The sequence below is a fragment of the Myotis daubentonii genome, chromosome 17, assembly GCF_963259705.1.
Source record: "Myotis daubentonii chromosome 17, mMyoDau2.1, whole genome shotgun sequence".
Classification (NCBI taxonomy): Eukaryota; Metazoa; Chordata; class Mammalia; order Chiroptera; family Vespertilionidae; genus Myotis; species Myotis daubentonii.
Genome location: NC_081856.1, coordinates 29720593 through 29792681, shown reverse-complemented (window position 1 = coordinate 29792681; position 72089 = coordinate 29720593). Strand labels below are relative to the sequence as shown.

Here is a 72089-nt window from a genome sequence, read left to right as displayed (position 1 = left end):
CTGAACCACAAACCAAGAGGTCACCAGTTCAATTCCTGGTCAGGGCACATGTCCCAGTTGCGGGCACAGTCCCCAGTAGGGGGTGTGCAGGAAGCAGCCAGTTGATGTTTCTATCTCTATATCCTTCTCCTTTCCTCTCTCTCTATAATCAATAAAAATATATTTTTAAAAAACTTATTAGAAAATATACACATAAAAACCTGTATACAAATTTCCATAGGAACATTATAATAATCAAAAAGTAGCAACAACTCAGATGACTATCAACTAATGAATGGATAAACAAAATGTGGTAAGTCCATTCAATGAATAGTATTCAGTCATATAAACAAATAAAGTATTGTTACAATATGCCACCCATGATTGAACCTTTAAAACAGTGTGGTCAATGTAAAAAGCCAGTCACAAAGGCTATGTTATATGACTCCATTTTTATTAAATGTCCAGAATAGGTGAATCTGTAGAGACAGAAATAGAATAGTGATTTTTTGGAGCTGGCAAGGAGGCTTGGGGGAAAATGAAGAATGTTTGCTAGTGGATATGGAATTTCTTTTTGGTGCCATGAAAATGGTCTAAAAGTAATTGTGGCAATGGTTGGGCTCTTTGACTATACTAAGAGCCATTGCTTTGTGTACTTTAAGTAGGTCAAATGTGTGATCTATGAATTATTTCTTAATAAAGTTGTTAAGTTAGCATTGGTTCTCACACCTAGGAGATCATTAGTGACCTTGGCTTGAACAATTTCAGTCTGAGATGAGAGAGTAAACAGAAGCCAAATTTATGTTGTGTGTTGTGAAATAAAGGGTTATGGGGTAGAGGTAGTGGTAATATGCAAACAATGATAACAGACCTCCCTCTTAAGTTTAGCTATAAAGGGAAGAAAGCAATGTAATTTTGAGGACTTTGTGTGAAAGGGAATGAGATAATAGGAAGTGAAAAAAAAGAAAGATACAAAGAGTGGGGGTGGGAAAGGGAACTGACTGAGCAAGGTGTGAGAAGAGACCTAATCTAGAGAAATGAAAGGGATTAACCTTTCATATGAGATTACTCTTCAATTAATAAAGGAAGGAAGAAATAAAGAAATGTTCTGCCCTTGAATTTCTCACTTGGGGCAGCACTTGTCTGTCTGACTGAGAAGATATTGCTCAGAGATCTCTAAGTATCTCTGACATTTTAGTACTATCCCTCCTGACACATGGGGTGATGCTGGTGGTGGTGGTGGTGATGTGTGTGCATGTGGGGGAAGAGGGAGACCATCCTTCTCAATGAGAAAGTGACAGTTCCCACAAGGAAACCTGATAATTTTGAAGGCACAGCACCTATGGGGGATGATCAAGCCAAATGTAGAGATTCTAAAACCAGAGCTGCAAACTGAACTGTCTACAAGGTCCAGGAAGTTAATAATAATACCCAGTGTTTATTGAGCACATATTATGTGCAGGCACCAGTCTAAACATTTTACATTAATCAACTTACTTAATTCTCACAACAGCCTAATGAGGTAGGTATTCTTAACTCTCCTTGACAGGTAGAAAGAACATTGAGGCACACAAAGGTAAAGGAACTTGCCAAGGACACAGTTAGGAAGCTGGTAGAGCTAGCTTTTGCAACTAGGAAGTCTGATCGAAAGCACATGCTCCGAACCATGAAGTTATACTGTCTTTCTTAAAGAGATATTAACAACAAAATGGGGTGGGTTTCTGGGGACAGAAGAGCACATGACCACACTGAAGGGAACAGCCTTATGTCCAACCCATTTCTAACATGAAAAAATGTGGCCTCACTGTTCCCAGATCATAAGACTTTTTTGAAGCAGAAGGTAAAATCTGAACTTGTAAATAAAATTTAACAATTTTTTAACATGGGCAATTTACTTTTTAAAAGTTTATATATTTTATGGCAAACATGCCTATAGGACAATTATGGTTCATGATGAGCCAGTATGTGCCCTCTGCTTTAAAGACACCTATAGACTTCTAATGTGTCCAACAGAGAGAGAGATATGCATATAAAATATTGTTTGATAACTTTAGAAGTTTTATATGTCTACAAATGGCATTTTACATGTACAGTGTAAAGGGGAAATGTAAACACATTAAGAAATAAGCAATCACACAATATGCATCAAGAAGAAAATCAGGTCATAACAGCCCAAATGCAAAGAAGAGAAGAAGGCAGACATTCTATTATTTCAGAATAACAAACAACTATAAAAAATGCTGGGCTACTGTCATTGACAAGGACAATTGCTGTACAATTCTTGTCCCACTTACATCAGGCATATTGTACTCAATAAGATATAAACAAGCAAAGGGCAAATCCATCACTACTTCACAAGGTCCCTGGAAAAAGAAGAAGAAGAAAAAAAAGGAGCAGATAGGTGTGGGCCTGATGTACCTGATACAAATAGGTATGGGCCTAAATGCACCCCTTAAAATAAATACTTAAAAATATATCAGACTTTTTCTTAGGGAGATACAGCCATAAAATGTGAACAGTTCTCCAAACCCTCACCTCAGAATAGTTTAAAAGTTAGTATAATTTGCCTGGCTGACATGACTCAGTAGTTGAGTGTCAACCTATGAACCAGGAAGTCATGGTTTGATTCCCAGTCAGGGCACATGCCCAATTGCGGGCTTGATCCCTAGGGTGGGGCATGCAGGAGGCACAGCAGGTCAATGATTCTCTGTCATCATTGATCTTTTTATCTCTTTCCCTTCCTTTCTGAAATCAATATATATATTTAAATGCAAAATGTTTTTTAAAAGTCAGTATAATTTTAATTTTTTAATATTAAAGGTTGAATTTTTTCATGTGTTCATTAGAGCATTTTGTCCTTATTTGTGAATAATCTCCTTACCCTTTGCCATGTATCCATTTAAAATAAGATTTTGACTATTAAGTAAGCAATTTTTGGAAAGCAATTTGATATATGTATCAAGACAGTTTCACATATTTTTACTTAATAATAATACTTTTATGAATATATGCTAAGAAATTCACCTGAAAGATAGAAAAAAGTTCATTTTCTATGAACAAAGATATTCAAAATAAAAAATATTTATAATAGTGCAACACTAAAAACAGCCTACAAACATAAAAGGTAATCACTTGTGTATTTTTTTAATAGTGTGGGAAATGTTTATGATATTTCGTAAAATAAGAAAGCAGTAAGTTGTTTAGATGCTATTATCACCACTGTGCAAATATGCATAGAAAAATGACTGGAAAATGAAAATACAAGTATTGGCTGATATGATTATGGACAATTTTCTTCTACACTAATGTGTTTTCCCTATTTTTTCTAACAGACATGTAACGTTTTTAATCACACACATTTCCTATCATGAAACCAGAAATGCCATCATTAGAAATGCATTTCCTTAGATCTTGAGGAATTTGATCATAAAGACTCCTGTAGAGATGGCTTTTTGATCAATGGATGGATGTCTGAGTAATGTAGATGGTAAGTGGAAGGTAATAGGTAGATGATAGAAAGTTTGTCTTAGAAGATATATATCCATTAACGATCCTATTTGAAATTGAGAGAAACTCTCTCATTTTACACATAAAAAGATATTCTTGAAAGCTATTGAGTTGCTCAATCTCTTGAAAAGGCCAAGAATAAAGGTGGGAAACAGTGCCCCCTCTTCCCCCCCCTCCCCCCAAACAATACTGAAATTCTTCCTAAATGCCTGATGAAAACACTGGGTGGGCCCACTTCATTTTATCCCACAGATAATGGAAGTTGTTATGAGAGTAGCTGTCACCACAGCCACGGGAGTATTTATGCTACAGAGATGGTCATCCTCATCATGATAGATTCTGTGGTCTCAGCTTCATGTCAACATTGGCTTCTGTGTCAAAGCCTGAAGTGGGTGCATCTGGTTGGGAGATCCTATATAACATGCTCAATCCAGACTGCAAGGGAAGTCAGAGAGTGAGTAGCCAGCATTTTTAGCTTCTGCACTCGGAGGTGGGCTTTTCCTCAGGTGGGGAGGAGTCCCCAAAACAGGAAACTTGTACTACTGACAAAAATAGGAACAGTCCTAGCTGGTTTGGCTCAGTGGATAGAGCGTCGGCCTGTGGACTGAAGGGTCCCAGGTTCGATTCTGGTCAAGGGCACATACCTGGTTGCAGGCTCAATCCCCAGTGGGGGGCCTGCAGGAAGCAGCCAATCAATGATTCTCTCTCATCATTGATGTTTCTACCGTATCTCTCTCTCCCTCTTTCTTCCTCTCTGAAATCAATAAAAATATATTTTAAAAAATATAGAGACAAATGTTCACTAAAAGTGATGTATCACTCGGGACTTTTGAGCAAACTACTCCATCATGTGCCTGGAGAGCTCACATATATCTGGACTAGCAAAGTCTTTTCTGAGTCCTGGCATAAAAACTTGTGATTCACCAGAAACACAAGAAAAGAAAGGTCTCTAAGAAACAACTGTCAGGCCATCTACCACTTACCTTCCTATGTCCCCTCCTCGCCTCCTGGACTTCTGTTGAACATGGGGCTTTTAGTCAACCCTTCTCAAAATAGAGATGCAGAATAGAAAACATCTTAGCTGCCCTCTAGAATGGGCTCCTCGGCAACAGGGGGTCTTGCATTCCCTTCATCTGGCTCCTTTTGTTTTAGTGTCATCCTTTTTGGTGCGTGGGACACAGACCTGGGGAGCTGTCACCTTTTTCTTACTCCCCCAATTGCTCTCTGTGTAAGTAATAAAGTGTCTGAATCTCAAACTGACGTACTGTATCTTTACCAGTCAAGTTAGTTAGGCTTTGGCCTTGGCCTTGCCCTGTCTTACATGTGTGTCCAACCCACCTGCTCAAACAGAAGGAAATGTACTGATTCACGTAACTGAAAACGGGGCCCAGTTGAACATGATCAGTTCAAGTGAAATGAGCATGATGCAGTCTTTCTTCTCATTACAGACTCAGTTTACCTCTCTGTTTGGCTTTGCTTTTAGACTGGCTAGCTCCATAGATGGTCCCTGGAATGACCAGGTTCACAAAATCCTTAGAACTAACTATCCAGTGGAACCACAGGTTCTCTTCCCCAAACACCCCAACAGGAATCACAGGACTGACTTTCACAGGACTGGTTTGAATTGTGAATGGAATATGAAAATCATCTATGGCCTTACCATGTTCTTGCTGTTGGAGGCAAGAACTGAATTATCCCCACCCAAGCTACATGGATTGAGATGGGGGAGTTGTGGCTTATTAAAGGAAATATAAAGCCCTAAGAGAGCCAGAAAACACTGACTTGGTGAACATTCCAATATCTCTGTACCAGAGGCCAAGGTACCACTCATTCCATGATGCATATTTAAGAGCCTACCTTAATGCAGTTAAATGGGTAGACACTTGAGAAGTCAGAAATAAAACATATGGACCAGGAAAACATTTATGAGAGATCTTGGGATCTTGGTTAAATGCAGATTCTGATTCTGTAGAGCTGAGGTGAGGCCAGAGACTCTGCATTTCTTACAAGCTCCCAGGCAATACTGAGGCTGCTGGCCCATGCTGGTAGCAAGGATCTAAGAAGCAGAAATGTACAATGGAATAGGCATAGTTCACAGGTAGTGTAAATCAAATCCTGCTTTTTGTTGTTGCTGGTTTTGGTCTCCATGCCAAGGAGCATACATCTAATTGGTCAAGCTTGGATCACATGGTCATTCCTAAGCCAAGGAACACTAAAATTTGCATTGCTGGCAGAAAGAAGTTCCCCAAACACAACATTAGACTGCTGCTACCATGAGAAAGAGCAATAGATGCCATATGGTCCTGCAGGGACATAGGTAGCAAGGCACCCCTCTGAAAGCTAAAAATAGATCTCCAAATCAGGTCTCTTCCACAGCAGCTCAAGAATACCATACCTGGAGTGATGTATCTAAAACAGTGCCATACAACCTGTTCACAGCCCGTTTTCAAACACTTCTGTCTGCATTGAAAAGATGAAAGGCACAAACCAATGTTAAAGTAGCCAGCAATCATTACAACATAGTCACTACAACATGATCAAAGGTATCAACCCACACAAGACTGGTTTGAATGGTGTTAGCACATCATTGTTAGCACATCATTCACTTCAGGCCTTGCTGCTTGTCTGGGAGAAACAGTTTGCTGCCCCAAGAGATCTCTCTTTTATTCTCATAAGGCAAAGTTGTCTTTTGTTCCAGTAAAGAAACTCTTTCTGCCTTTAATCCTATGCTACACTTCCTACCACTGACTCACAACTCCCCATCAAATCCCAATACCCACTCAGCCCAAAGTTCTATCTGGCAGAATTGCAAAAGCAACACAAACAGCAAAATAACAGCAACATTAAAGCATGACCATTGTATGAATGTGCATCATATGTAGGAGCTGTTCTAAGACTTCACATGTACTATCCCACTTACTGCAAAATTGGGGGTTTGTACTGGTCGGTGTACCTCAGCTGGAACCCCATTTCCTGGAGTCCCTTACCTGTGTAGTTCCAGGTTAAGTTTAGCCACAGGAAAGATTTGGTTGAGATCTGAGAGGTGGAAGTGAAGTGGCTAACATGCTCTGGTCATCATTGTCTAGAGGTGATGAGGAACAAGTACAGAGGTGCGGGTGGGTTCCAGTCTATTCTTAAATTCCCCTGCTCCATACCAGCTCTCCATCCCAACTTCTGGGCCTGCTGACCAAATGTGACCACAGACTAGGGTTGCCAGATTCAGCAAATAAAAAAAATACAGCGACATTGAGCTAAATTTAGATTTCAGATAAGCACCATTCCCTAAAATGTGTAAGTACTAGTATCTCCCATGTAATATTTGGGACATACTTATACCCAAAAATTATTTGTTGTTTATTTTAAGTTCAAATGAACTTGGCATCCTGCAGTTTCTCTAGTAATCTGCGTAGAACTAACTCAAGGGTTTTTAATGAGAATTCACAGAGCCAGCAGCCACAAAGAGCCTTCCGTAGACTTCTACAGCAGCTGGAATACCCAGAATCTAGAAACCCTGCTTCTTCACTCATGTCAGGACTGCTTGCTAACAACTTTTTTCTGCTCCTTGCAAATATTTCTTTCCCCAGATTTCTCCCAGGGTTGTGTAAGGTTGCATTCCTAGAGTGCATTCTTCATTCCATGACACTCACAGGTTTCTACTCCCTGATTAAATGCTAAGACTCATTCTGACTTTTGGAGGAAGGTGCTATTACTATTTCTACTCACTGAAAAATAAACTTTGACACAAAGAGGTAAAGTTGCTTGCCCAGAATCACACGTCTGACAAATATGATTTAAAGGTAGGATTTTGCTTAAATAGCTGGCTTAACTACCATAATACATCACCATAACAGAATAAAGAGAGAAGTATTATATAATTGTCATAACAGTATACATAGGAAGAGATACCATATATTATGCATATCTAGTATATATCATATATAAATACATTATATAGAATTATATATGACATATGCATATGGACTATGTAACTGATTATAGGCATTGATACTCACCTTATATATAAAATTTAGCCCCAGTATTTCATAGTTATTAATTTTTCAACTGTACTCACTAGTGGATATCAAAATGCCACCATTGTAAAATTGAAAATATATATATATATACATTCTCAACTGCATACATTTGGTATTTATTAGGGACAACAGTTGAAAAACCAGTTTCTTTATAATCTTGGAACTAAATTGTCATATAAACAAGAAAAAGAATGGGTGAAATTGTTTCTTTGGATAATATTGGTGACTCAAAAAAAGAAAAAGAGTGAGCTCATTAATGTTTGAATGAGGATGTATTTGAACAGAGAAGGTTGATAAGTTCTCTGTGTGGGAGGGTTCCTGAAACAGTTTAAGGCTGTGAAAAAAAAAATCAATGCTTAGAAGAAAATGATAGATAATTCCAGTTAATGAGTGCACAGCACACTAATTATTGTAATAAAATATGTTTAATTAAAGGGAAGTCTGCTTTCTAATGATTGTACTGACTGTAAATCAATTTGGAAAACCCCAAAGATAACTAAAGACAATATGTAGAAAGGCTGCAGGGAAAGTCTATGCAAGGAGGATAAATATGTGTTTACTAATGTGTTTAGAGTTAGCATTCTAGAAACCCTAGACTCTTTTAATAAAATGTTCCCTATCCCTAACTCGTTTTGCTCAGTGGATAGAGCGTCGACCTGTGGACTGAAAGGTCCCAGGTTTGATTCCGGTCAAGGGCATGTACCTTGGTTGCAGGCACATCCCCAGTAGGAGGTGTGCAGGAGGCAGCTGATGTTTTTCTCTCATCAATGTTTCTAACTCTCTATCCCTCTTGCTTCCTCTCTGTAAAAAAATCAATAAAATATATTTTAAAAAAATAAAAAAAAAAATGTTCCCTAATTTCTTAAGGCAGTGCCCAGGTAAAGAGAGAAGTACTTGGAAATAAATTTTAAAAAGTTTTAAGAGAATCATTTAAATATATTTAAATATAAATTTGAAAAAAATACATTTTAACATACATTTGCAGGAAAATGTGAAAGTATATCAAGTCTATTCAGACTAAACTCCATTCATATCATCAAAATATCAACCAAGCTCATTCAGTCCCAGTTTGTAGTGGGACTTAGGAATGACACATAAAGCATATTTTCATGCTCTCCTACAGTCACACAACCATTGGTGGTTCAGTGGACAGGGAACAACAACTGCAGAGAGTCAATTGGGAGTTTCAACCCAGGGCTGCAAAAATGTGACCCTTTCTGCCTCTGATTCTTGTGAGTGTATAAGTGTGTGTGTGTGTGTGTGTGTGTGTGTGTGTGTGTGTGTGTGTGTGTGTGTGTGTTGTGGTGAATGTTATCAGGCATATCTTCAAGAAAATTTCAATCTGGGGAGAACCCATAATGATTCATTTTCTGGGCGTATTCTGCCCTTGAACCAGCTACTTCGCTTGCCTCTTCCTGGACAAAGGGTGGAAGGAAGCAGTGGGGTCCTAGGGCCCGCCTTTACCAGCTCGTGAGACTGACTGTCAGATTTTTGAGAAACCCTCAGGCTGCTTATTAAACATAGCCATTTTTTAAAATTAAATGATATAAACTTACAAGTAGGTAAAGTATACCATGATAAAGGTAACAACTACTGGATAATTCCTAATTGTTTCCCTGCTTTCTTGTCATCTATGCTCTTGGGGTGATCTAATCCGTCATATCTGTGTATTGCTGTACACCTCTTCATGCCTCCACTTTCAGGGACTTCACATGGATCGTCCGAAATTGACCACGATGGAAATGTTTGCTCACTGAAATCAGCCTGTGCTACAAATGAGAGCTCACCTGTGCCCTAGATGGTTGTTAACCATTTACCAGCACACCCCTGGATAGAGGCCATGGTGGGATCTGAGTCAGGGTCTTCGATGTGGAGGACAGTGATAACAGGTGAGTCTGCAGAAGGAACCACAGAGATGTGATCTAAAAAAGTTGTCATTCTGTGGAAGCTAGGCTAACAGAAATTGAGATTTTGGCTAGAAGCAGTTGAGATAAGATCTTAGAAAAGCAAACAAAAGCAAGAATGTCTAAAGAATTAGGTGGGTGGTGAAACCATAAAAAAGTTATTGAACTAAGTAGATTAGCAGGTTTTATAAGGTGGGAGGCATGGACAGGGAAGAAGTATTTAAAGGCAGGGACACCGATTTCCACGTTTACCCTACGTCACTTCAAATAAAACCCTAATTTTTGAAATTATTTATTTCCCCTCTATTCAGAGCTCTTAAATGTAATGTCTGATCTCACACCAAGAAGGAAAGAAGCCAGCCCTGGCTGGGTGGCTCAGATGGTTGGAGCATCGTCCCACATAATAAAAAAGGTTGTGTGTTTGATTCCCAGTCAGGGTACGTAGTACCTAGGTTACAGGTTCGATGCCTGGGAATGTACCAGAGTCAACTAAAGGATGTTTTACTCTCTCATCTCTCTCTCTCTCTCTAAAAGTCAATAAAAGCATATCCTTGGGTGAGGATTAAAAAATAATAATAAAAAGGAAAGAAGCCAGATTAAAACAATTTAAACAAAGTTCTGATTAACATTCTTTAATTCTAGAACAAATGTTCATGCTCATCCAAACCCCCCACATACAGGTTCCCAGTTGCTCATTCATTGTAGCAGGGCCAATCGTAAGATTCAGATGACCCTAAACTTTGAGCTGTGAACTTAAGCTGCATGATTAAAGAAGCACTGATTCCTCCCTGGTGTGATTCCCTACTATGATGTGTTAGAAACTTGGCTTCAACTGTATCCTGCCCGTTTAGTGGTCATAAGTGGTGAGATAGTGTCTCTACCCTGGACACTAGGGTCTGGACCTTATATGATACACCAAACTAGCAGTAGGAATTGCAGCATCAGAGTTTACACTTGGGGATGCATCAGTCCTTCATCAAAGGTTGGAGACCAACCCTTGCATTTGACTAGGCTGGCTCATCCTGAGGACTGGGGTATAGTCAGCTACCATGGGACTTGAAGATGGCCATCACTCTCGGCCACATTTATCCTTGTTTCTCATTGACTTGTAGCCTGGCTCCTCCAAGAGATTCAGGGAGTCTCACAGATGAATTCTGATTAGTCTCTATTAGATAGAAAGTTCAAGGATTTTCTTTTAATCAGAAAGGTCCTCTTCTGCCTGTTTCCCAGCCTTCTAGAATACCTCATTCCCCTAATAGAACAATTATTAGCAAATTAATATCCCTTTTATGAACACCTGGAACAAGAATAAAACATTTCCTTTTTTTTTATCCCCACTGTTTTTGATGATAAGGGAATCTTGAATATGTTCATAGAAGGGGAAGATTAAGTGGAAAGTGGAACATTAAATATTGAACAGAAAGAAGGGAAAATTAATTTCCTAAGGAGAGTACAAAGGGGAAATAATAAAAAGCTGAGATGGGGCTCAACTTTGAATAAAGAAAGAGATTCTTCTTATGAAACAGGAAGAAAGGAGGAGAATAATGATGCTAAAGCAGAGAAATGTAAATATGGAGTTTATATGGGCAGCTGATATTACTCGAGCTCCTATTATGTAATTCAAATAAATCTCAGCTGCTTCCTAAATTGTGGGGGAGGGAATGGAGGAGGGGAGAGTAAAGAGTGATTCTCAGCACAGCTCTCCCCAAAATCACCTTCTTTCTAAATCCTCAGTCCTGAGCTTTTCATATTCTTTTTTTTTAAGCCTCATCGAGGATATTTTTTCCATTGATTTTTAGAGAGAGTGAAAGGGAAGGGGGAGAAGGGTAGAAAGAAGGAGAGAGAGAAAAATATTGATGTGAGAGAGACATATTGACTGACTGACTCCCGCACATGCCCTGACTGGAGCCAGGGATCGAATCTGTAACCTAGGTACATGCCCTTGACTGGGTATCCAACTCAAGACCCTTCAATCCGCAGGCCAAGGCTCTAACCACTGAGAAAACCAGCCACATTGCCTTTCATATCTTAATAGAAGTGAAGGGTTTATAGATTATCTGATCAGTTCTGAATCAGCCCATTTTAAAACTTTTTATTCACAGCTCACATTGGTATCTGCTATTTATCATCTCTTGATGCCTCCACTGAACTTTTTCCCTGTTGCATAAGGGATATGAGACAAGTGCAACCACAATTTCAATTTAGTAAAATAGATGTTCTGTGTGGAGTATGGACATCAGGTTATGGAAACACATTGGGTGGGAGGGGACCCTGCATAATCTTCAATGATCAGAGAAAAGCTGCCATACAGAAATGCCCTTATGACCCAAAGGAATTAGCCAGGAAACAGATGTGGGATCCAGAGTAATAAGAAGAAAGAATGTTCCATTAGAGGGAGGAGAATGTGTAAAGGTCTGGAGGCAGGAGAGTTATTGGAATTGTAGATGGGTCAATAGGACTTGCAAGGTCAGGGAGCTCATCGGAAGCCACACCCCAGAAATCCCTTCAATGCATTCTGAGGTGTTTGGATTTGATGCTGAAAACAGTGGGGAATTTCAGAGGAACTTTAAGTAGAAGAGTGACTGTGATCAATTTTGTGTTTTGAAATCATTCTGACTGGCAGCCTAGAGAAATCAAGGGTGGGAAACAAGAATTGGAGTATTCGTTGTGAGAAGGGATAGAGTGAGAACAGTGGGGAGAAGTGAATATATCCTAAACAATAAGATAGTAGAATTGCCAGACAATATAGCTGATGAAATATGTGGCATGAGAAGAGTTACCAAGGGCAACACCCACATGTTTGTTTTGAATAACTGGATTGATGGTCCTGTTTTCAGTGAAACAAGTATGACGGGTTAGATGTCCTCAAACTTCTTGTAAAGTAAAAGAAAGCAGGGAAATTTGGAATGGTTTGGATTTACTTTCATTCATTGGGCATATTGTCTACTTGTGCCAGGCATAAAGACGGGAAAAGTGAAGAAGCTATGAAATAATAGGGGAGAGAAATAGAGGAAGGGGTGGTGGAAGAAAGTGAAAAATGGGAATCCCTAAGGCCTATTCTGGATTGGATAATATGAATGAATGTGGAAACAAGTGTCCTAATTATGACATTCTTATAGGAACCCTGGGCAATATGGGAGCAGAATTAAAGAGGACACACATCAATGGTGGATTGAACCCAAGCTGAGGAATATATGGAACAGTGTGGGTAAGTTTATAGTAAAGTACAATATGGGAGGCAACCCCTGGGACTAATGTAAGCATCTCTACTATAAAATGCCTTCCCATGAGCACAGGGTGAATAGGGAAGTCAGAAAAGCCAGAAGGGGGCCAATGTGAGAATAAGGACAGACAAAAAGACTGGAGGCCAAGGCACTGAGAATGAAGGGGTTAGATGAATAGGATGTAGTCATCAGAGAGAATGTCAGCATTCAAGAGAATGGCAGTAGCGAAATCCCAAGTCATAAGGTGGATCCAGATGTTGTGCAGCAAGATTGTTGAAATTGTCATGAATATGGACGTTGACATTCCAAACAATGGGCTCCAAAGGAAGTCTGTGAGCAAGGTAAGAGTCATCCTGGAGGTCAGTAAGGCATGGAAACAAGATGAATAAAGGAAGAGCAAAAAGGTGAAACTGTTAAGAGCGCATGCTCAATTGTGGGAGGAAGAGACAGAATGGGGAATGGAGTGTCGATGAATGTTTTTCTTCCTTTTTTTATTTTGAGAGAGAGAAAGAGAAAGGGAAACATCAATTTGTTATTCCACTTATTTATGCATTCATTAGTTGTTTTTTGTATGCACATGTCCTGACTGGGGATCAAACCCTGCAACCTTAGCGTATTAGGGTGGCTCTCTAAACAACTGAGCTATCGCGCCAGGGCCTTTATTAGAATGAAACTGGTATTATTAAGAGAAAACAGGTTTGGGTAGTGATCTTAACAGGAAAACTATACCAGGAAGGAATTAGTTTACAAGCAAATAATATGTTACAGTAATAGAAGAGACTCGATGACAGTTGTTTTCATTCCACTGGTCATTGTGGAAGCATGCAAAAGAGGAAAAGCAGGATGGTTGGGGATGGTCAGGGACACACAGTATAGCAAGGAGCATGCTGGAAGGGATACAGTGAAAATCTGTCCCCTTAGTGGCAATGTTAAGGCATAATTGAGGCTCTTCTGGGTCATTACTACTTATAGGAACTCCAAAGTCACTTTAAGTTATTCACTAAAATTGGGGGGAGGGGGGGCATTATAGCTACTGACCATCTCCATAATGAATTCTTTGTAGAATTCTTCCCTTTGAAGATTCTGTAGGTGCTTATTGAGCAATGTTAGGCAGAAAATAAAACAGACAGGGAGATTATTCCCTACCAGGTGGGGTCTGAACACAGAGAGGGTTTACTGATGAAACAAATCAGTTCAGAAAACTGTAAATGTCCTATTAAGTAAATACCACACATTAAAAACCAGAAAGGGATGACTAAGAGGTGGAGAAGATAGATAGGAGGTGTATTTTCAAAAGGTTTCACCCACACCCTGTCTTGTGGCTTTTTACCCTGATGCTGCCACCACACCTATGAGTTTCGATCATTAAGATAATAAAAAGGTAGAATGACTAAAATCTGCTGAATAGCGCATAGTGGTAAACACAGTCCCTCAAAGGCTAAACCTGACAGACAAGATCAGTATTCCATTTGGAGAATGTCTGACGATGTTAACTAATATTTTTCCAACCTTGTCTACGTGTGTGTGCTGGTGTGTGTTGTTTTATTTTCAGCTGATCTTGGAGAATATTAATCTCGTCTCCTTTATTTCACTTACAAAATGTTGATGTTAAAAAAAAGGATAAAAATTGGAATACATTGGGACAGGGAATTCAAAGTACACATAGACTTTTAAAAAATTTATTTTTAAAATTTTTCAATTACAGTTTACTTTCAGTATTATTTTGTATTGGTTTCAGGTGTTCAGTATAGTGGTTAGACAATCAAAGTGTTCCACCAATATTTTCAATACCCGCCTAGCACCACACAGTTATCCCAGTATCATTGGCTATATTCCCTATGCTGTACTTTACATACCCGTGACTACTTTGTAACTACCAGTTTGTACTTCTTAATCCCTTCACATTTTCCACCCAGTCCCCCAACCTCCCTTCCCTCTGGCAATCACCAATTCGGTTGCACGGACTTTTGAAAATCCCTTTTAAGTAAAATTAACGATTAAAGTTTTATCTGCAAAATATAACCTCTACAATATCATACTAGTAGGTACACAAAAACGTGATATGTGTGTAAAAATTCAAAAACTAGCAATTCAGAAACCATCATATCAACTATCATTTAAGAAGTGTTACTAGGTGCTACTAGTATCATGTAATTCGGGCATCCATACCAGGTAGACACCCTTATCCCCATTTCACAGGTGAGCACATCGCACTACTGGCGCGCCAAGCAGCAGTTACCTGAGGTACATCCACTGCCTACAGGTGAGGGAGCTGAGCCATCTGACTTCAACGTAACACTGTGCTGCTGATGTTTGAAACTTCCCACCTAAAAAGAGTCCCATTTAAAGCAGATCCGCTCCGAGTTTTAGGCGTGACTGGTGACCTTGATTTTACCTTCCGAGTCACGGGTAGAGGAGCTGTGAGTGTTGGGGGAGGACCAGTGGAAGAGAACAGGTGGAAACTAGGAAATGGGACGGGAAGAACGAATTAAAGAGCTCTGCGTCGGGGCGGGGTGTTGAGAGGCTCCAGGAGGGCCGGGCACTGGTGCGCCGAGAAGGGACAGCGGAGCAGATAAGCCCCGCCAGGTGGAGGCTGCACCTGCGCACGTGACCCGCGCGGGCGCCAGGTGGTGGCGCGCTCACCTGGGCCCACGTCACGGGGCGGGGCCCCGCGAGGCCCAGGGGAGCGCAGCCACGCCCCCTCCCGTGCGGCGCGCGGACCACGCCGACCGGAGCGGCGGCGGCGGCGGCGGCGGGAGCCCGGGAAGTGGAGGCGGGCGGAGGGCGGCAGCGGCGGCGCGCGGAGACGCAGCAGCGGCAGCGGCAGCATGTCGGCCGGCGGAGCGCCTGGCGTGCCGCCCCCGAACCCCGCCGTGTCCTTCCCGGCGCCGCGGATCACCCTGCCCGCTGGCCCCGACATCCTGCGGACCTACTCGGGCGCCTTCGTCTGCCTGGAGATTGTAAGTGGGGCAGCCTCTGCGCCGGTGGCGCCTGGGGAGCGGGGACCGGCCGCGGCATCCCTGGCCCCCGCGCTCCTCCTCTGCGCGCGCCCCTGACCTTTCCTGCGCGCCCTTCCGAGTCCCTGACGGCTCCGACGCCGCCTGAAGCGGGGCGGCGGCGCTGTGGCCCGGGCCCGCTGCCTGGCACCTGTTAACGCGGGCACCTGCGCGCCGGCTGGCGATTAGAAATGGCCCCGAGAGGGCGAGCCGGTGGCCCGGTGGGACCGAGGTTCGGGGACTTGGAGAGGAGAAGGGTGTTTGCGTTTGAGGGGTTGGCGGTCAGAGACCCCGGGCGGCTTGGCCAGCGGCCGCGCTTGGCGAGAGCCAGAGCAGGCGCTCTCGGCCTTGCCTGTTGCTAACCTGCCATTTTGTTGGGTGGTGCAAAGGTGTAGCGATGGCTGGTGACCAGGAGGCTGCCACGCCGTGGAAAGCGGGGCTGGAGGTAACAGGAGAAAGAGGAGGAGGCTGCAAACCAGGGCACATCCCCTGCTTGCCATTCGGAGTGCCCTTGGCAGTGGCGAGAGGAGCGGGGCTCAGGAGGCAGGGCAGGGGGAAAGTGAAGCGCGGAAGGTGCCCTGGGCAGTTTCCAATCAAGTGGGCGTGAGGGTGAGAGGGAAAGGCGCACACAGCTGGAGCTGTCAGGCTCCTCTCTGCCTGCCTTTGCGCCTTCGTTCTTCCTCCTGGTTCACCTGTACAAACCCAAGCCTCCGCGGCACACCTTGCTGGGCCCAAGTGAAGGGGAGGTCACCTGGCTCGTAGTGCAGCCTTCTTGGGCTGGAGACGGGAACATGTTTAAAGGAATGTTATGGAGTTGGGAGCTTTTTGAAGCTTGTCGTGGACCAGGGGAAATCTTGCGAACATGAATTGGGCAACCCAGAGTTGCATCATGCCCAGAGAACTACAAATAGAGTGAAATGTCAGCGCCTCTCTTGCGGGCTGGTTTTGTTTGCTCGGTTTGGGCTTTTCCTATCTCTCCCCCTCCTTTTGAGTTTGCATAACCTGGATTTGGGTCGCTTCGGTTTCCCTTTTGTGCTCCTGGGGCTGGGACACCTTGTGAGCATTGGTTTTCTGCCCTATTATGTGAAGGTGGCTAAGTTAAGTTTAGCTCAGATTTGAATCAGGAAAAGGAGATGTGTGAGTTCTGTGACATCAGTCATCGGATCGTGACTGCGAGGCTAGGGGAGGCTGGTGTGCGTCTGAGCCCAGTTCAGAAGCATCGAAATGCTTTGGGGGAGGCGCAGGCATCCATGTGAGAAGTGTGGGCAGTGGATGGCGCGGTAACGGCTGCACCGCTGTGTGGAGGGAGACCCGTTGAGAACAGTGAAGATCTTGGGAGAAAGGTTGTGCAGGTTCTGGGCTACTTTAATTCCATGTTCTCCAAACTCCAGTTGTCCGCATACCTCTTTTAGGACTTTTTTTCCCTATCCACATGCCGCTTGCACTGTACTAGAATTTACAGAATGTTCACTTAAATAGATTCACACTCTAAACTTCATTACCTACCTTAGCTCCATCCTAAGCAGTAATATATGTGAATTCTCAAATTTGATATGCTGGTTATGTTTTTTTCTAGTATTCAAATATGTAGTTAGGTATTTACACATGTATGTATATATGTAAAGATATATGCAAAGAAGGCTCATCCATGTGCCATCAAATCAAATTCCAGCTCAAGAATCACCTGTGGACATGTGACACTTGCAAAAGCACTGCCTAAATCTGAGCGGAGGGAGAAAGGAGTGGGGAAAGTTCATTTATTTTCTCTCCCTTACCCTCATATCTCTTTATTTATCTAGCCCAGTGGTTAGTTCTCAACTCTTGTTGCACTTAATTACTTGGGCAGCTTCTAAAATACTGTTGCCAGCCCAGATTAATTAAATCAGAATCTCTGTGGGGGAGCACCTGCAGTCCGCTAGGTTTTTTTAAAAGCTCCCAGAGGTCCTAGCTGGGAACCACTGAAGGGGATCTTTATGGGAGTTCTATGGACAAGTCAGCTCCCTCTTGCAGATGAGCGTTCTCTCTGCTAGAATTTCTACTACTCTCCATCCAGACTCAGAAGTATTCAGTTCATTCCTCTAATCTCTTCATTTCCACCGGCTTCTTCCCCCAAAACACATCGAGGACCCTTATCTCGCTGGAACAGAATCCCCTCCAAAAGCCATTTCAGTTTACTTTCACTGTGGCCAAGCATCTTCATAGTTTTAAATCTTAGGCCTCCATTACCTCTTTTGCTTGAATTACCAACCTCTCTCCTCCCCCATCCCACGTCCCTCAAAAGTAAAAGGCCCATAATAGTCCAATGAAACTAGTGACTTTAGAGAAACAAGAGACTGCACTGGAGCCAAACTTTGGCTCCTTGACGCTCATCCACCACACCATGTGAAGATACTGGCTTACATGCTTTCAGGGAGCAGGGACGGAGGCCGTCTGGGTACTCCTCTATCTCAAGTGCCCACCCTGAGGAGATGCACAGATAGGAGCTAAATAAACACTTTTGAAGCACCTTGGTCCCTGCTTTCTTCATTTCCCTCTCAGTTTTCTGACTCCTTTCAGGGGCTCCACCTGAGGAGGCTCCTCTTCACAAATTCCTCACCCTGTTAATTAAATGTGAGATTTGCCAGGAGCAGCTCTAAACTCTAGGTCAGTGGTTCTCAACCTTGGCTGCACATGAGAATCACCTGGGAATCTTTTTAAAATCCTGATTTCTGAGCCTCATCCTCTGGAAATTCTGTTTCTTTGTTATGGGGTGGTGCCACAACATTAGTAACAAAGAAACAATTTCCGGAGGATGAGGCCCAGAAATCAGGATTTTAAAAAGATTCCCAGGTGATTCTCATGTGCAGCCAAGGTTGAGAATCACTGCTCTAGGTCAGTGGTCGGCAAACTCAGTAGTCAACAGAGCCAAATATCAATAGTACAATGATTGAAATTTCTTTTGAGAGCCAAATTTTTTAAACTTAAACTATATAGGTAGGTACATTGTTATTAACTTAATTAGGGTACTCCTAAGGCTTAGGAAGAACCACACTCAAGGGGCCAAAGAGCCGCATGTGGCTTGAGAGCCGCAGTTTGCCGACCACTGCTCTAGGTAATCTCCTTTCTGGGGACCTATTATTTTAGCCTCTTTTGGTGTTTCTGGATGTCGCCACATCTCTTCTTAATTTTAACCTTTTCAAATTCATTTGTCTGTGGTAATTTCTCTATGTCCTATTGCTGTCTGAAATGTCACATGTGAAAACAGCATCACTAAGCTAATGAAACCACAATTTTAGAGTTCAGTTCTCACACTAACCAGTAACTTTGTTCAAAGAATTCAATCCCAATCTCCCTTACTGCACTCTATTCACAATCTCTCAGGGGGAAGCCATCTGTTGGGAGATATTTCAGAAGATACAAATAGTGCCCACCTGCCCTGGCCTGTGTGGCTCAGTTGGCTGGGTGCCATCCCATGCACTGAAAGGTTGCCGGTTCGATTTCTGGTCAGGGCACATGCCCAGGTTGCAGGTTTGGTCCCTGGTAGGGGGCATGTAGGAGGCAGCTGATAGATGTTTCTTTCTCTCTTGCGTTCATGTTTCTCTTTCTCTCCCTTCCCCTCTCTCTAAAAATCAATAAAATAAAATTAAAATAGTGCCTGCATAACACCACCAAGTAAAGCAATTTATAGTACTAGCTTCCTGGGCAGAGAATACTGCAACCTCACATGCATGGGGTGGTCAGCCTTTCATTTTTGTACTCAGCTACATTGACTAATGCATGCTTGCCATAAAGTGTTTGATACTAAGTTTGTTTTTGCAAAGTGAAGCCTTTTAGTTAGAATGAAAAACAAAACACCACCTTCAAAAAGTTATTACTTTTAAGTCTCTCCGTGTTTCCTGAATTAGGTTTTTCTCATCAGGCGTTTATTGGTTAACTGCTGTGTGCAATGCACTTTTCCAGGAGCACAGGTGTTTATACTGCCTTCCTCACCTCAAAGAGCTTACACCCTGGTTAAGAGGATATGTACAGAAATACCTACCATTCAGGGAAGAAAGGTGTAAGCATGGGAAGTGAAGTACAGCGAAACATTTTCCTGGCTGGTCTCTTTATAAGAAAATGACATGAGAGCATCTGTAACATTAGGCTGAACGAGATATTTCGGGTCTCTGTACTCAAATAGCTTACCTTGTATAATGTACAAGAGAGATCAGACATAACAGTGTTAAACACGAAAAGAACAAAGGTCATTGAATTCAGTGTTTTACAGTTTCCGTGTTTAGAGAACCATCTACATTTCCTGAGATATTCATTAACATGTCTCTTTATGGGAAATATTTTAGGACTCTTATTCACATGCTTCTAGCTGTAGTGTTTTTGGATGCCACAATCATTTTTATTTATTCAACAAATAATTAAGGATCTGGTATGCATCCGGCCTTATTTCATGCGCTGGGAATAGGATGATTAACATAGCTCCTGCCCAGAAAAGAAATTCCTGTACAGTGAAGTATAAAGTCAAGGAAGAAATACAGTGCTGTGTTTGAAGTGATAAAAGTGGTTATGAAAAGCACAATTGGTAAACAGGGTAGAGAACATCTGGCCACTGGGGGCGACAGCAGAGGCAGCTTTCATGGAATGGTGCCATTTGAGTTTAGCCTTAAATGAAGTGTAGACCTTCGATAGGCAGAAAAAGCAGGAAAGAGAATTCCAGGGAGGAAGAGGGCATGAGCAAATCCCGAGGTAGGAAAGGTATGAAGGTTCTGGCAGTGGTTAGGGTTTTCTGTCTGTTTTCACATGACTAATGGGAAGGTGGCAGAAAAAGAAGGGAAAAGAGCAGATAAGGTTCACATTGTTGATTTGCCGAGAAATGATAGGCCAAGGCAGAGAAGGTATTCTGCCCGTGATGGGGAGCTGCTGAAGGGCAGGGGCAGACCTGGTCAAGCCTGTGTTTTAGACATCTTTTTGTGGTGAAATTTGGTTAGAGGCTGTGAGGTCAGGAAAGGGGCTGATTGCAGTGATTTGGATGAGGGATGATGAGACCCTGAAGTCGGACAATGGAAAGAAGCAGAGAAGAGAGAGATTTGAGGCTTAGGCTGTCTAGCAAGTATGTGAAGTTTGACATGTGCTGAAGTGATATTACACCAAACTGTAAACTGCCCCTCAGAGGAATTATTGGGGTTGGGGCGGGGGGAGCAAATGTTAGTGGAAGAATGATGGGAGGGAGGAGCTGTGGAGCAGACATGTGTAGTCAAGCAGCTAAATCTGTGGAAGGGATTTCAGGTTCTCTTCAACCTAAAGCTTTGCCTTTAGTTGGACTAACACATGAGTGTTTAGATCCGTAGAGTTTTCCTTTCTTGCCTAGAAAATAGATTTTGGACGCAAAGGGAAATTGTGTGTTTGCAGGAGTGAAGAGGGGCTAGCCCTGGGTATGGTCCCTCTCTAAAAGGGGTTTCATTCTATAGGTAAGACTTTCCCTTTGCCTCTGAGTTAACACATCTTCATTCCTGTGAAAAGAGTCTTTAAAACTTCATACAGAAGTAAACCAATGGCCCTGCCAGGGATTACTTTCAGCAGTCATTGGCCCTGACTGGCAGCCCAGTAAGAAATGTGTAAGAACTGAAGTATGGAAAACTTTAAACCAAGTTGTGGAAAACCTTGACCTTGAGCTCCCAAGTGAAAGGCAAAGGAGAGGAGATTTGTTCTGTGGAGCTCTATAGAAATGTTGTACCTGATAGTAGGCGCCATGGACATGGTTTATCTACTTACTGATACGGATGAATAGAAAAGACTGGAATGATAAAGGACCGGGCTGGCGTACCAATACCAAGCACCTGCAGGACTTAACAGACACGCCTTGATTGTTCTGTTGGGCAAGCTGGACAGTGTGTGTAAATATTCTAGAGAAATTGGCTGGAGCGGAGAAGGGCAGCCCTCTTCTGTCCCGTCCAACTCTTCAACTGTCTTGATTCTTCTCCAGGAATTTGTAGTTTGACCTGATTTCCTGTGTCCTATTTTATATGAAAAGGGCCATGTCCTTCCATAGGCACCATATATGACATTCTTAACTTTTGTGTAATAGTTTTCAGAAAGGAGGGAGATAAAGAGGCAGGAAAGAGGTATGCTTTGCACAGTTCTTGCTGACATCAGGGCCCTGGCGTGCATGAACGTTTTTAACCTTGGCGATAACTAGTTACCAACAAACACGAAAAGAGGATTTTAAAAATCAAGGGAATTTTTGAATAAGAATAAAAAGGAGCCAGAACGTATTTCTCCCCTGTAGTATGTGCTTTCCATTACAAGGTGAGCATCAGGTATTTGAGAAACCAAAATGAAAGTTTGGGTCACGTGGAGAGGATGAAAGTATAATTCTTTATAGCATCCTCAAACATATTTCTAAAGCTTCAAAGGTAAATCTGAAAAGCAAACCTCTTTTGCATTAGGCTGTTTTATACCTAGGCCTCTTCTATATATGTCATTTCTCATTGCTTCCCAATACTTACATTGTTTTTCTTTCCCTGATTAAAACAAAACAAAAAACCCCCTGCTAACTTGTACCTCTAATTCAGAACTGTACCAGGGCTAGTCCAGGACCAGTTTGGATGAAAGCATGGTGGGAGAACAGATGGGGATTAATGAAAGAGTGCAGGAGGGGATGGGGTTAGGGGTTGGGGCGGGGGGGGGGGGGGAGGAGGGGGGTAGTAAGGCACAAGTTCCAGTGGCAATTGCAGCACTGAACAAACTTGGGGCCTGAAGAAGATTGAAAAGGAGGTGTCATGAGCTCAACTAGCAAAAGGTGACAACTCCATAATTTTCCACTCTGGTCTTCTGAGATCTTGTACCAGGTGATAGGCGTTGCCAATGATAAAACTTGAAAATTGAGAAGTACGTGTTTCTGCTTCAGTAGATTCATGCCTATAAGCGAATACCCACCGTGTGCCAGGAGGTGAGCGAGGCTTCAGACAGCAGTGTGTTCCTAGCATCCCCACTTGCACTTCTAGAGCCACTCGTTACACACGCTGGTTGGTTTCCATTCATTCAAGTTGAGTGCAATGGAGCATCTTCTATAGAAAGCACTGCCCTGGGTTCCGAGATGCTTAAGGCGAGGTCACCCCCTCTGGCTGCACAATCCAGTGAGTGAAACACACATGTGTGTCCAGGCTTTCAAACCAGTAGGTTGTAAGCTTGGAGGATACACACATCAGTAACCATGGCAGCACCAAGGGATGGCACCCAGCCACGGAAATCTTTCTGGAAGACATATCTTTCTAGAATACATGGAATTTAGTTATCCAGCAAAATGTTGATGGCAGCATGACCAGTGTAATGGACTCTGTGTGCAGGGGATAAGAAATAGGCCAGAATGCAAAAAACAAAAAACAAAGGGTGGTAGGGAAAGGAGCATTGCAGGGACCAGGTGAACTTGGAAAGGGAGGTAGGCAGCTGTGTTCTCTAGTTATGTTACCACTTGACTGCAGTCACATTGTGAATGAATTTACTTTCATGGGCTACCTGTAAACACATCTGTCAGTTATTGTATCTTATCTGTTGACTAAGATATGTTCCCAGTTTATAAAAAAAAAAAAATCTTTTGGAATACAATTTGTGTATTAAATGGAATTCATTGTAGGTCCTCTGTTTACTAGGGGATCAATTGTCGAACATATTAACCAGTTCCTTCACCATGTGGTTTCATTATAGGTATATAATAAATGAGCACCCATTAAAATAGGAGGGGTTATTGAGTCTATAAGGTATTCTGAACTTTGGAGGGCACCACAGATCCCTTTGTGATTCTGATGAAAGTTGTGGATTGTGTCCTCAGAAAAATTACTATGCACTTATCTACCCATTTTGATATCATTTCAGGGAATCAACCTTCTCCCCCCTCCCACCAAGCCAATCTATGGCAAAAGCCCTGCTCTAGATGAACGCTAAGATCTGAGGGAGGGAGAATAGCATAATATTGAGATCATAAGCTCTGGAAGCCAATTGCCAGGTTCAAATCCCAGGTCTAACATTTATTAACTGTGTAAGTTATGGCAAGTTATTAATGGCTCCCTACCTCAATTAACTTATCTGTAAAATGGGAATGGTAATTATCTGTCAGTGTTTGTGAGGATTAGATTGGTACAAATAAAACAACATTGCTTGGAACATAAGAGCTCCATAAATGCTAGTTAATATTTTTGTTATCCTCATTAGCTTCACCCTCTTACTCAAACTAACTCTATAAGTCAGACTGGGAGATAATATTTTTTTCCCTCTAGGCTCGCTGGTTTGTTGATATTCACTACTATAAAGTGATGAACTACCCAATATGTAAGTAGTAGGAGAATTGGAAAGAGAGGGTTATATGTTATTTACAGAACATTCTAAATAATGAAGTATTTTTCCTTCAGGACAATTGAACAGTCCTTTATACCTTCACATTCACTTACCTTACCCTGTTCTCATTCCAAACATTGACTGAAAATAGGTCAGAGTCGGAATTGGCCTGTTTACTTGATGAATAATAAGAGTATAATAAGATGAAGGTGTCAAATTGGCCTGAAAATTATTAGCTAAGATGTCGGAGGGCAGGTTTAAAAGCAGGCTATAGAGCCCTAGCCCGTTTTGCTGAGTCGTTGAGTGTTGGCCTGCAGACTGAAGGGTCATGGGTTCGAATTCGGTCAAGGGCATATACCTTGATTGCAGGCTCACAGATTCCTGACCCTGTGTGGGAAGCAACTAATTGATGTGTCTCTCTAGCATTGATGTTTCTCTCTCTCTCTCTGTCTTTTCCCCTCCCATTCTCTCTGAAAAATCAATGGAAAAAAATGTCCTGGGGTGAGGATTAACAATAAATGAATGAATGCAGGCTATTAGGAAATAAGTTACATTTGAAAGGAAATGGGGTATTTGCAAAGAGAATCCTTTGGAGACATAAGAATGCCATCCAAATAGGAGACAAGTTGAGAAGTCTGTAGTCCTTCCAGCCAGAACTACAAGAGTCACTGTTTTCTCAATGCCTTCGTTTCCCCCGGGCTCATGTGTTTTAACCAGCACAGAGTTTCTAGTGGAAACATGTTTTAACTCCAACTCTGAGGGCTCAGGTCAGTGTGATGTGTGGATGAGTGCTTGCACAGTTTTCCTGTGGGAAGGAGGCAGCCAAGTCTCACCCTTCTGGCCTGCAGGTGCCAAACTAAAGTGAGAAGTATATGCTAAGCCACAAAGGACAGCGTTCTTCTAGGGATGTGTAGCAATTTAATAACTGCACTCAGAATGTAATTGAGCACTTAAGGTGTGTCCAGGTACACCTACAGGGGAGCTTGGAAGGTTAGGGAAACAGCCAGGGGAGGGTAGGCTGAAAGCTCCTTCTAGGAAACCTTTGCCTTTTCATGACCTGCAAGTCAGGGTGTCTTTTAGTTAGAGCTTGGGGCTCCGAGTCATGAGCCCCAACTTAGTTCCTGAGAGAAAGTTCAGAATGTGATGCATTTGGTGTGAGAGGATGGATGATCACTTGCTGTGGTGATCTTTCACAATGCAAGTCAAATCCTTATGCCAGACACTTTAAACCAGTGGTTCTCAACCTTGGCTGCACATTAGAGTCACCTGGAAATCTTTTTAAAAATCCTGATTTCTGGGCCTCATCCTCCGGAAATTCTGTTTCTTTGTTATGGGGTGGGGCCACAACATTAGTAACAAAGAAACAATTTCTGAAGGATGAGGCCCAGAAATCAGGATTTTAAAAAGATTCCCAGGCGATTCTAATGTGCAGACAAGGTTGAGAACCACTGCTTTAAACTGTAGTGAGTGCTGTCTTCAGTTATACCTCAGTAAACCTGGAAAAAACAAGTTTTGAAAAATGTGATACATTTGGGAGTTTTATACATAATCAGATGATATTGGACACCAAAGAGCATTGAAAGGCAGTGGCAGACAGGAGGTCAGCACTGGTTCTGGGTCCAAGATGAGAACAGCATGGGCGACGTGGCCTCCCACCCTTCGCAGTGGGTGTTCCTTGCAGTTGCCACCACACTTATCAGCTGGCCTCCCTCCGATCGGAACCATTTGTGTGCTCTGCTGTTCGTCTCTGAAAACAAGGCTCCTCCAGAGTGACGTCTACTGAACAGATACTGACTGTGACCGTGTGTTTGAGCTTGGCAATTCCCAGCATTAGATGAAGAGAATATGTTGTGCATTAGTAATGTCATTGAAAGAATTTATTTATTTTTAATATATTTTTATTGATTTCAGAGAGAGGAAGGGAGAAGGAGAGGGAGAGAGAGACAGAAACATCAATGATGAGAGAGAATCACGGATTGGCTTATGGGGCCTCCTTAAGGGGCCTACTACATGCTCCCCACTGGGGATTGAGCCCACAGCCTGGGCATGTGCCCTTGACTGGAATCAAACCTGGGACCCTTCAGTTCACAGGCAGATGCTCTACCCACTGAGCCAAACCATCTAGGGCATGAAAGAGTTTTTTAAGGGGGACCAGGTTGGGAAGCTCGGGAGCAAAGATAGCTTTTGGCAAAAGGAAACCATGAAGAAGGGGAGAAATAATTGTGTCAAGGCCCTAGTGACGCCCGTGTGATAGTGTTACTATGAGGCAGGCGGGAGCTCCAGAGCAGGCTTAATTATGTTCTCTGGCCCATCCTCCCCCTTCCAAAGCTACTGTGGTGAGCAGGACTTAAATCTGAACTTCCCAGGATCCCTGACCGAGGATGCAGTCTATGATTATTCATATGCCTTCCTCCCTACCTGCCCTCAGCGCACACACCACAGATGGGTAGCTAAATCTGTTCTTTTCACGTAAGCACTGCACTTCCTTTCCAAGCCTTTGAGGTGTGGGAAGGGCTGTAATTTTGAGTATGACAAGAACAATTCATCCTTGTGTCACATTAGCATCCCCTGTCAAAGCCCTGCTCTGCCTGGAAAGGCTGCTTCGAACCCTGCCTCCCGCCTGCCGCCCGGAGTACTCCCAGCACATTCCTCTCCAGCCTCCGGAGCACGCTGTGTGGAGCGCTTTTTATAGCTCGCTCCACAATCTGCTTCTGAATCAGATTTACTGGTGTCTATTTCTCCCTTGTTTGGAGCTGCTGTAGATAGAGCCTTGCCCTTTTTCTTCTTCTTCTTCTTTTCTGGAGTACCCTTCTGTAGTGCCTGACAGTAGATTTGAGGCTGCCCTGTTTGAGGTCCTGTCCAGTTTTACGAAATATTTAGTTCCAAGGGATCAGATACCCTCTTCTTCAGAGGTGTCAGTTTATCACAGTTCCTATATCATATGATTATGCCCATCTGTTAGAGTCTGCCTGCCCCTATTAAACAATGGCCCATTGTTCTTTATTACCCTTGGTATTTGTACCTTCTCAATAAATGACTTTGAATTAATAGATAGTTAATAATGATGTTATTCCTTAAATAGTATTTAAAATAACATGGGTTATTGGTAGTGGAAGAGGAAGAAAAGGCTACCAGGAAGAAAAGGCTGAGAAAACAAACAAAAGATTTGAAGATCTTATCACCATCAAATATTTATTAAACAATACGAAGAGTAGAAAATATTTTACCGGGATCACTGTATCTTTCATAGCTTACTAATAAAGTTGTGGTTAAATTTTTTAATATGCATTCATATTCATGACTTAGGTTTACTTCATAAAACTGTCAGGGTTGGTTGTTCATGCTTGATTTGATAGTAGGACTTGAGATATACCACCACAATTAGAAATTTATTAGGCTGGTGCTTTAATTATCATTGCTCAAGTGATAAGTTATTATGCTTTTCAAAATGTTTTTCAAAGTAGTAATGAGTTATATAACTGGGCCTTCATTTAGAAACTTGAATTAAAGCCTGTGTTTTTAACTTCCAGTGACTTGTGCAATTGGGATATTGTCTAGATACTTAAGAAGCGAGACACAGATGATTGTTGGTTTTTAATATCTAGAACTCCAACTATTCTTCTATGGGCACTAGGCATTTATTTGTTCACTGAGCAAATATGTAAGAGCCTTGTGCCTGCCAAGTACTCATGCTTCTGTGATGTCATCTGTGGGTGTGGGAGGCGACAGGTGGGGGTGGGGTTGATTCCCAGTGGTGGCCTGTCCGTGTCTTCAGGGCAGGTATATAGCTTAGATTTTTGTGTTTCCAAATCTAGCACAAAGCCTGACAGTTAGGAAAGGATTATCCCGCAGACTAATAAATGGCTTTGGATGTGGAGACACACAAGGCAGCCTGCTGCCAAGCAGGTCTGATAATGCGACTGGACTGGAAGCCAGGACATTCAGTTACAGCATTTCTCATCAATGTAACATGTTCACAGTTACCAGCATGCCCAGAGGACAGGGGTTCTTGAGCATGGGTGGGACTCTGGAACGAATGCCTTTTTAGATCATGAGCTATCCCAGATGAGCGGTGAATGGGAGTTTCTCAAATACACATGGGGGAGGGAGTGACATTCTTGGCCAGTGTAGGTCAGCCACTCAGACATGAAAGAGCTTTATCTTTGGACTGTGGGTTTTGTTTTTTCTATAGTGTAAAATGTGAGAGGCTTAGTGACAAGAGACAAGGATGTAAAAGACAGGTTAGATCCTTAAGGGGCCCGGCATGCCCTGCCAAGGATGCATAGCCATAATGGCTTTAGTGGTCGTGTGGAGGAGACCGCCGCTGTTAGATCCATGAAACGCACTGTCTTCACCCCCTAACCCTTTCTCCCCTGTGTTCTCTCACTCACTCTACTTGTCCAAGTCAGAAAGCTGAGTATCCCGTGTCTGATCTTTTGCTGTCATCTGATCCAATAAGTGCCCTGAGTCTGATTTATACTGTTGGTATAACAGTCTCCTGTGTGGTCTCTAGCTCCATCCCTTCCTCTCCAGTCTATGTCACACTCTAGCCAGAGAGAAACTTCTAAAGGCGAATCTGGTCATGCTAGTTCCTGCTCAAGATGATCCGTGGCCTCCCATTGCCCGTGGGTGAGGTTCACGCCTTCATGTCACCTTCAGGACCTTCAGCTGGTCTCCAGCTCCCTAGGCTCGCTCTCAGCTCCCACCAGGTCCTCTCAAGACTCACCTCCTGCCCTGCATCAGCCTTCTCTCCACCCACCTTCCTTCTCCCCCCAGCCCTGTTCTTTGGGTTGTTGCTTCCAGCGAGTATTTTCTGACTTTTCAAATCTGGATTTAGAGCCCTTATTGTGTGGACCCACAATGCTCAGATTTTGCCCAGTTCTGACGTGTATGCAGCAGCATTTTAATCACTTGCTTAGTTGGCTCTTTGCTGTAAGAGACTATGAATTCTGTGGTGGTGGAGACCAAGTGTAGCTTGTTTATTCCTAGAACCTGGCACAGCACCTGATGGGCAATAGGTATGTATTAAATTAGGTCTGTGACTGTCTAAAGCAGCTGTCGCCAACCTTTCGGACCTCGCGGACCACCGGTTGGCGACCACTGATCTAAATTACCTATTTCCATGCCCAGCACATAGGTGATGGTGTATTTTATTGGTTACCATTATGTACGGCAGCTGAAACTTTTACTCTCTATATAGGCCAGTGATGGTGAACCTTTTGAGCTCGGCGTGTCAGCATTTTGAAAAACCCTAACTTAACTCTGGTGCCGTGTCACATATAGAAATTTTTTGATATTTGCAACCATAGTAAAACAGTAAGACTTATATTTTTGATATTTATTTTATATATTTAAATGCCATTTAACAAAGAAAAATCAACCAAAAAAATGAGTTGGGCGTGTCACAGGTTTGCCATCACTGATATAGGCAATAATTTCACATGAACAATTTCCTGATAAGCGTTGAAACATGGCCATTAAAAGTTATGGCTGATCTTTGCTGATAAAACTCTGAGATGTGGCGAGAGCAGAGCCATTGTCCAGTGGTTTGAAGAGTAACACCACGAAGAGGTGGAGACCAAACAAAGATGAATTTGTAAAAATGGTTACTGAAAAGGAAAATACTTAGGAGGGCGGTAGTTAGAGAGGCAGCAGGTCAAAGGGAATCTGTTTAGCTGGCGAAAGAACACCGGGCCTGTTCACGGGCTGAGGACGAGAGTCCATGCAGGCAGGTGCAGAAACAGGTGTGCAGTCGGATTGGGCTTGCGAGTCAACGCGCAGGGCCGGCACCTGAGGGAAGAAGGGGTCTCACATCATGATAAAGAAAAGAAGGTGGGGCGGGGATTCGGGAGTGTGTGCGGGGGCGGGTCATGGTAAGAGTGGTGCATGCACATTCTATTCTGTTGCCCAAACTTACTGCCATTTTACTTTTTACCCATTAGCTGTTCGGGGGACTCGTCTGGATTTTGGTTGCTTCCTCCAATGTTCCTCTACCTCTGCTCCAAGGATGGGTCATGTTCGTGTCCGTGACGGCTTTTACCCTTTCCCTCCTCTTCCTGGGGGTGTTCCTCTCTGGCATGGTGACTCAGATCGATGCCAACTGGAATTTCCTGGTAAGGGATTTTTAAGTCTTTTTCAGGAAAATGTGGGAAACATAACTATCTCATTCTGTCCCAAAATGCCCGATCTCTGTTCTGTCTGTTGCCGCTCGTGGGAGAGAAAAGGTCAGACAGCAGCGTCTGCTTTGCCCAGCTTGTGAGATCCCTGTGCAGATAGAGCGGAGCAATCTTTCTGTTGCTCCTTTATGAGTTAGATGACCTTTGTTCACAGTTCACACAACAAATAAATTGGATTGTAGTTATTGAACAGATGCTTTTGACAGGTTCTGTGACATATATCTTGAAATTTTCCACTGATTTCTGTTTCAGATATTAAGTATATATTCTTTTCAGAAAACAAGTAGCTATATATTTTGCTCTCCGAATATTTAGAAAAAAAAGGGGGAGATGATTTGTATTTACAGGCATAGCTGAGAGATGTTGCAGGTTTGGGTCCAGACCACCACCATAAAATGAATATCGCAACAAAGCCAGTCACACAAATTTTGTGGTTTCCCAGTGCATATAAAAGTTATTTTTGCACTACTTAGTGTAGTTTACTTAGTGTGCCAATAGCATTATGGCTAATAAAAAATGTATGTGCCCTTAATTTAAAAAATACTTTATTGATTAAAAATGCGAGGGTTTTTAATTGGCCTAATTTTAATATTCTTGTGTCTCATGGTAAAAGGAGGCCAGAGGATGGGGAGAGAGTGAGGTACAGCCAGAGCAGAGCATACAACATTTATTAAGTCTGCCATCTTATATGGGTGCAATTGATGGCACCCCAAAACTAATACAATAGTAACATCAAAAATCACTGATCTTGCCCTGGTGGATGTAGCTCAGCTGGTTGGCATCGTCCAGTGCACAGAAAGGTTGCAGGTTCAATTCTCAGTCAGGACACATATCTCGGTTGCAGGCGGCAGCCAGTCAATGTTTTCTCCCTCTCCATAACGAATATAACAATGAAAGAGTTTGGAATATTGTGAGAATTACCAAACTGTGACACAGAGACGTGAAGTGAACAAATGCAGTGCCAAGTAGTGCAAAAATACTCAACTCAGGGTTGCCAAAATCTTCAATTTGTAAAAAGCACAATACCTGAGAAGTGTGATAAAGCAAAAGCACAACAAAATGAAATATTACCTGCGTTTTCGATTCCTGTGCTAAAAGGTCAAGAATTGGTAAGTTTTAAGAAATGAATTTGCAACCAGCACAATTTTAACAGTACGACACCATTAAATTGGATCAACATTTCACTTTTTTCTTGTAACACGGGGGGGGGGGGGGGGGGGCCTTTTTCATACTTGTGGTTATTCTTTCTCTCATATCTAAGAATGGCCCAGTGGAGTATGAATTTCAATCCGTGGTGGACATGCTCTAACAAAGTTCATGACGAACCCACCTTTGATTTCCATCCCACAAGGGTGTTTAGAAGCGTAAGTCAGGCCTTTAGTCTGGTGTTATATGTGCCCCTTTCAAGTGTAGCAGCACTTTACTCAGCAGCTTTAGGACCACTGTTAGAGGAAATTTGTTCTCGTCTTATTTGTAGAGCATGATGAGGGCTGTCATCCCAAGTGTTATCAACAGTGAAGTCTAGTGAATGTGGCTGCCTGCCTAAAACCAAATGGCAGGGGTTAGGGCAGCCGTGGGCAAACTACGTTTGAAATGAATAAAACTAAACAAAAAAAAGACCGTACCCTTTTATGCAATGATGTTTACTTTGAATTTATATTAGTTCACACAAACACTCCATCCATGCTTTTGTTCCGGCCCTCCGGTCCAGTTTAAGAACCCATTGTGGCCCTCGAGTCAAAAAGTTTGCCCACCCCTGCGTTAGTGTAAAGGACAGGCTTCGAGATTAGACCTGGTTCACTTGGTAAGTGTGTAGCCTCAGGCAAAATAGTGAACCTCTATAATCTTCATTTTCTTCCTCTATAAAATGGTAATAGTCATACCTACCTCACCAGATGCTATGCAGGAATCACGGAATTAATGTACTATTATTATAAAGTGGTCAGCTTTGTGTCTGGTTCATAGGAAGAGATCAGTAATCATTGTCATTCCTCAGACATGCTGAGGCTTGCACCAGAAATCTTTAAGAGTCCTTGAGTTTCTTAGGTTGCTGGTGCAGTGTGCTCTGACCTTTTTGCTTTGATTTCTCATTAATGATGAGAAAATATTTCTAGTAATTGGTCAAGTGATGATCAAAGGTCCCTATTTAAGTTACAGGTAGATGCTTAATCTCCTCTTTCTAAATGCCTGGCTTTCCCATAATATGTATGAAGGAATCAGTGTCCCTAATATTGGTAAGCACCGCCAGGCTATTGTAGTATCAGGCTCAAGGATGATATTCAACAGTGTGTACCAGTATAGCCCTACCACTACTTTAGTACTACTTAATACAGTCATTGCCACACCTACTGCCTTTTCCCAATGGTTGTGACCTTTATCACCCTAGCCCTGTGGTCGGCAAACTGCGGCTCGAGAGCCACATGCGGCTCTTTGGCCCCTTGAGTCTGGCTCTTCCACAAAAATACCACGTGCGGGCGCGCATACAGTGCTATTGAAACTTCGTGGCTCATGCGCAGAAGTAGGTTTTCGGCCTGGGCGAGTCTATTTTGAAGAAGTACTGTTGATATTTGGCTCTGTTGACTAATGAGTTTGCCGACCACTGCTCCTCTGGGACTTCCTGGACCTGCTACCAGCCCAGCAACTAAAGGGTTAATTATTGGAAAAGCACTGAGTCTCTAGGATCCTGCAGGGCCCAGCATTCTAATTGGTCAAAGCACATTGCTCATGAATGTTTAAATAATTTTCCAGTAACACTCCTGATTTTATTAGACATATGTCCATACCACCCTTTTCCTTTTTGTTCATATTGCCTTATCATTGTTATTGAATACAACCATTCATACCCTTTTTAATTTATTAGGTTTCCTAAGAAGTTAGAAAGACCTACCTACCAATCTGTTCTATAAGTAACCTACAAAGGTTATCCTGTGATTTGTTTTGTCTGTTTTTAGCTGATTATTCCGTACTTAAATGCTTGCCATGTTTAGAAATGGCTGTGTTGTTTTTTTTCTACTCTTCTGAAATTTTCAACATACTCTGCCTTTTTGACCACCTGGTCGCTTTTGATAGGTTTTGTAATATATCTTGTAACCCTCTCAGCCAGGAAAATTTTTGAGCCATGCATATCATAGTGTTGTCACCAGACGGTAACAATTTTAAATTGCTGAAAAAATAATTGTTTCCCCCTGTGATAATGGTTTAATGTTGCCTATATACCATTCATGAAAGAAGCAAGAGTGCATTTTGATAAAGAATTTTCTAGAAGTATTTGTTTAGCATATTAACTAAAATACTTATAGCCTCTAGCTTTTATTGATCTTGAGATTAAATTAGTATGGTTGGTAGAAATGGTGAAATAAAAATATAATATGTAATAAAAAGTGGACTCTGGAAACAGACAGACCTATGTGGGCTTGAGTTCTCCTCCCCAAGGGTCATCTTTGTGTGGCTTTGAGACAGTCGCTTAACTAAAAAAAAATTAAGAAATTTCTTGTGCATAAACTAATGATAATGAATGTAAAGTACCTGGTGTTGGTAACTCAACAAAAATACAAAGCAATGTGTTGATGTATTAATTCAGGTAAGATGATGTGAATTTTAGTACAATTGTGCTTTACATTAATGCCAGCAATAGCTTAATAACAGTTGAGTTTTATATGAAAATTTCTTATACTTTTTATAGAAGTATATGATTTTATTTTTTTTAGAAGGTTGGGAGATATGTTATTGAATTCTGTGATTTCACAGATCTTCTGTATCTTTTAATGCATAGTGTGACAATCTAACAGATAAAAATAATTGCTAAAAAATATAAAATGCTTAATTATAAAATGTGTATATAACTATAACATATTGCAGCAATAGATCTTATATAGTTATTATATAATAGCTATAACTTAAATGCCATTTTACTTACATTTTAAGAACAGCATATGTTATTCCCTTTTATGTTATGTTAATTAAAATTGATCTCTATGGCACCTTAATATAAACAAAAATTATATACTTTATTATAAAACTCAATAGGCCAGAAGGTTTGCCACTGTGCCAGTTACATTGGGGCAGTTGATTTTCATTTGGATTCTAATAGCTTGACATTGCTAAAGCAGCCAAAAGAAATGGCTAATGTAGTCTAAGACTGATTCAAGTTCTAATCTTCCTGAACCTAAACTTCATCATTGAAATAAGGAACAGAAAAAAATGTAGACGATTATTTTTAATTGTAGACATCTCTCCTTTCCCTCCTCTTTCAGGATTTTGCTTACCATTTTACAGTGTTCGTCTTCTACTTCGGAGCCTTTTTACTGGAAGCAGCAGCCACCTCCCTGCACGATCTGCACTGCAATACAACCATGGCCGTGCAGCCGCTCCTGAGTAATAACCAGTATAACATAAACGTAGCAGCTACAGTAAGTATTTGATGACTACACCTTACCCGCACTTCCCTTCCACTGTCAAGGTCTCCAAGTAACTCCTCAGGCAACAGTAGTATTTTTAATAATATCTGTTAGCATTAAACATATAATAGCCGTTTATCTGTACAATAACCTTATGAGCAATGTACTGTTATTACCCCGGTGTTGTGGATGGTGAAACTGAAGTATACAAAGAGGTTGACATTCATGAAGATTAGAGCAGTCAGTGGCAGTGGTTGGCTTTACACAACAAAGTCTACTTTGTAGAAAGAATTATTGTGCCTTTTACTTCTTGTAACTTCAGACCTGGTAAGGGAGATTGTTCTTCAGTGTGCAATACCTAATTGTAATTCATTTGAATTCACTGAGAGCCTACCACGAGGCAGGTGATTTGCTGGCAGGTGATGGGACAGGGATGCATTAGGCACAGTTCCTGCCAGTGAGGGAAGTCCAGGTGAGTGGGGAGGTAAACATGCCAGCCATCACATAGGTGGTATAGAGGTGAAATGCCACCCATGGGGAAATTTTTTGAATTGTTTTATCGTTCTTAATTCATGTACTTAAATGAGTTTATCATTTTGTATTGACATTGACATTTTAAGGTGACAGGCATCTAAATTATTCCCTGAAATCTCTTGATAATTAATGACTATATAGCAAGTGGTTAATTTTAAACAGTCCAAATTCCCCATATAGCCATTTAAAATATGTCTGGAGCTATGCTGTCCAATAAAACTTTCTAAAATGATAGAAATGTTCTATAAATGCACTATCTAATGTGGTTGCTACTCATTAATTTAATAATTATATTTAAAAAATAATAAAACACACCAAAGAGGTTGTACTTGGTGACAGATACACAATTTACGTTTAAATAGCCACGTGCAGCTAGGAGCAATTGGACAGCACAAGTCTAGAGTTAGGGTTTCAAAGGGTAGAGGACTGATGATTCCAAGACGTACTGTCCCAAGTTTCTGTTAGGATCGCCATAGTTTGTTCATGGTCTGCAATGAACTAGACCCCTGGTCGGCAAACCGCAGCTTGCGAGCCACATGTGGCTCTTCCACAAAATATCACATGTGGGCGTGCACGTACAGTGCGATTGAAACTTCGTGGCCCATGTGCAGAAGTCGGTATTTTGTGGAAGAGCCACACTCAAGGGGCCAAAGAGCCACATGTGTCTTGCGAGCCGCAGTTTGCTGACCACTGAACTAGACTGAAGGTAGCTGTGAAAGGCTTATTGGTCAGTGATTATTATCCTTTCTTTTATAAGAAATATAACTATATAACTGTTTTACTTAATGAAATCTTACTTAAAACCCAGTAAGTGTGGAAAGAGGGGCTTGTATGATGCCCATCTTTCCTTCTCACAGAGCCACCTCTATCCAACTCGTCATCTCTGAGGTACTTTCATAGGATCCATGTGATCCAAAGATCACAGTTAGGAAACCACTATTTTTAACAATTTTACAAAGTTCAGGGACTCAGAATTGACATCTATTCCCAGTAGATTTTCCTTTACTACTTCCATCCCCTACTTTCATAAGAATAATAGGCACTTAAGTACTTGATTGGAGGTGGATATCTCTAACTTTTCACTAATATTCCTTTGCCCTAAGAGCTCAGTTTTCAGAGTGTGAAGTCTGTTCTGTGACTTTGTCCCTGTTATCCTTCCCTTTCTCTGTCTTCCTACGTGAAGCTGCCTTAGCAACCTCTAAGTGCTTAAAGTGCCACATTAAGTCCCAGTGTACTGAGTTTTAATACTTAAATGTATGATCTATTTATTCATTTGTGACATTATATTTAATCCATCACTTTTCTTCTTTCAATATAGCTTAAAGAGAGGAAAATTCCAGTTCCCTAATAGATATCAAAGGTCATTCTCATTCAGCAATGTCTGGATTAGAGACGTACCAGAGATATAACCGGCTCCATCCCCAGGTCCTGACAGTTGCACTTTCCTTGGCTGTGAGATCACAATATGAAAAGACACCTCATAATGAATTTTTGAATACCATATTGGGGGTATCACAAATACTTAATAAGTGATTCCCGTATGTGAGCAAAAATGCTCAACCTAAGGCTGTCTACAAATGAGAAAATTATTAGAGGCTAGAATCTTTAAAAGAAGGGTTAATGGTGTAAGGCCGTGGTTGGCAAACTGTGGCTCGCGAGCCACATGCAGCTCTTTGGCGCCTTGAGCGTGGCTCTTTCTAAGCCTTAGGAGTACACTAATTAAGTTAATAACAATGTACCTACCTATATAGTTTAAGTTTAAAAAATTTGGCTCTCAAAAGAAATTTTAATCGTTGTACTGTTGATATTTGCCTCTGTTGACTAATGAGTTTGCCAACCAGTGGTGTAAGGTAATAAAACAGTTGTACAAATCAACAGAGAGAGAGATGAATATGGCCCTAGCTTGTGTTCTCAGTGGTTAGAGCATTGGCCCATGGACCGAAGGGTCAGGGGTTCAATTCCTGGTCAAGGCCACATGTCTGGGTTTCAGGCTCAATCCCAAGCCCTGGTTGGGGTGCCTGCAGGAGGCAACCAATCGATGTTTCTCTCTCTCTCCCCCCTCCCCCACTCCTCTACTCTCTCTTGGAAAGATCAATGGAAAAAAATATTGTCAGGTGAGGATTTAAAAAAAGATGAATAGGAATGGCTTTCATAAGTGTGGAAGTAAGAACGAGTGTTTTCTTCAAGTCAGTGTTCTAACTCTGATGAGAATTGTTATTTCCCTTTTCTTAGATTTTTGCCTTCATGACGACAGCTTGTTATGGTTGCAGTTTGGGTCTGGCCTTACGAAGATGGCGACCGTGACACTCCTCAGAAGCGCACTGTCTGTGTGTTAGTATCATTTGTTACTTCATTCGTCTGATCAGTTTGGATGCTGTTTTGTTCAGATATAACAACAGTCCAAAAGCTGTGTGTTTAGTAAGTGGAGAGATTCTAAGTATGGTTTTGGTTTATTTCATTATGATATTAAACAGAGAAATGGCCTTTAATTTTACATAAGTCTCTTTTTCTATTTCTGTATATTTTATGGATATAAAAATTTTGTCTTTAAAGATATTGTTTATAAAAAAAGGGTATCTCTTTTGTTTAGTTGCTAAGTCATGTGAACCTTAATTTTGATAGGTAACTAGAACTCCCTAAAAAAAACACCACATTTTAAATAGGCTTCCCACTGAACTCTGTCTTTCAGTGTAAAACAGGTTGGCATTCTTTTTCTATCATGGCCCAAAGCATTTGAACAGAAATTATGGCATTTGAGAATTTCTTTCTAGATCTTAGCACAAATGGTAAATATTTTAGGCTTTGTGGCCCATATAGTCTCTGTTACAACGTCTCTCCTCTGTTGTTGCTACATGAAAGCAGCCATAGATAATATGTAAATGAATGAATGTTCCCATAAAACCTTATTTACAAAAGCAGGCAGCAGGCTGGAGTAGGCCTGTGGACTGCAGGCTATAGTTCACTGACTTCTGGTGTAAAACCTTAGCTATGTGTCCTGTATGTTATTGAACTGATCCCGAAAGGTATAAAGCTAATTAGAGAAACCCCATACTTTTAGTCTCCTTATGCAGTCATCACACTGCCTTTGTGTTAATGGTCAATACTTACCCTTGAAGGGGTGAATAGTTTCTCAAGCTAATTCAAGTAGCTTCCTGAGTATAGGAAAAAGTAATTTATGAACTGAACAATAGTTGCTTAATCAAACTTAGGGTCTCCTAACACCTGAGCAAAACTCTCATCTGGCATCCTTAAAATGAGATCTCCAGACAGACCGTTAACCACTGCTGGGTTGGTTTCCAGCTACCTGTGTCTTACTTTGGATTTATTTATGCTTCAAAGTACAGCTGGTTTCCCTGTGCATGAATATACGAATATTTGTGTGTGGGCATGTGAGGCTTTACCAAATAGAGCTCTCCAAAGAGTTAACTTTTTATATGTTTTACATTACTTTCTGAGTTAAATCTGAGTAGATTAACTATAACTTAAAGTTGTAGATACTGACATGTTTTGAAAATAGCCCTGAGATCAGTGTTGTTTCTGCGTTGGTGACAGATACACAGAATCCATTTTAAGACAACAGCCGTCATAAAACCTGTGTCTGGTGGAAATGCACAGGAAAGTGGTGTAGCCCACCTGCAGAGCCCCTGCTTGTGGAAAGGTGCCAATGGCTGGAGTGGGAGAAGTCAGGCCCCAGTTCCCCCCACCCCCACTCTCTGCAAACAAGGTACTCATCTCTTGCCCAGAGAGGGCTACCTCTGGGAAAAGAGGACTTTGTGATTGTTCTGCACTTTCAACCCTTTGCTTTTTGTGGCTGAATCACCCCGTACGAGTGCCACGGATAAATTGGACTATTAGATTTCATGGAGCATAGAACAATCCTGAACGAGTAGCATGATCAATGATCAAACACTGTCTGTGTCCTAATCCCCTAGAAGAAGGAATCTTATTAGAGTCCTTTTGTAATGTTTTTCTAGTGATAAAGGACACGTTTCAATATGTGGCAAGAGGATATCAGTCGTAGGACTTTATACTTGTGCTATATCTGTTCTATAATATCTGACTTCCTTGGTTTTTCTAGCGCCATATCACACACCTACACCTGTATTATGAATTGTATATTACTAAGTCATAAATGTGCCATAAGGATATATAATCCATTCTGGTATGAATTGTTTAATTAGTCTACTAGGTTTAGTCGTGAGATTTTATCTTCCAGAGCATAACAGGTCCGTGCTTGATGGCATTAACTTAAATGATTTCATGAAACTGCTTGATGGCACTTTGTAAATGGATTGCTTCTCGATCATGAAGAACCAAGACTAAAACTCATCTAACTGTGAAAACTTAGATTTACAGATTAATTGTGTTCTAGATTTGTGAGTTGTGTGGCAAAGCACTTGAAAAAAATTATGGCATTTGAGAATTTCTTTCTAGAGCTTAGCTCTAAAAATGAGAAAGTGCTGGTTGGTTTTAAAATCTGGTAACTCCATGATGAAAAGAAATTTATTTTATAAGTGTTATGATGCTAATAAAGTATTCATTTGATAATCTCTTTTGGTCTTCTATTTTTTTATTCAATTCACTTTGAAATTCAGTTAATCTTTGTTTCTTTAATAAAGGAAGTTTCTATTTGTACTCTGTTTTATTTAATGTATGCCTGGCAGTGTTCTAAGCAATCTTTTTCTAATATTAGCTCATTTAATCCCCATCATGGAAACTCTGGGGTCGGTACTGTCATCCGTCTCATTTTAAAGATGGCAGAAGTAAAACACAGACCTTAAGGAACACCCAGGGTCATGTACCTAGCAAGTGGGAAAGCTGGATTTTGAACCCCAGCATCCTGGCTCCAAGTCCAGGCTTAATGACTGTGTAGTCCTCAGTTTTCCCAGATTTCACATATTTTACATATCAAAAAGTATGACCCTCCCCTCCCCCTCAAAGAATGGTTAGTAACAATCATGTATTGTAGATGTCATCTTTTAGGCCTTTTTTTTTTTAATCATAACCAAGAACTCACCTTCTTCCACTGTGTTCCTTTGCAGTTCAGCTAGGAGTATGCACCATCTGGCTGGGGGTAAGGAATTCTTTCTCATCCAGTCTTATATTCTTTGCTTGATCAGGCGTCCTTAAAATCCCATCCCATCGGTACTCCCCTGGCTCCTGCTAAAAATATGTGCTAGTTACATTTTGCAGCTGCTTTGGGATATAATCTCTTTTTTATCAGACATAACATGAATTCAGCTGTTTTTCTATTTTGGTCAGTTGATCATTTCCATTTTTACTAAATTCAGAATGGCCAATGTAAAACCCATGTTCATTACTTTTAGCTGTTCTCCCATTCAGCCAGGAGAGGGCAGTCTAAGTACACTTTACATACTTGGGAAGCAGCTGCTCAAGCGTGGGAGACTTCAGAAAGATTTTCCATTTCAATATGATGTACTCTTGGGTCTCTTTCCTCAGGGTAACATGTAACACTAAAGTTTAAGGCCACATGTAGCATGCTGTTCTAAGCTGAGAGCGATGGCCCCTTTTACGGCACTAGCCAACACGTGACTATTAAAAGCCTAGGTAGCGATAATTGTACTCACAAAGCCCGTTTCCATTGTGGTGAGAAAGAGACCCTAAAAACATCGGGGCCTTTCATGTCCTTGAGACACTTACTCTATTACAATTAAAAGTCATCTTTTCAACACCTTTCAATATATCTCACTGTTAATCATAATGCAATTTTGGAAAATACTCACTGGGCTCCCTTTGCAAACTTTGGCTGTCCCTTCTGAGGTTGGGCACTGTGCTTTCACTTCAAACCTTGGCGGTGAGTGAATTATTAACAACAACACATACTTAAGATCATTGTGCATTTCGTGCAATGATCAAAAGTTTCTTAAAGTGCTGCATATTTTAGTGAACTTTCTATTTGATGAAAGTCACATTCTCACACCTGGCTTGGTCGGGTGGTGCCATGGAAAGAAGACAGTTTGGAGCCAAGTGGAATTTGTTTCATATTTTGACTCAATCATGAGATTTGAGGCAACTTTCTTTATTTCTAGGTCATTTTTTTTCCTCCAGTCTGGAAGAAAGGGCTCTGGTTTTACTGAGTAATAAGAATTGAAGCAGGAATTGCTCCTGCCATTGTTTTTGTTACTGTTATTTTGACCAAATTACCCAAGAACTAACCAATGACTTCCCTCCAAAGGGTAGTGGAGCCTTTGCTTTGCTATGGTAATGCAGACATTAGCCCCATTAAATCTGGTTTTATCAAGCCACCCAGTTTTCAGTGTTGAGGAAAATTCAAATTTTGTTTTCACGGCCCCGGTGAGGTTGAAATGGCCCTGGTGCGGTCAGGACGACTCCGGTGAGGTCGAGACAGCCCCAGTGAGGTTGAAACAGCCCCGGTGAGGTCGGGGTGGCCCCGGTGAAGCTGGGACAGCCCTGGTGAGGCCGAAATGGCCCCGGTGAAGTCGGAATGGCCCCAGGGAGGTTGAGATGGCCCTGGTGAGGTAGGAATAGCCCCGGTGAGGTAGGGATGACCCCAGTGAGGTAGGGATGACCCCGGTGAGGTCGGGACGGCCCCGGTGAGGTTGAAACGGCCCCGGTGAGGTAGGGATAGCCCCGGTGAGGTAGGGACGGCCCCAGTGAGGTCAAGAAGGCCCTGGTGAGGATGAAACGGCCCCAGTGAGGTTGGGACGGCTCCAGTGAGGTTGGGAGAGATAATGGGGACCAGTATAGACTGATAAACAGGGGTAGATACAGAGGCAGAGCAGCATTGAACAGACTGTCAAACTACAGTGGGAAGCCTGGGGAGGGTTTCGGGGGGGTGTTAAGAGATCAACCGAAGGACTTATATGCATGCATATAAGAATAACCAATGGACACAAGACACTAGGGGCTAGGGGAGGCCGGGGGAATGTCAAGGGGGGGGGGGGGAAAGGAGACATATGTAATACTCTTTGTAATACTTCAAGAAATAAAAATTATTTTTAAAAAATATATATCATAATACAAGCCCAAGGTAACTTCTGAAACTGAAATTTAGGATTTTATAACCTTTGAACTACAATAAAGCCAGAACCTAGATTGTAATTTAAAAAACAAAAACAAATTTGTTTTCATTCACAAAAAGTCATATACCTCAAATTTCTCTCATATAAAATCCCTTTCTTCTATATGCCTTTTTTCCCTTCGGGAATACCAACACCAAAAATAGTAAGAAATAGCAACTCTCTTAATATTTCTAGTTGACTATGAGTATATGTGATAGTTACCTCCTAGAAAGGAACCTAATTTGGTCTTAAAGAAATAATGTTTGCAGGAAATACCACAGGTATAATTAAAATCTTTCTTAGGTGCTCTGCATGTTGCACTGTTTTATATATGCAAATTGCACGCAGAAATCAAACTGTCAATTTAAACTAAACACCTTCACAAACATAATTTGTTATTTATAACAAGCTTCTAAGAAGGCAGATATTAACATTCTACTGAGAAATAAACTGATGCTAACAGACCACACCAACAACTCTAAATAAATCTCATAAAACAGGTTTTCAGACTCCAGTATCTTTCTACAGAACAGCATTGTTTTTATGGCCCAATTTCAAGCAATTTAAACACCGGTACATTTATAATGGATCAACAGGTGAACTACCCCTCTCAGTGAGTGCACCAAAGGCTGGGGTCATCCCCTTTAATACTATACACATCCAACCCCAGGGGTAACCAAAGATCTTTGCAAATTCTTACATCCAAAGTGAGATGGAGTTAGCCTCTGAGGAGACCCCAGCAGCTGAAACACAAAGCAAATTTTTTGACCTTCAAGCTAATGCCTTTGAGTGGCTGCTTCACTATTGGAAATCACAGTGAAACTCAGCAAGACTAAGGACTATGTGCATGACATCACTTGGTTGGTAAGACCTGGAATTAGTCATTGCAAAGAACTGAGTTATAACTATGATCTAGTTTTCCTGTATGGATGATTGGCATTTATGTGTTGGTTGGTATACTCTTTTTTTAAAATCCTCAGCTGAGGACATGCTTAAAGAGAAGGGTGGAAAGACAGAGATGAGAGAGAAACATTGATCAGTTGCCTTCTATATGTGCCCTGACTCGATAGAATACGCAACCCTATTTACGTGTCCTGACTGGGAATCGAACCGGCAACCTTTCAGTGCACCAGACAGTGCTCCAACCAAATGAGCCACTCTGACTGGGGACAGTTAATAAACTCTTTTATTTTCAGGGAATCCTAAAGAATGATGATGCTGGCATACTACATAGACACTGATAATAATGCAAGTGTCTGAAAGGTGTAATGTGTGTTTTTAAATGTGTGCCACAATAATACCAAGAGCAACTGTAGGTCAGGGTGGTGTGCTAGGAATTTTTTGTATACTGTTTCATCCAGCCTTTTGACAACCCTGTGATATAAGAACTGTCATCATTATACCAGTGCAGATAAGAGGCTCAAGGAGGGCCCCGGATCATGAGCCAAAGGCTTTTCACGAGGAGATAATGAGCAAATGAGGTCACAGTGGAGCTGACGAAACAAATTATAGCAGGCCTTGGATGATAAGCTATGTGTTTAATATTATAATCTGTAAGGAACACTAAGTGCAAAGAAGTGCTTTCATGGTATTATTCTAGCTGCAATGTAAAGGGACAAATTGACGGAGGAGAGACTGGGGATAGCCAGCAAACTAGAGCTGTGTGTGTGTGTGTGTGTGTGTGTGTGTGTGTGTGTGTGTGTGTGTGTGTGTAAGACAGTGAGAATATAAATTTCTTGACCTCTGCTCACAAAAAGCTCAAAATCCTATGAAAAACAGTAGATATCATAGGTATGTTATAATCGGATTGTGAATACAGTGCTATAGGGGTGCCGAGGACGATGCTGGTCCCAACCAGCCATGATCAGAACAAATTCTTGGGCGAGCAGGTGTCTAAACTGATCTGAACCACGAATATGAATTGTTTAGGCACTGGAGGGCTGGAGAGGTTTTAGAAAGTGACATGATGCTGTGTGCGAAGGAACAAAATGACGAGATTGCTGGAAGTACTATAACTAGTTCTTCTAATGGGGGCCCCGCATGGGACCTGCCAGTGAGGCTAAAAATTAGAGGCGAGGTGACATGCAGTATAGTCTTTCCATAAAGAAGTGTTGGACTTGATCTTGAGGGTGAGGCAAGCCGTGGGTTGGAAGCAGAGTCATGACGTGGTCAGGTTTTTGCTTGAGAAAGATTTCTCTGATGCTGATGGAAAGAATGGCTGGTAGGGAGTGGTAACTGGGAAGTGAGACGACCATTGAGGAATCCCAGCAAGAGATGATGAAGTTCAGAATTAAGGTAGTGGCAGAGTACACGATGGAGGAAAAAGAAATGCACAAAGAAGGTAAGTGAGGTATAATTGATAGAACTTAATTCTCAGGATTCTATCTTGAACTCTGGAGACTGAGTTGAGTGCTTCTGTTGTTTTATTTTGTTTTGTTTTGTTTTTCAAAAACCTGGCCAGAACTTAATAGGAGAGTCTTTTTACTCTTTCTCTCACAATGTAAACATTCATATGTTTTCCAGCAGAAATATTGATAGAGATGATTACAGGGTGCTATTTTGTACCCCACTTTAGGTAATATCTGATACATGTTCTGCATTTCTTTTTAAAATAACAAAAAAATTGAATTACAAAACACTTTAAGGATTTTGGATGAGAGATTACAGACATCTAGAATTAGAGCACTTTCTTAGAACACCTCAGAAAACACACATTTTTTCCTCTGGATTAGGCCCTGCTGATGGGAGCCATATATAACATTTATTTTGAGTGTGAACTCTCTGGCAGAAACCACGTTATTGCACCAAACAACAGTCTATTTATCGCTCTCTATGGCAACTATCACCAGTGCTCCAGAGCACTCCATCAGAGTGCTGAGCAGAGACCAGAGGGCCCTCCTGGGCCTGCAGAGAGAGGGCCTGTCCTGGAGTTGACCTCACTCCCCTGAGCCTTCTCTCTGCTTCCTTCGCTCTATGGTCCAGGGTCCGCTGGCTCCCTTTTCTGCCTTGCACCTGGGCCTGCTTCCGTTTTCTTTTCCATGAAATCTTAGGCCAGGAGAATCTTCCCATTCTCATTTGGCAAGCTCGAGATCATTACCATTTTAGACTTGGAAGCAAACTGAGAGAGCATTGCGTTCAGTCCCCTCCTTTAGAAATGGGGATACTGGGGCGCAGAGAAGTGAAGGGACTTGGCCACACCACCTAGGTAATTTATGACAAAACTGGGACGTCGATCCAGACCACTACTTCCCTTTCCCAAGCCAAGGATTCCAACATTAGATGAATGGGTGCAGTAGGTTATATGGCGGACATATTTGGCTTTGTTTATTTGATGGATCATTTGCTTGACTCTCCAATTTTTCTCTAGAATATCACTTCCCCATTTTTATCCCTGAGGTTCAAGCAAAATTCACTCAAATCCCTAGTTCCATGGGTAGAACATAACTGAGGCCACGCCAATCAGATAATCATATCTTTCAAGCACCGTGATTAGCTCAGAAATGAACTCCTGACTCTCAGTCATTTGGGAATTTTGGTACAATTATCAAGATGGGACATATGCACATGTCTTTAACCTCCCATGGGACTTCGGCGGAACTAGAAGCACTTGGCTTTAAGTTACTTAAAGCCAACCTGTCATTGCATGAAACCAAGAGAGGAAGTCAAAGCTTGGAGAGGCAAAGACCCAGAGTTCTGATGACGTGGGTCTCTAAATTCTCCCATCCCTGATAGACTCTTTCCCTCTGACCTTTGCAGTCCCATTATCAATGAATTTCTTCCTTCGTTTTAGCCCACTCTGGATGTATTATCTGCCACTTGCTAAAGTGCCTTACCCAATAAAATGAACTTTTATGAAGCCTCTTCCGTCAGTCAGTTTTCAATGTGACGACTTTTTCTTAAAGGTCTGTTTTTCTTCTTCTCTAGAATCTCTAAGAATTTCCTCACTTCACCTGCTGAAATGAGGTGGAGGAAATATGCACTGTGAAATTCTTATGTCTTAATATCGTTTTCTACTTTACATAAAAGACACCATTGCTCATTATATCATAGATGTGTGAATCTATTAGTTTAATTTGAAACTTACAGTAGCATAATAACTTCTTATGTTACAAACTGAATGCTTAGCATTGGGCTTTCCTGTTTATTTATGTTTATAAGATCATAATTTCCTGTTCTTAAGAACAAAGTGAGTTTAAAGGGTTTTTAAAATTAAATAATTGTGTGTTTTTAAAAATAAATAAGTCTCAGGAGGTTTCTTAAACTTCAAACCACTGTACAAGAATGATGGTAATGAGCTAAATGTAAATGAAACAGAACCTTCCAGATTAAATTTGCCTTCAAATCCACATGAATTTATAAACTAAAGGGAAATTTTTTTATTTGTACAAAAACCCCATGGGAGAATGGATAATACTTAACATGTTGGTCTATGCTAAATTGGGCCATTTTTACTGAATAATTACCCTGTTTGCATATGGAAAGTGTCTTCCCATGGCCTCCCAAAGAGGGGGTTTTTCTGAGTAAAGTCAGTGGAGATGAGTTTGAGGTAGAAAACACAACTCTTACACCACGGCACCAAACTACAGAGGTTGAGGTGTCATTAAGAGTTACACATGTAGACACGTTTAATATCTACAGATTAAAATATTTATTGTTCCTTCTTACAGGGCAGCTTCAAGTTTAGGAGGAAAGCACACGTGTGGCTTAAAGCATCAACAATAATCGATTAGGTCCATCTTCTTTTGAAAGAAGACTCCACTCCTTTCATTCAGTTTCCAAACCATATTCCTGTTCATTTCTATTCTCATTCCTGGTGTTGACGAGCTGCTTCTCGAGATTTGCTCCATGCCACTCTCCTCATTTGTCCTGTTTAGCTAAATATCATATCCCTTTCTAGATTCTGAACTGGTCAAGCTCTTTTAGTACCCCAGGGCCTTTGCACTAGCCATCCCCTCTACCTAGAAGACTCTTTTCATGACTCTTTACAAATTGGTCTGTGTGATATTCTCAGAGGGACCTTCCCTGCTCATTCTGTCTCACACAGCTACACCCCATTATAGCTTCACCCCGTTACTTTGCTATATAGCTGTTACGATCGTACGCATCTTGTTTGTGTGTTGTTGTTTTTTTGGTCTACCTTTTAGAGTATAGGCGCCTACAGTGCAAAGATAATTTTCTTGTTTTTGTTTGCTGCCGTATCTCCAGAGCCTTGAATAGTATTTGCACTATATTGTACAAATAATAAATACCAGTATTTGTGAAATGAATGAGAAGGCAGTGGTAAAATTATACAAATATGCTCTTTTCCTTCCTTTTCACTAAGATTTTTCCTCTACCTAAAGAATTATTTCTTGAAAGGGATGGTAGTACACTTAAATATTAGCTACCTAAAGGGGGAGATGGCCTTTCTTTCTCTATTTAGCTTCCATTAACTTTCAGGAAGAAAAGCAGCATGCCCCATGACATCATGACCCAGAGCCTAACCTAGAAAAATGAATCCATCATAGTAAATTGTTTCATCAATGACCACATACTGTTTAATTCTCTCTACAAATTAGGAGAGCTCAAACATCCAGAATTCTAGGCTACTAGGATGAATTCTATGTTTTTTTCCCTTTCTGGACTTTCATTTAGAGATGAACCAGTAGTACAGGTTACTAGTAGGTTTAAGGACAAACACCAATGGCCCAGAGGAGAAATGCCTCAGTAGCGATGGAAAACAGGAAAGAGATCAGGCTACATGTTGTCCATGTTGAGGTCAATTAGTTAAATAAACCACATTAACTGACCTCATATCTATGTGTACTCACAAAATAAGTTCACCATAAACCATAATGCATTATTTCATTTGACTTTATGACAACTCAGAAGATAGGCATAATAAGTAGTTCGAATCCCCAAAGTCCTAAACCAGGAATTCCAAGAAGACCACAAAGGCGCTACTTAGAGATCAGAATACTAATAATATTCGGAAGCCAAGTGAAAAGTCTAGATAGAAGAAAGGGATAACAGGGGCTTTTCTTTAAATAAAAGTATATAAACCAATAACATATTGTGTATAAAATGTATGCCAGGTTTGGTGATTATGAGTATGCAAGACAAAAATCTCCTGACCAGGAGATATCAATCTAGTTGGTAGAATCAAGCGTGCACACATAAGGTGGTATAATAACAGTGCAGAACATAATCGCATACTGAAAAAAGGAGATTCAGATCATCGGTGCTAAAGTAATTGGGGGGAGGTGGGTAGAAATGAAAGCGCTTCTTGGAGAAGATGGAGATTTAGCTCAGCAGAGTCAGCACAGAAACAAAGGCTTGAAGGGTCAAGTCTCAGTGTAGACACGCAGTGACGAGGGGACATTATGCCATGTTTCATGAAAGGAACTGGCTTGGACAAAGGCTCTACATTGGTGGAGAGGAACTTGGTTACAAAGCACCTTAAAGCCAAACTACAGAGGTTGAGGTGTCATGAGGTGGCAAACGTGTATACAACAAAGGAAGGGGAAAGTAAGAAAAAGGACAAGATGTTGACAAGAAATGAAGGAGGGGAAGAAAAGGAGAGGGAGAAAAGGAAGAGGTGTCTTCAAAGACACTATATTTTCTAAACCAAAAACACCAGCACAGGTGACTGAACTGTTTTAGGAAATCCTGGGTGTACAGCCAACTACTCTGTCCATAGATCACACTGCTTACATGTATAGTTTTTAAGGCACATGTTTTTAGATGGAAGCCTGGTGGAATTTTTTGTTCTCATTGTTGTTTTAAAGGATGCATATATCCTTCAAGCAACTATTAATCTTCAGCAGTTTCCAATAAATGAGGATATTCTTGGAGACATCCATCTGGTATCTGGGTGATAAGGGAATGACAAGTGAGGGTAGAGGGACCAGGAAGTTGGGAATAGGATTAATGCTACCTTAACTGGCAGAGTGGAGAACTGACCATGGGAGGTGGGCCTGGCCAGTCCTCTCATGCTAAGAAGATGAGGGCTTGGCTGGTAGGAAAAGAGAAAACAACCATCGAGGGCCTCATAAGGTGGGTGCTCGGTGCTCTGCTCTCTAATGTCTTAGAAGAATCCATTGAAGAATTTTTATAACCACTATTTTACAAAGGAATGAAACATCCCATTAAATTGTCACATGTTAAACAAAAGATCACATGTTAAATGGTAAGTCCAGTCTGATACTTGGTATTTAAAGAATCTATTCCTTTCTGCTCACCTCCCACTACCATCATCGTGTTTAACCCACAACAGCTCTTGCCAGGATTTCTACAACTGCCCAAACGTTATCCCTGACTCCAATCCTATCCCCCTAGACCAGGGGTGGGCAAACTTTTTGACTCGAGGGCCACAATGGGTTCTTAAACTGGACCGGAGGGCCGGAACAAAAGCATGGGTGGAGTGTTTGTGTGAACTAATATAAATTCAAAGTAAACATCATTACATAAAAGGGTACGGTCTTTTTTTTTTTTTTTTTTTTTTTTTAGTTTTATTCATTTCAAACGGGCCCGATCCGGCCCGCGGGGCCGTAGTTTGCCCACGGCTGCCCTAGAATCTATTCTCTATCCTGCAACCAGAGTGAGATTATCAAACCAGAAATCAGGTCAATTCACACCCCTGCTGAAATCCGTCAAAGATAGCATGTTTTCTTCTCACCAAAAGGCCCAACTCCTTAGCATTGACTATAGATGGGCCAACCATACAATGTAAGAAACTGCATCTGCAATGATCATCTTATAGATTTTATTCATTGCGCTACACTTTGTTCTGGTGGAGAAAAATATTAACCTTCCATTTGAAAATTAGATGGTATTTGCCTTGGAGTTACTAGGTTGCAATAGCTGTAGTTACATTACCCAAGGATTCTCAGAAGAGTACAGCATGATATGAACTGTTCAGAGGTAGGTCTATTCAGTTATGTACAAAGCCCACACTCTGGATATTCATCTCTTCCATCTGGAGCTAGCTCCTGCTGGCTCACTCTTAGGTCAACATTTTTAAGATAAGCAAGATTTCTTAGAATAAGCCAGCAACTAGGAGTGAGAAGAAGGCAAGAATTCTCTTCAGGGGATATATTGCTGATTTTTTTTTTTTAATCTCCAGATTTCCTATCTTTAGCATTTGAAAAAGATTGACTGTACTGAAAAGTTTTAAAGTTATGGCAGTTTACTGGGGATTTTTCAATGTGGCCTGATCCAACTATTCCTTTGAAGTGGTGCTTATGATATAATACACATCATCAAAGAAGAGAAGAGAAAAATAGCCTGTCCCCTTGAGAACAAGAACAAATGTCTTGCAAACATAAATTGAAAGCCTATTTTTGAGAAGTGGATCTGAGCTGTTCATAACAAGTGACGAACAAACCCATAACCTACCTCCACACCTCATTCACCCGCAGCTCGGAGACAAGATGGACAAAGACCTCTCTGCTGACTTCTCAGAATCAATAGCCTCCTGTCTATCTACCAGCAGATAAGAAATCTCTAAAAAGGGAGTGTTTGGAACTCTTAATAAAGGCAGGAAAATGAAGGTCAAAAGACAGACTCCACCAGGTTATTGTAAGTGTTGGATGAAATACTCAAGTTCTAGGCTCAATATTTTATCCCTTCATAAAAATAAGTCTCACAGTACTTGCCCAACATGCCAGGTCAAATTACCACAATTTGACGCCATAAAATGTTTTGCATTCCTTAGTGAAACTCTTATCTTAAAGGTCAAGATACCAGCCTGAGCTTGTTTTGTTCTTAGGATTAAAATGTTGAGATTAAATGACATTAATGTTTTTTTTTTAATCTCTCATACACGCTAAAGATAGATAAATTCCCATCTAAGGCTTTGGTGATTTCACCCGCAGGCACTTGGGTGTGTTATGAATGAGGATAATGACAGGTTTTGTGTCTCCATCTAGCAGGAAATTGGTCGTATATAAACCAGGAGGGTCTCTCTGTAGAGTAGAAATCGGAAGGCAATTGAAAAACAAATAGCTGTACATCAAGGCAGGAAAAAGCATGGATGAAAGTGAGAAAAAGAGGATCACTGTATTTAAGTAGAAAATCTAGACTACAAAAGGGAAAAACTAAAGCAGAGAATTTGAAAGAGATTATAGGTATTTGAAGATGTCAGGCAGAAAAAAAATCTTGTTCAGTACACTTAAAAAGATTTAAGTGGATGTTGTTTTAACTTTGTATTTTGAAATAATTTCAGATTTAAAAAATAGTTGCAAAAATAGTGGAGCAAGTTTTCACATACCGTTCACCCATCTTCCCCTAATGTTAATTAATATCTTACATAATAATAGTATAATCGCTTAGACCAGGAAGTTAGCATTGCTACAATGCTATTAACTAGCCTACAGTTTTTATTCAAATTTCACTGATTTTCCCATGTTGTCCTCTTTCTGCTGCAGGATCCAATTTAGAATCCTATAGTGAATATTTTTGTCATGTTGAAGTCTCCTAAAATATGTGACAGTTCTCATCTATTTTTTTCTTTTATGACCGTGTCACTTTCAAAGAGCACTTGCTATTTATTTTGTAGAATATCCTTCCATTTGAGTTTGATATTTCCTCATGCTAGATATGAGAGATTAATAAGAATATTTTTGTATAAGAATACCAGAGGGAACGGGGGTGGGGGGAAGGTAGAAGAGAGTAAAGAGGTGATAAATGGTGATGGAAGGAGACTTGATTTTGGGCAGTAAACACAATAAAATATACAGATAATGTATTGTAGAACTGTACACCTGAAACCTATGTAATTTTATTAACTAATGTCACCCCAATAAATTCAATAAAAAAATTTTAAAAGAATATCACACAAGTGATGCTGTACCCTTCTCAGTGCATCAGATCAGGGGTAGCTTATGTTGATATGTCCGATTAGGGGTGATTTAAACTTTCCTCATTTGCTTACTGTGGTGTCTAACAGCATTCTTCACTGTACTTTTTTTTCTCATTGTAATGAATGAGTAGATTATGAAGAAAGACTGTGAGATAGTGCAAATATTCCTTTATTTAAAAAAAAGAAAAACTATGTTTTTAGAGGTGTTTTAGGGTCACAGAAAAATGAGAAGGTACAGAGGTTTCTGTATACCCCTGCCCCTACATCCCCCACCAGGGTGGTACATTTGTTATAATCAGTGAACCTGCATTGACACATCATTATCACCCAAGGTCTATAGTTTACATTATGGCTCAGTCTTGGTGTTGTACAGTTTATGGGTTTGGACAAAACTAAAATGGCATGTATTTACCATTATAGCATCATACAGAGTATTTCACTAAAATACCCTAAAACTCCACAGTACTCCACTATTCATCCCCTCACCCAAGCCCTAGCAACAACTGATCTTTTTACTGTCTCCACAGTTTTACTTTTTCCAGAATGTCATGTAATTGGAATCATACAACACGTAGCCATTTTATCTTAGCTTCTTTCACTTAGTAATATGCACTTAAGTTTCCTCCATGTCTCTTTATGGCTTGATAGCTCATTTCTTTTTAGCACTGGAAAATATTCCATCGTCTGGATGTACCACAGTTTAATTATCCATTCATCTACTGAAGGGCATCTTGGTTGCTTCCAAGCTTTGACAATTATAAAAATAAAGCTGTTATAAAACATCTGTGTGCAGGTTTTTGTGTGGATATAGTTTTCAAATTCTTCGGGTAAACACCAAGGAGCATGACTGTACAATTATATATTAAAAATATGTTCAGTTTTGGAAGAAACTGCCAAACTGTCTTCCAAATTGGCTGTACCATTTGCATTTCTACCAACAATGAATGAGAGTTCCTATGGCTCCACATTGTCACCAGCATTTAATGTTGTCATTGTTGTTCCAGATTTTTCCATCCTAATAGGTGTGTAGTCTTATTACTATTTTAATTTTAATTTTCCTGATGACATGATATGGATCATCTTTCATGCAAATATCCTTTTCATTATATACTTTTGACCACCAATTTTAGCATTTATCAAGGGTTCTTATCCACAAAATTATTGCTATGAGCTTTGCATTATTGACAATTTTTCTATTTCCTTATTTCTTCCACGTTTAATCATTGGTACTATACCCTGAGGAAGAATATAATATTATTTCAGTGAAGCTTAATAAAATGACTTTCTGAGACAAACAGGCTGTGCTTTATAGTAAGGAGAACCTTATTCTTGCCCCACGGGAAGAAGCTTCACATACATGTGTGTTCTTTTCACTGAAGATGGTGTTTTCAAGCTTTCCTAATACTTGATATAAGTAGAATTCATCATACCCATTGTGGAGATTAGTGAAATTTTTATTTAAATGGGCACATGCCACACAATCTGAAGTAGCAACTTGATAAAATTTCATTCTCATAATTTTAGGTCCTTGTTTATTTAAAAATTCAGCAACTATCTTGAATTCCATGCTAGGTGCTATATTAGGCACTGGAGATACGGTAGGTACTAATACAGACAAGTTCCCAGCCCTCATGGAGTTTTCAGTCTAACAGAGAAGGCCAATGATAATATCATCAATTGAATAGCAATGAGGTCATAAATGGAGAACAACAAAACTCTCTGTAGATGAATAAAGGTACCTAATCTAGTCTTGATTGGATAACTGGTCTGATCTACAAGAGTGTTTCAAGGAAGTAAAAAATGAAAGCATGCTATTCTATAAAGATAAGTACAGTGTGTGAAAAAATTGAGAAATCATAAGTTTGAAGAAAACATGAAGGGGAAACTCTTTCAGGCCACTTGGGACATATTAGAATTGTTGACCAGATGAACAATGGATTTCAACAGGGGTTCGGCATATTCATATTTGTTATTTCTAAAGATTACACTAGCCAGCTGTGTGCAAATAAGGCAAAATGCATAGCAAAGGAGAATGAGAAGGAGTGTTAGAAAAGTAGGGACAAAATCCAGAGGAGGTGATGTCATAAAGAAGGGAGAGTTTCACTCTTCTCTTCCACCAGGGTAGCTTCTGCTCCACTGTTCTTTCCACATCAGTCTGCTTCTGTTTCTCCATTTCGTTATGTCATGTTGAGAAGTTGAAGGGACACTTCTGCTCAGTCTTCATCTAAACAGCCTTCTAGAAATTTAGCAACTCCCTCAGTTCCAGTTACGTATTGCTGTATAACAAACTAGCCTAAAGCTTACTATCTTAAAGCAACAGCTCACTATTGTCTCTCATGGTTCTAGAATGACTGGATTTAGCTAGATTCTTGCTTACAGTTTCTTATGCAGACAGAGTCAGATGTCAGCTGGGGCTGCAATCTCTGAAGCCTTAACTGGGAAGAACAAACCAGATGGGTAATTTACATGGCTGGTGGTTTGTGCTGCCTGGCAGCTCAAAGTTCAGCTGGGGCTATCTCCTGGAGCATCTACATGTGGTCTCTTGTGCCGAGTACTAATTTGTTGTTCTCAGCTCCAAATTTATCCTTCTCTGCCCTGCTTTGGGATAATGCCACTGGAACCTGAAATCAATTCTCCATCGCCAACTGGTGAAATGTTGGGTTTTTCATAGGTGGCAATGGGGTGCCCCTGGGTTCTGGGGTGACACTGGTATCACTGGGGTGATAGCAGCAGGAAAATATTTCCTTCAGGGCTGCATCCTCCATTGTTAACATTGAGTGTGGGAGACTGATGGTCCCTGTGGACAAGCTCCACCTGCAGCCTCAGACCAAACTCGGCCCACTGGCAACCATTTGAGTACTTATAGCAGGAACATTCTGTGGTAGCTCTGGCTGTAACCACAGGCTACACACTGCCCACCAGGGCCTCTTCTAAGCAGCTACAGCTCCCTCCACAACCCAACTCCCTCACCTTTTGGCTACTTACAGGCTGTATTTTTCTATGATTGTCACAACCTCTTCAAAAGAGTCCAAATCTCAGCACTGGGGGAAGGGACTCTCTCCTCGTCCTAAATTCCTTCTCTGAGCCTACAGGTGGTAGTTTGCACCTGCTACCGCTCTTCAAATCCATGTTTCCCCCTCTTGGTAGTTAACCACTTCAACTCGATAGCAATTACTTACATTATAGCTTCCCTGCTCAAATAACTGGTATGGTTTCTGTCTCCCAACTCAACCCTAATTGATTTACCTGTTCATGTGGTGTGGCCCACACCTCTCTCAGGATGGGCTCCTAGAGACAGTGACTCAGGACTTATTCCCAGCTTGTCTTTAATTCCCTATATACATCTGTCCTTGCTGTCTCATCTAGGGCCATGCTTTAAAATACCATCCATATGTTGGTGGCTCCTAAATTGAACCTCCAACATATAACCTACTGAGCGTCAACGCGTTTATCCACCTGTGCACTTATCATCTCCACCTAAGGGATAACCTCAAGCAAAGCTCCTAATTTCCCACATTCCAAAATAAAGTACTTAAAGAAGGCACTGCTAGTTGTTCAAGTTAAAGAGAGAGAGGTCATTTTTCATTGTTCTCTTCCCCACACCCTGCCCTCCACTGATTTCAATTCTTAAACAAGTTGTTTCTATTTTACCTCCAAAGTACATTGCAAAGTCACCCACTTTCTTCATGTCAATTGCTACCACCCTAATCTAAGTGATAATCACTCCTCACCTGATTCTTTCTTTATAAACCAGCCAGAATAAAAATTCAAAAGCCTTAACCAGATCCTGGAAAACACTGCTTAACACCCTTCAATGATATTCTACTCTACCTAGAATAATTCAAAATTCCTTACCCCAGCCTTCAAGACTCCAGACATCTGACTCCTGTCTACTTCTTTAAATTGATATGATTCTTCCTCTCATGCCGCTCCAACCACACCACCCCTCTTTTAATTTCTTAGAACGCCTGAAGGTCTCTTTCCTCTGCGTTTCCAGAGTTTACTCCCTGGCTTTGATGTTATCTTCCTTTGCATGTGGCTTCGGTCATCTTCAGATGTCACTTCCTCCAGCACCCTAAATATACTCTCACGTTACTCTTCGTGTTTCCTGCTTAGCATGATTAATCTCAGCTTTCAATTAGTTCTCCTTTGAGGACCTATTTTCTTATTTATAAAATGTAAGCACATTTGTCAGTTCCGCAAATATTTTCAAAGTTTGCACTATGTTGCTGATATTTTTCTGGGTGCTAGAATATAGCAGTGGTCACGGTCCTGCCCTCTTGGAGATGACATTTGATTTACATAGCCAGTCAACCCCTATCAGAGTGTAACAAGGACAATTCAGTTTTAATTCCAAATGAAACAAACAGGGCCTAGATCTGAAGAGAATTTGTCCATCTTGCTTATATGACTAAGATTCTGTGCTAAATCACTGTCATGCAAATTTCAACAATAATCAAAGGGGCTCTGGTGGGCCGAGAATTATCAATGTGGAGACATCGAACTTCTGTGGGCATGTTTACATCTTTGATGCTGCTTTTAACTTATAAAGTGGTGGTGACATTTACTTATTTCCTTTAGTCATTTTTCCTGTACATTCATGTAGGTGTCTCCATCTGGAGCTTTATTTTAAATCTGCTTTGAATGCCAGCCAGAATCTGCAGAACACTCTGTCTCTTTTACAGCGAGCTCATAGAGAACGGCGGCTGGGATCCGGAGGAATAGCTGCCCAGGCTTCCATGCATGTGGAACCCAAACCCACTGAAGGCTCCAGAGGATGGATGAGAAACGCAGTAAGAGTGGACACACCATGAAGAGAACACAGCCTAGGGCCACGTATGAGATAGAAACTCACATCTTGTTGAAATAGATGGAAGGACAGACTTTCTAATATTATGAAGCTATTCATCACAACTTATCTGTTTACACAGATAACCTATATACAAAAATCTACCTAAAAGATCAAAAATTACAATTGTCGCCCTGGCTGGCGTGACTCAGTGGATAGAGCGACGGCCTGCGGACTGAAGGATCGCAGGTTCGATTCCAGTCAAGGGCATATGCCTGGGTTGCGGGCTTGATCCCCAGTGGGGGGCGTGCTGGAGGCAGCCAATCAATGATTCTCTCTCATCATTGATGTTTCTCTCTCTCTCTCTCTCTCTTCCTTCCTCTCTGAAATCACTAAAAATGTTTTAAAAGCCCTGACTGGTTTGGCTCAGTGGATAGAGCGTTGGCCTGCAGACTGAAGGGTCCCAGGTTCGATTCCGGTCAAGGGCATGTACCTTGGTTGTGGGCACATCCCCAGTGGGGGTTGTGCAGGAGGCAGCTGATCGATGTTTCTCTCTCATTGATGTTTCTACCTCTCTATCCCTCTCCCTTCCTCTCTGTAAGAAATCAATAAAATATATTAAAAAAATGTTTTAAAAAATTACAATTGTTATATTGAATCTTAGAATCACTGTGGCATAGAGCATCATGGATGATAGAAATCCCAAAATCAAAAGCATGAATTCCTCATACAATGTGCCCTCCATGATGTCCTCTAGATCATGTTGATATATCTTTGGTGCCAAAACACTCATTGCCTTTTCATCTAAAGATACCTCAATCTGTTAAAAAGTTCTTATTTGTGATATTCAAGTGTCTCTAAGTCCCTAATATTCATAAAGTCTCAATTTTCATTAATGCAAAAGCAGAATGACTCAAGCCTTCATATTATAAACTTGGAAGGTTTAGTTTTTCTCCAATATCCCCAGGGATCTTTGTGGATCCAGCAGTGGTCTGGACTCTCTCACTCTGGATTCCTGCGCACACTGAATGCACCATCCAGGTTCCTTTATTTCCAGAGGCGGCTGTCCACCTGTCACATCATGTCCCCCAGGGGCCAATGGCCTTGCCCATAGTTCACTCTCCAAAGCACCAAGTACTAAAAGCTGTTTATGAAACTTTTTATTGCAAATCGGTGGGGTCACAGAAGTCGAGTAATTATTAGATATTACAGTCATAAAGCACTTGGTCACCTTCAACACAGGAATTTAATTTCTCACTGGCCATTCTGCTCCTTAGTCGCTGGTCTACTATGATCTGTCTCACCCACTCTATCAGACCATTCTTCTTTCTCTTTCTTCCACTTAGAATGTCCAGGGCTGCTGTATAAAAACACTCATTTCTCTCTTATTTTTATTATAGAGAGCAATTCACTCTTTAGCTTCTCCTACCCAGTCTAATTTGGGGTGAAAGATTATATTTATAAATAAGATGGTGTTATAGGGTGTTGTTTTGTATGCAAAAGAACAATTTTCTCATGTAGATGAACTCTCTTTCCTTGGTTCCTAGGGTAACCAGCTCAAATTGTAACTACTGCTAAAGTAACACAAATTTCTTCCCTAAATCCTTATACTGATCTGAAATGTGTCATCCTAATGTTTCTATGTACCGAATTTAAATTCGTCCATTCAATGATAATTTTGATTTTTTTTTTCTATGTGCCAGCTACCATACTAGGTATTGAAGGATGTGAAGACTCAATTCCTGCCCTCAGTCATATAGAGACAATGCAAAGGCAATGAAAATATGTTATAATAATTGCTCTTCTGGAGCTGAGCACAGTGTTTATGGGTGAAATAAATTTAGAAGGAGCACTGGATTGAATTGTGCCCCTCACCCCCTTGCCCAAACAAACAACTCCTAACCCCTAGTACCTGTGAATATGGCATTTAGAAATAGGTCTTTGTAAATGTAATTAAGTTGAGGATATCAAGATGAGATCATTATCCTGGACTTACATTTAAAGTGAGCCCTAAATCCAACGTGTATTGTCTTTATAAAAGAGAAAGGCCATGACACAGAGACACAGGAAAGAAAACCATGAGAAGATGAAGAATTTGGAGTGATGTTGCCAGGAGCCACCAGAAGCTGGAAAGAACAAGGAAGCATTCTCCTCTAGAGCTTCTGGAAGGAGTCCACCCCTTCTAACACCAAAGTTCCAAACTTCTGACCTCCAGACTGTGAGAGAATAAGCTTTTGTTCTTTTAAACCACCACATTCGTGGCACAGTAATTAGTTGCAGCAGCCCTAGGAAACCAATATAAAGAGTCACTAAATTTATCTCAGAAATACGATGTTCAACTAAGAAAATCGGTGTGAGCAGGTTAGTGAAGGGGTAAGGGAGATTAAAGAGTGTCCTGACTCAGAACAGTACATGTTGAATGTGAGTATGTTGAGTGATAATTGCTACTGGTTTTCTATTTCCTACAAGAGCAGGAATGGCTTAGAGATGACTCAGCCAACAAAAGGGACCATATACCTATATGGGTATACAATACATAATAATACCCACATACTCATGTAATATGAGCAATATTAGCTATGAATTATCAGATTTAATATGAATATCTAAATATTCACTTTCAAATAGAGGTAGACATTTAAAATGTGACTCAGAGTAATAAATAATCTCCTATGCACTGTGTATGTGGCAGTTCTGTCCAGAAGGAATGCTTAATGACTTGGGGGTCATTTCACCGTCCACAGCACCTACAGTGGCAAAGCTCAGAAGGGAATAGCTCACTCCTAACCTGGCCTGAATTGAAAGGGAGACTCGATTTAATATAGCAAAGGTAAGTGCACTGACCTCAGCTGAGAGGTCTCAGAAACTGCCTTGTACAATAATGTCAAATTTTTAGAACTTGATGACCAGCATTTTTAATGATAAAGTTAAAATTTGGAAAATTTAACATTTGGAAATTTTTCCACTGAGGTGAGATTAGTCTTCAGCTTCAGCTTTGGCTGAATGTTGATTTTAACCCTTGGCTACTTAACATTCAGTGCAAATGTGTGTTTGGTGGCCCCATCCCATGTATTTCATGAGCTTCTCTGGGAGGACCTGCAGTGTGCTAAGTAACCAGGAAAGAGCAAGATTCTTGATAAGAAAGTTAATGTGCCTAATAACATACTAAGTATTCTATGATATCCTGAAATATATTTCAGATTTATTATGTTCAAGATTAAAATCCTCACCCCCAAACCCCGAGTGCCATTGGGGTGGGCCATCAACTATATATATTAAAAATGACTGTATCAAATAAATGTTTATTGATTTTTTCCCCAAAAAAGTTTACAATATGTTTAAGATTAACATATACTTATTGGGGGGTGGAGGGAGGAAGCCCAAAGAAAGGCCCTGTGTCTAGCTGTAGTCCCAGTGTATTTTATTAGAGAAGCACTTTTGTGAAGTCCAATGACAATAAAAAATCCCTCTGTGTTCATGGCATGGTGCAGGTCAAAGGAATAAAGAATATCAGATTATGAAAAGGCAATATGGTGTGGCTGTAGGTGCAATGAAGAGAATGAGAATAACTAATGAAGACAGGTGGAGATGGATAACTGATAGAGAGCCCTAGAGGAGGACTGGCCTGGGGCAAAGAGGCCACTTCCTCCCAGTCCTGGTCGGACAGGGAGATGGGATAGCTGTGCCTTTTATCTTGTTTTGTTTCCATTTTGAGATTGAATGAATCTGAAGCTGGGTTTCTGTCTTTGAGAACTAGTCCGTTTCCAGTTCCCCCTCACATCTAGGAACAGCCTTAAAGTGCTCCAAAGCCCAGATATTATCCTTCCAGCCTCTGTTTTGCCAAAATCTTTGCTCAGCTCCTCAACCTCTCTGCTGCTTTCAAATTTACCACTGCCCTGAGGGAGAAGCAATGCCTGACCTGGTGCTTTCTGCCCTTCCTTTATCCCTTGGATCTGGGTCCCCAAATCCCCGCTGCCTTTGTATTGCCTATAGTTCTCTACTCCTATCCTCAGTATCTAAAGATTCTGATCTAGACCATGTGTAATATTTTTTATTAAATTTTATTGGGGTGACATTAGTCAACATGAACATATAGGCTTCATGTGTGAATTTCTAAGTTACAAAATCTGTAGATAGCACCTGTTTCCACAACCCAAAATCAAATCTTCTCCTGTCACCTCATATTAGGACCCTCCCCTGCTCCCCCAATCCTTCCCTCTGGTAACCACCACACTGCTGTTTGTGTTCATAAGTTTGTTTTATATGCCACATATGAGTGAAATAATATGGTTCTTAGCTTTTTCTGTCTGACTTGAAGAGCTTCTGCACAGCAAAAGAAACAAACAAAACAAACAGGCAGCCAACCAGGTGGAGATGATATTTGCAAACAGAAGCTCTGACAAAGGTTTAGTTTCCAAAATATATAAAGAACTCGTAAAACTCAACACCAAACAAATAAACAATCCAATCAAAAAGTGGGCAGAGGACCTGAAAATACAACTCTCCCAAGACAGCATACAATTAGCCAATAGATATGTGAAAAGATGTTCAACCTCACTGGCAATCAGGGAAATGCAAATTAAAACTACAATGAGATACCACCTCACACCTGTTAGAGTGGCCATTAGCAACAAGACAAGCAATAACAAGTGCTGGAGAGGTTGGGGATAAAAGGGAACCCTCATTCGCTGCTGGTGGGAATGTAGACTCGTACAACCACTATGGAAAGCAGTCTGGAAATTCCTCAAAAAAAATTAAGAATAGAGCTACCATACTGCCCAGCAACCCCACTCCTGGGTATATACCCGAAAAACTCGAAATCATTTATACACAAAGATATATGCATCCCTATGTTCGCTGCAGCATTATTCATGGTGGCCAAAACATGGAACCAATCAAAGTGTCCTGCAGTAGAGGACTGGATAAAGAAGGGGTGGTACATATACACAATGAAATACTATTCAGCCACAAGAGAGGATGAAATAGCGTCATTTACAACATGGATGGACCGTGCGTAGTTTAAAAAACCCCATGGGAGATAAATGTCACCACTCCCCACCTCCATCCTCCTCCATTCATAGTCCCAGGTTCACAGACTCTTTGCAAGAATCAAACTAACAAATCAGACATTGGCAGAGGCTTAACGAATACTCTTCACAGCCATTAAACTTCTCAAGGACTCTAGCCTTCTCTTTAGACCAGCGGTTCTCAACCTGTGGTTCGCGACCCCTTTGGCGGTCGAACAACCCTTTCACAGGGCTCCCCTAAGACCATCCTGCATATCAGATATTTACAGTACGACTCATAACAGTAGCAACATTACAGTTATGAAGTAGCAACGAAAATAATTTTATGGTTGGATCACAACATAAGGAACTGTATTTAAAGGGCCAGAAGGTTGAGAACCACTGCTTTAGACCCACACATCTGTGAATCACACTTGCCACCTGAGAGTAATTATTTCCAGGTAAAACCAGGCTTCAAAATAGCCTCTAAAATGCAGGATAGTTTTTTCATTAAACTATTACTTCCTTTTTCCAAAAATCTCCAAGAGAAGTTTTACATTTCCCCGTGTAATTGATACATCAACTTCTTTACCTCAGGTGTTTTGCTAGAAGGTAAAACAAATATTCTTGGATTTGCATAAACACATTCCCAGGCCTCACTGAATCTGCAAGCACCCTGTTCTCCATGGCACCTGACAGGTGATTCTGAATGTGTCTATTAATTGTTCTAAGTGAAAGAACATGGCCTCAGGAAGAGGCCAAACAGCCAGTTACCCAATAGAAAAATAAGCCTTTCATCTCAAAGACCAAGATAGCCATTTCTAGTTTCCCAACATTTTTCAGAGTAACGACAAAAGAAGAATTATTAGAAAATGTGGTGTGAGTTTTTAACCATTGAAAACAATCCCTTTGAAACTTATCAAAGATAAATACTTACACTATCCTGAACTGGTGATTTCTTGCCAGTGCAAGAAGCTAAGAACGTAGCAAACAAAGCAAATCAATCATTCCTCTGAAAAGCTGTGCTGTTTTGGAGGCCTCGGTTCAGCTTGTGGTTAGTGTACGAACTACCAACCCCTGAAATGAAACCTTAGATGATAGGTGATCACTACACACCCTTTCCTAAGGTTTAAATTAGCCAATGACTACGCCCAAGGAGGTGAGCCTGTTTTCTGAGGGAAAAAGCAACTCTGCCATGTTGACTTAAATTTCCCAGAATGACACAGAAAGCAAAGCGGCCATGAAAAATATCTGTGAAATTTTCTTTCAAAATAATTTTTTATTTCATAAAACTGCACATCTCAAAAAATGAAGGACATGATTGTAACGAAGATTGTACTACTGGGAAATGTCTTTACTTTCATAATATACATAGAACATCTCTATTTCCCAATTTTCTACAATAAACATTTTAGATTTATAATAAGAAAAGGAACATTAAAAACCTTTATAAACTTTGAGCTGCCCCCCCTTGACTCCTTGCTAACAGCTCCTATGGGGTCTGAGTGAGTTTGGCAAGTTGACAGAGGGGAGCCATTTATCACCAAGGTGTCATCTGAAGCTGCTCCACTACGTCCTGCTTCACGGTGACAGGACAACACTGTGAGATAATTGCTTGTCCCAAGCTTAAAAACATGTGACAACCTCACCATCAGCGGGGCTGCTCTTTCTCATCTCTCAAAGTAGAAATGAACTTGGACTGGAGCCTTCTGGACTCAGAACAAGAGAAAGAAGTCCAAGAAGCCGGTTCTCTGCTTTGTCATTATTGGAGAAAAGAGCTCATTCTAAAATGTTTCACATGCATATTATTTATAGTGTGTATTAACCTGGAGTCAGTCTATACAGGGGAGCCAACTGAATGATTTAAACCCAAGGGTACCAGGCAAAAATATCTCCCACTAGCTTATCATTCATATTAGTCATGCCGTTATATTATCCTAAAGTATCCCCTAGCTAATATTCAATGATACAAGGTCTTGTGCATATAAGAAGAGCTTTACAAGCATTATCTCATTTCTCGTCACAAAAACCATGTAAAACCAGGTGCTTGTTATTATTGCCGTTTTTTAGTGAGGTTTTTGAGAATTAGAGAGATTAACTGCCCAAAGCCATGGGTTAGTGAACGGCTCTGAAACTCAAATTCAGGCCAGGCCTGAATCCGACACTCCACACTCATCACCATTTTGCTAGATTGCCTCTTACCGAGGCCCCTAGGAAATTGCAGGAAAGGCAGTAGTTTGTGAACTACTGAATAACCTTGGCAAGTTACTTAACTTCTCTGAGTTTGGTTCCCTTAGTTATGAAACTAGCATAGTAACAACACTTATCTCCAAAGGTTGCTGTGATGATTAAAATGCGATAATGCACACAAAACATTTGCGACTCAGAATGCACAAAATAAATGTAAGTTACCGTTATGTGCCTTAACCTGAACATTAGCTCCTTAACCTGTTCTTGCCACTCACAATATAACGACTCTAACAAAACACCTTTTAAGTATTAGAGCCACCTTTGCTGTTTCCTGTTCATCTATTAAGGGCCAACCTATAACTAATCCTGTGTAAAACCTTGAGCACAGCTAACCAGACCTCCATTTAGTTTACATTTTCCACCAGATCTTTAAGGAACATGGAGGCTTCATTACACTCTTTATCAAAGTCTAGACATACTCTGTCAAGGCCATTTATTTCCATCATATGTCTAACCAGTCTAGAAACACATTACAGATAAACTAAAAAGCCTTACTGGTGTGGCTCAGTAGCTTCAGTGTCGACCCACACACCAAAGGGAAGGATCTCAGATTGGATTCCCCATCAAGGGCACGAACCTGGGTTACAGATTGTTTCCAGAGGATATTTTTCCCATTGATTTTTAGAGAGAGTGGAAGGAAGGGGAAGAGAGAGAAACATTGATTGGTTGCCTCCTATACCCACCTTGACTGGGGCAGGGGATGGAACCTGCAACTGAGGTATATGCCCTTGACCGGAATCAAACTCCCAACCCCTCAGTCTGCGGGCCAATGCTCTTAGCCAAATCGACCAGGGCAGTGATCGGCAGACTCACTAGTCAACAGAGTCAAATATCAACAGTACAACGATTGAAATTTCTTTTGAGAGCCAAATTTTTTAAACTTAAACTATATAGGTAGGTACATTGTTATTAACTTAATTAGGGTAGTCCTAAGGCTTAGGAAGAGCCACACTCAAGGGGCCAAAAAGCCGCATGCGGCTCGCGAGCCACAGTTTGCCGACCAAGGGACTAGGGCACGAGGCTCCATTCTTTTCAGGCCAATTGCCTGGAAAACGCCAAGTGGGAAGCAGGCTCAGAGCCTAACATAAAGGTCAGTTACCGAGTCCTAGGCAGCTCATTCCCTTGGTGTTCAGCCTCTCTCTCGGGCTGGAGCCCTTGAACCACAACCTGGCTCGGAGAAACCGACCCTGCATGCTGTCTAGATTACAACGAACCCACAATCCCTGGGATTCTGCATCCGTTATGCCCACTGTCCTACCTGCAAAATTAGCTGGACTCTACGTATACAAATTGCAGGCGCCTCTCCAGTGCATGCAAACACGGTTCCCGGCTTCCTCTGCTGCAGTGCTTTCTGGGAGGGCTACAACACCCCAGGACCCGTATCTTTTAAGCATATAAAAGTGTGCACCTGCTTCTGAACTAATTCCCCAAGGAAGCTCAGGGAGAACTCGGCTCAGCTGTTTAATTAACGTCATTCTTCTTAAAGGGCCGCTCAGAAGCCTGCACAAAGGTGAACTGCGGTTCAGTTCCACTGACTTTGGGTCAGAGCCTGTCTGTCATGCATGAAGCAGGTAGAGTCTTGGGCAGCCGGAATATTGTCACTGTCTTTGGATCTATGCCACTCACAGAACTTGGGAATGTCCCACTAGGCAAATCCTGGGGTTAGAAGCTGTTCTGAGGTGGGAAGAGAAGCTAGAGCACCTGTAGGGCATATGCCCTTTAACTCCCTCCTACCTGGAAGGGTATCACACCTGCCAAACAAATTTTCAATAGCTTAGCCTTGGACAGGGGTGGGGACACGGTCCACAAAATCATTTAGTCTGATTCTGCCAAGGCATTAGGGGTGAGTTAATTGTTTGACTAACTATAACAGGCTAATTTTTTTTCCTCTATTGATTAAGGTATTACATATGTGTCCCTATAATGCAGGCTAATTTTTAAGTTGATAATTTTGTATGGCCCTTGAGTGATGTTATAAATATCCAAATGGCCCTTGGCAGAACAAAGGTTCCCCACCCCTGACTTAGAACATAGCCACAGAGCATTAGTTAAACATGTGGTCTCTGAGTGGAGCTCTCGATAGCACTAGATAGTGCATGACATCATCTTTTAAAAGTAGGATGTGCCTATTCAGGTCATCCTCACATTCATCAGCAACAGCAATACATCTGTCTGCATTACCTAACATTTCTTCGAAAAGTTCGTTATCCACTATTCCACTGAGAAAGACTGATTCAGCCTTACTGTTATTAAAAGCTGCTTTGACCATAATCAACTTTGCCAATGATATCAGCAAACTTACCCTGAGCTTTTATCTCTGGCCCTCCTCCTGCCAGACTCCTCTTCACAAAGCAAATAGTCCTACAGATCAAGAGGATGTGACCACCCAGTGTCTCTGCCCCTCTCTTAGACCAACATCTGAGCACCTGAAACCTTGGAATTTCTTGCCCCCATGGACACAAGCCCACTTCCAGGGTCCGCACAGGCCTTTCTCCAAATCGATCCTGCAAAAGTTGGTTGGCACATGAGGGGTGGCCATGCCATAGCTCTTTGCTAAACCTGAGTTTGGGAAAGAGTCCATGAATGGAGCTCCTGTGTGTGAAGCCCCTCGCAGCTGCAATGGAGCTGGTCACGGGAAGTTTCGGTGGGCTGTGGGCTGGACCCTCCACTTGACTTTACCCCAGGCTCTGCAAGTGTTTGGGTTGGACCTGCCAAAGATCCTCAAATTATAAAATCTTACAGTTTCTCAAATTTCTTAAACCATTCTTGGCTTTGAAATTCAACTCCCCCATCTAATCACCCCTTTTCTTCATTGCCTTCCTCAGATCTTTAGAGCTGTCTAGCGCTTTCTGCTCTCTCAACATGGTGCTAAATGACATCTCCTGCTGAGTGTAGCTCTCAATCCATTACATAAGGCATTTCTCTAGTTATTAAAAATATTATGCTGTACTCAACAGCATGAAGCGTTCACAATATTTATTTTCTTATATGCACAATAGATACAGACATGTGGATGGCCAAGCTTTATATATTTAATGCATTCACTTTACTCAATATCACCTCCAGCATTTTTGTTAAGCGCATGAGCTTCTCTAGACAATTTCTTTCTTCATAGCTTTTTCTAACTCTCTTTAAAAATATTTTTACTTAACAATGTGGGGAAGATGATAGCAAGGATACACAAAATGGTTGAAAACAGGAGTATGAGACATCATTTTAACAGAACAGAGAAGATATTGGAGAATAGAATGTTCTAGTCCAGATTCCAATCCAAATGATTTTTGCCAGCACATGGTTGCAGATCTATTAGCACAGATTTCAAGGAAAGTACTAAGTTTAGGGTAAATACTTTACAAGTAGTTATAGTGAATAGTTGGACCAGGGAGCATTCACATAGTAAGGGATACCTGTACTTCTCTCTCCAGTTTACTGCTGCCAAAGACTTGTGTTCCCAACATAAATGCTATTTTAATTAAAATTTCCTCTTTAAAATTATGAATAATTCCCACAATTTATGGAAAAACTTATTGAATCGCTGATGTAGCATTCAAGGCCATTCATAGCATGATCTCAGTCTACCTCTTCAGCTTCATCCTATCCTCCTTCCATTATACTCTATACCAACAAAGCTACTTGCTCAAGCAACTCACCCACACATACTGGTTCATCTGTTTGGAATGTCCTTTTCCAACTGGAACTATACTTCCTTTCACTTTTCTAAAGCCTCTAATGCTTCCTTGCTCATCCTCACACTTGGTGGCTAACTGCTTTCTATTGCACTAACAAATTTGAAGTCATCAAAAGACAACATACACAAATTCTCATCACCATAACTATATGTCTGTTAGCATCTGTTGCCTATAAACCCTGCCTTCCTTTGTGTTACTATAGAGAAACTGTCCATGCTTCTATACAAAGTCAGACACACACATTCTTGTTGACTCAAGGTCGACTCCATTGAGATATCCCTTCAAGAAAAACCTTGCTGTTCACTTACAAGGACGGTTAGATGATAGCCTTCAACTTAAGTCTTTGGATCTATCTTAGCTTTCAAGGTAAGATTCTGGCTTCCTATATAGTCCCAGCTAATGACAGACCACTAAGAAGCTACTAGGATCTATGCATTTCCTCCCAAATATGGGACTCCTTCAATAGGAAGTCTTTGCTCCAGAATTTCATCTTGCTTTATCTGAAGCTCTCCCTACTCAATCTTGCCCCCATTCCCTTCTATTTCATAGGTGTCTGAATTCTTCCCCTACCTAACCTTATTTCTTCCCCTGTATTTTCCTGACATTTCTTAAAAGGAAGCTCTTGCGATTCTCATTTCATCTAGTCATCTGCTTTCTGCAGGACCAGAACTACCAGATACTCAGAATGCTTTGAGAACCAGATTTGAGGACTGAGTCCCTCACCACCCAGCTGCCAATAAGGACATCATTTGTCAGAGCTTGGTCAGGATATCATCAGTGAAGTAAAAAACAAATTGTCGCAATGTGCATCTTCTACAAAAAAAGAAGCAATTTCTTTGGGTTCTGAAAAATAACATTTTATACCTAGGAATATTTTCTCACTTACACATTGGTTGACCCAGAGCACAAAAGGGCTGTGCATCAGGTACAGTCTGGTATAAGCAGCCCTACCTCTTGGGGCATCCATTCTAGCAGACCCTATATTATTGAAGGAGTCAGTAGTGGAAAGGGGTATAGTGTGGAGTTTATGGAGGACCATTGGGAGTACTACAAAGCAGGCTCCTAAAGTTTGAAGCAAGGCTATGCCATATTCAGAGGAGATTTATTTCCCTTTTGAGGACAGCTTCTAGGGAGTTACTGAGCCCTGGTAGAGATGGAATACTTGACCATGGGATATCAAGTAACTGTGCCAAAACTTGTCATCGAGAGCTGAGTTATGTTGGAAACATCAAGTCATGAAATCAAACAGGTCCAGCAGCAATCCATGCTAAAATTAAAGTGGTAGGAACACCATTATTAAGCAATAGAAAGACAAAAGGGCACGAGTAAGCTGCATAATCAAGCATCACAGAACCCCATGTCACATGGTGGTTGCACACTCCTCAATCAGCTCACACCAATGGACATATTGAGAGGTGGGGGTGTTTATAAAACTATCAGAAGGAGGAAGAAAGAGCCTGTACTTAATTTATGAATAGTTTAGTATATGGGTCCAAGCCAAGATTGAATGGTGCTGTATGACAGTTACACTCAAACATGACCTTGAAAGACAGTGGAAAGGAAAACAAAATTTCCTAATGAGCAGAATCTTCAATAATACAACTTACTTATCTACTCTTACTGGAAATGTAAGTGACCTAAAGTGAAATATATACATCGATGGCAGTGACGTATGGCCTGGTGAGCAGATCAGGGGCCTGGAAGTTAAAAAAAAAACTGAAAGATTGGACACACAAAAAATTCAGGTGTATGAGAATGTATGTATGGGAGTGAGCACCATGTCTAAAGAGATTCACATCACATGTTAACAGCTTCCAGAGGGCACCCACCATTGAAGAGTCACTAAATAACCAAGTAGAAAAACTGGGTTGGCCAGTTGATATTAGGCAGTACTGTCACCAGCCACCCTTGAACTGGCATGATGGTTCCATGAATAGAGAGGCTACAACAAAAAACATGAAGACTATGCATGGACTCCTTCTTACTAATGCCTCTGAATGTCTAATCTTTAGCAACAGAGCCTGAAAGCATACCTTCAATATGGTGCTATTCCTTAAAGAGACTGACTAGCCACTTTGTGGCAAGACTATATTAGACCACTATGAATCTCATGTCTGCTCTGCATCTGGCTGCATCTGCCTCAAGAGAACAATGGCTTTATTTCTCTTTCTCTTTGTGAATCTCAGATGGATGCCTTTCACTGGAAAACTGTAACCAGGAATCCAACTGAAAAGGGGAATGTCGGGAATGTAGTTCTCACCTTATCTTCCATGATGTAGAGGAGATCTTGGAAGATGATGGTGATGAGGCCAAATTAACAACAGATACTCATGTATCATCCATCCCTTGTCAACCTGGCACTTACACAACACCCCTATTGGTCATAATTAAACTTCTAAGCTAAAACAATAATACACAAAAATGAAAATGCTGATGATAGACTTTATAACAATCTTAAAGTATGGCATGAGTATTAATGAGGGGGCGGGAAGGAATTTGACCCAGGAAAAATAAATAATTGATGACAGAGTTACAGATGTTCTTTCTTTGTCGTGTTTAAATAAATTGGACATCTTTAGAAGAGGCAAGAGAGCATAGCAGTTGAAAGCATGGACACAGAAGCCAGATTGTTTGAGTTTAATCTTGTCTCTCCTCCTTACTCGCTTGTGACATCGGGTGAGTTATTTAGCCTCTTAGTGCCTCACTCTTTCTATAAACATGGAAATTATAAGAGCACCTGTTTCAAATGGTCATTGAAATAATACAATGTTCAAGAATGGAAAACACCTAGATTAGTGCCTGCCATATACTCCATGAGTTTGGCTGGGATTGTTCCCATCTAGATAGTTTGTATTTGTGCTTACAGGCAAAAGAATGTCCAAATGACCTCTCATAATGTCTCTCAGTGCAGAGTTTCAGAGATGTTGTGATTTAACAGTCGCTGAAATTGCCCAGTTTTAAAAGTTTCCCATGCCTTCCACCTCATTCTCATCCTCACGGACCTCTTCATAATCAGAATGCTCTTAGAAATATATGGGCAACGCCCAAGCAGTTTGGCTCAGTGGATAGAGCATCAGCCTACAGACTGGACTGAAGAGTCCTGGGTTTGATTCCAGTCATGGGCCTGTACTTCAGTTGCAGGCTAGATCCCTAGCCCTGGTCAGGATGAGTATGGGAGTCAACCAATCGATGTGTCTCTCTCACATCAATGTTTCTCTCTCTCTCTCTTCCTCCCTCCCTCCCTCCCTCCCTTACACTCTCTCTAAAAATCAATGGGAAAATATTCTCAGGTGAGGATTAAAACACACACACACGCACACACACACACACACACACACACAAATATATGGGCACCATCACCGAATCATGCTCTCCTCTGTCACCATTACTCTGTCCTCTTTTACCATCAATCTGCTCAAGTTACTGTCTAATCAATCTACCTTATTCTCTTCTCTTTCTTCCATTTCAAAATAAAAATAAAAATAAAAATCCATGCCTCTTCTGGATTTGGGGATTCTTTCTTAAATCTTCTTCCTAGACAGCAGCTCTGGTTTGGTTCAGGGAAGAGTAACGTCAAGCATACTTCTGGGATGGAAATATTCTCGAACATAATGCCAGCTTTCCAATTTGGAACCCAGAGGGTCAGGAGTTCCATAGCTGGTGCACACTCAGCACTTTGCTCCCTTGTATTACTGGTGCACATCAGATTTAACCTCTTTTAAGGACACAGCCTGTGTTTTACTCATCTTTGTATCTTTCCTAGTATCTGGCACAATATTTTGCTCAATAAGGGATTGGTAAATGGAAATAAATAAAATAAAATGGAACTTAATGTTCTTGGAAACTCATGAATAGTTTAATTGCCTAGCAATGATGTTATTTTCTGAGGTTATTTTTTATTTGAATAATATTTATTATGTTTCAATATAGAAAAAATTTAAGTATGATTATTATAATATCACAATTCAGAGATATCCACCATTTTCACTTCTTTTGCATTTTATTCTAATATTTTTGATACATTTTTACTTACATATTAATATCTTTTTTGTATGCCTAGAGGGTTTCTTTAACTGAATTTACTTTCTATTATTTACTTTAACAAATAATATGGGTTATATCAGAACTAACATCTTTAATTTGATAAAGTCTAAATGTCAAAAACCTACTGTGAATCTCCTATAATTGGACAAATATCACATAAATTCTCTTGATTTTACTAAAACAAGACAATAATGTCAATAATATTCATTTACTCATTCATCCATTTGTTTGCTTTTCAACAAGTAGCTACAGAGCCCGTTCTATATGCCAGGAACAGTTATACGCATTGAGGATGTGGAATAAGCAAAGCAACAAGCAGTAACAAAAATGCCTGTCCTTATAGACATTATATTCTAATGGGTGAAAGAGAGT

General features: G+C 41.0%; 1 protein-coding gene across 3 annotated transcripts; it reads left to right on the top strand.

Moving 5' to 3' along the window:
* The first annotated feature begins 15344 nt into the window (after positions 1 to 15344).
* MAL2 (mal, T cell differentiation protein 2) lies at positions 15345 to 39607 on the top strand. Of its 3 annotated transcripts, XM_059671843.1 has the most exons (5): positions 15345 to 15608; positions 29891 to 30061; positions 34378 to 34533; positions 37288 to 37386; positions 38608 to 39607. In XM_059671843.1, exons 1-4 carry the CDS (start codon positions 15477 to 15479, stop codon positions 37357 to 37359), a joined length of 531 nt encoding a protein of 176 aa, XP_059527826.1. In that variant the 5' UTR covers positions 15345 to 15476; the 3' UTR covers positions 37360 to 37386; positions 38608 to 39607. The 3 variants fall into 3 exon arrangements, with proteins under 3 accessions (XP_059527826.1, XP_059527825.1, XP_059527827.1); XM_059671842.1 differs by lacking the exon at positions 38608 to 39607 and having other exon boundaries at positions 15347 to 15608; positions 37288 to 37706; XM_059671844.1 differs by lacking the exons at positions 15345 to 15608; positions 38608 to 39607 and adding an exon at positions 16027 to 16089 and having other exon boundaries at positions 37288 to 37706.
* The last annotated feature ends 32482 nt before the right edge of the window (positions 39608 to 72089 follow it).

Excerpts from the sequence above, each read along its gene's own strand:
- MAL2 (XM_059671843.1), top strand. The coding sequence starts at position 15,477 with ATGTCGGCCGGCGGAGCGCCTGGCGTGCCGCCCCCGAACCCCGCCGTG. Across the intron at positions 15,609-29,890 it reads CCTTCGTCTGCCTGGAGATT|CTGTTCGGGGGACTCGTCTG; the intron begins GTAAGTGGGGCA and ends TTTACCCATTAG. Across the intron at positions 30,062-34,377 it reads ATGCCAACTGGAATTTCCTG|GATTTTGCTTACCATTTTAC; the intron begins GTAAGGGATTTT and ends CTCCTCTTTCAG.